Source organism: Ochotona princeps, chromosome 8, assembly GCF_030435755.1.
Source record: "Ochotona princeps isolate mOchPri1 chromosome 8, mOchPri1.hap1, whole genome shotgun sequence".
Lineage (NCBI taxonomy): Eukaryota > Metazoa > Chordata > Mammalia > Lagomorpha > Ochotonidae > Ochotona > Ochotona princeps.
Window position 1 is genome coordinate 47,497,455 of NC_080839.1, and position 72,089 is coordinate 47,569,543.

Sequence of the window (72,089 nt, forward strand, 5' to 3'; positions counted from 1 at the left end):
TAAGTTGGCAAACTAGATGAATAGTGTAATTCTCTCCTAAGAGATACTGAATCCCAAGCAGAACCTCCTGCTATGGCCATTGTGCCCTCTGCTTTAAGCTGTGACTCTTGGGTACCCCAGTGTAGGCCCGGTCCCTGAAAGGGTATTTGCTGAATCTGCATATTCAATTCAACTTCCCAGGCCTGAGTAGTCACCCTAACACACCCATGGCTTTGTCAGCCTGCCTCCAGCTCACAGCTTACCACGGCCTTGCACACAGACCCCAGCTCAAACATTGTCTGAGCATCCCCTTTAAGAAGCCACGGCTCTGGGCCAGTGTCATGTCACAGCAGGTTCAGTTGCCACCTGTGATACCAATTCCCTGCTAGTACACTGGGGAAAGCAAGTGCTTGGGCCCTTACACCTGTGTGTGAGACCCAGGAGAAGTTCCTGGCTCCTTCGGCTTAGCCCAGCTCTGGCTATCGCGGCCATCTGTGGAGTGAACTAGAGGATGGAAGATCTGTCTCTGTGGAACTCTTTCAAATAAATGATAATTTAAAAAATCCAAAACAGGAAAGAAAAAAAAGCCATGTTTCGCTATCATTTGTTATAAAATCATGAATCTGGTCTCATATCTAGGCAGTTTTTACGTACACACACAATTGTCCTTTTCGGCAACTTTCTCACTCCTAAGTTGGAGCTTTGTGTGCATTTGTGTTTAATTCCATACAAGTAAAACCATATGTGCTGAGATATGAGACAATGCCCTTTGTTAACCTGGTTAGAGGAGGGCTACCCCCCTCTCTTAGGAAGAGTCAGACACTCAACAGGCTCTTTGCCTGTACCAAAAGGCGACTTTGACCATTTATTATAGAGGTAAGAATTTTAAGATGAGCTTCAATAAAGCTTATCAAATTATAGTGGACTTCCAGGGAGCCAAGGAATCTCTTCAAGGAAAGAAATGGCAACTAGATCAAAGAGTGAAACAGGCCTGACAAAAGTCAGAACAACGGAACAGTGCAACAGCCTAGTGGCTAAATCCTCACCTTGTATCTGCTGGAATCCCATATGGGTACCAGCTTGTATCCTGGCTGCTCCACTTCCCTCCCTGCTTGTGGCCTAGGAAAGCAGTAGAGGATGGTCCAAAGCCTTGGGATCCTACACTTACGTGGGAGACCCGGAGGAAGCTCCTGGCTTAGGATCAACCCAGCTCTGGCGACTGTGGCCACTGGGGAGTGACTCAGTGGACAAAGGATCCTTCTATGTCTCCTTCTCTCTGTATATCTGCCTTTCCAATAAAATAAATCTTAAAAAAAGTCAAACAACAAGTTCATAAATTTTGTATTTTATGAAAGGAAGCTTAGCATTTGAATGTCAGGGATTAAAAAAAAAAACCTTTATTTTATGGAATAAGGCTTTTAAGACGAAGACCACAGATATGTTCTTGAGAATTATTATTTGGGTTCAACTTTTGTTTAGGACATGGAAATTTAGCTATGACTCTTCATCACTTACTTGAACCAAAAGAAGAGAACATTTAAGGTGACTGCATTACTAAGACGACTATAGAGCAGGGCTCCACCTGAAGCACAGAATATACAATTTAAAGGTCCAACAATACTCCAGCGGGATCCTCAGAATCAGGACTCTAAATGATTTTAAATTGGATGACAAATGATCTAAAATAACATTAACTCCATAAATGTATATATGTGTGATTATCGGTATAAATGTATATGTGTGTGTGTATATACACACACACACACACACACACACAAAGATGGAGAGGTAGAAAAAGTGCACGCATGTGAAGGGAACGAATGAGTGGATGAATGAATGTTAACCAATCTTTCCTTGGGTTAGTTACCCCACTACAAAGATACGTCCCAATCTCCCAAGAATTCCTGGTTTATATAAAAATGCATATAGAAAAGACTACTTAAACACAAAATTCGTCACAACAGATTCAGAAAAAGACACAGTGAATATAGATTTGTATGTAGTTTCATGCTGGTGATTTTTCTTTTTTAAAATGTAAGCCACCTACATTTTACGAAAAAATTTAAACCAGAAGTTGCATATTAATATTGTACACAAACTGAAACATAAGTGACTTTTAGCACAGTGTACACATGCTTACATAAACTCGTATAGTTACACATTTAAAACAATTTCCATGTGAAAAATGAAAGTTCTGAAATACAGAAAAGCATTAATATTTTCTATAAAACTAGTTAGAACATCAATTTGCTACAAGCATATAAAACATCAAGTGCGTTCCTGGAGTTTCAAGTGACCTCTTTTAAACATGATCTTGCTTGCATATATAGTTCTCCAATAATCAACACAGACTTGTTTTCCCCCAAGAGGTTTATTTTCCAGATATATTATAAGCTCAAGAAAACAGACCCAACAATAATGCAATATAACTATGTCATAACAACTTAATTGCACATAATGCTTTAAAGTAGGTTTGGATGAAGTTCTCAACCACTTTGGTATGTGTCCATTCAGGGACTTCTACTAGAAACACAGAAATTCTAAGTCCCCCAATCGCCATTTTGTTAAAATGGACAAGTCTTTGGTTAAACTATAACTTGGGCATTAATTCTCAATTAAAATGGTCCCCAAACCACCAATAATTGGTGATATGTCTTTAGCTCATGAGACTTGGTTCAATCTTTCTGATGCAGTGGGGTGCCGTATGTCATTGATATTTCCAGCTTTTCATTAGCTGCAGAGAAATCAGCAGGTTTTATTATTTCTGTGTTTTCAATTATAACCTCAACTGTACAGTATTTGCAGCAACTCTAGATACTATTCCACATTATATATGATTATGACTAGAAAGCCGAAGAGCACTGAATTTAAGCTCGGCTTGTTCTGGTAAGCCAATATAGACTGCACAGTAACTCTGCATTAACCAGAGTAGGTTGCCAGGTAATGCTTATTAAAAAAAAAATAACCCAAACCATTCCACGTACAAGGGAAACTACTGTAAATGTATAAAACAGCAGATTTACAAGGAGAACACCAAACATACTTTATTAGCACAAGAAAGCAGCCAGAACAAGGCACGGCAAGCAGAAACATACATTAGCAGTTAAAAGGCTAGTGTTGCGTACAGACACAGCACTGTATACATAAGAAGGAGCCGGGGATGTGACACCTTTCTGCAGCGGCTGGTAGGGGACCCAGGGAGCACTCAAGGGGTACAGAGCACACCAACAAAAAGACACAAAAATGGATTTGGCTACTTCAGTGCAAAATCTCTAGGACAGAACTGGTTACGCAGTTCAATACTAAGAAGCAATCACTAGAACTTTGTATTACTTCCAAAAGGAGCTCACTCAAGCTGTATTACCTACTATTCTAAGTGATGAAAAGGTGCTAAGTAAAGTTATTTACACATACAATGGTTGTACAGTACCTTTTATATCTGCAGTTTAGGTTTTAGATTTTCCATTGAGGATTAACTGCACTGAAATCCTATGAATTATACTTCAGCAATTCAGCTATGAGAGTTTACAACAGAGAGGTAAATACTGCCATCCAAATTATTAATTACTGTGTCACCATAATAATACATCGGCGACCGTGTAGTTACTATTATCTGACTTGTTTGGGCAATTTCTACTCTCATTTTCCTCGTGGTTCATGAACTTATCATGAGCATGGCAGAAGATCCAACTTCTTAAGGGAACAAACCTTAAGAAAGATCGCATGCAGCACTGCACTGCAGCAGCTATCCTGAGTGCTTGTGGTTAAGTGAAAGCACTCATTCAAAAGCTTATACCCAGGGCCTTGAATAACATCCTACCATTGACTCTCTAAGTCTGGAACTGTAAGAAGAATAGCTATTTAGAAAACCTGGTTTACTTAGCAGTACCTTTTGCAGAAGATAAAAGTACGCTGACTATAAACTACTTCAATACCTAAGAGAACTGCACTATGCCCTTACGGCCAGAAAATTGCATTTTTTTTTTCTAAAAGGAAGGCAGTTTTTTTTTTCTTTAAATTCTGTTGGACTTTCAAAGCTTGACTTACAGTAACTACAAACATCACTACTTTTGGAAGGTTATAGAAAAACTCTTAGAAAAAATATTTTAAACATTAGTCACACTGTTGAAATGCTCATCCATTATTAATAATTTGTTCTTCAGTAAGAAATAGAATTCTTCATAGCAAATGCCCCAGAGTTGCTTCCCTCAGTTACCATGGCCATTAAAAACCCAAACTTGGCTAAATCGGCAAAATGGGCTGCAATCTTACCCAGCACTTGAGTTCTAGCCTGCAGCTTCAATAGGCCCCACACTGCTCTGAGTAACAGCATGCCGCATCTGAGAGAAACCAACGCTGTCTTTACACGCTTTGTGGGATAAACCTGGCACCAACCCTGTGCTTGCTACAGCTGGACTGCCTGGTGCCCGCAAAAGTAGACCTAGCTAATGCCCTTGGGGAACAGGAGGGTTTACTTGGCCTTGACTGGCTCTCGCTCTAACCAGCGGACCCTAACTTTCTGTTTATAATGATACTCTTTTAAAAAATCCTGCAACACCGATGGCAAAGGGAGCCCGTCAATCCCATCATACGTGGTGCACCTGCAGATCACTGCCCGGCAGATATACTGCAGGCTGAAGGGGAAAGTCCTGTTCAGCGAGATCGTCAGCAACGGCTCAAAAAACATGCACGAGCTGGGGTCTTTATAATGTTCTAAAAGTCCTGTTACAGTGGAGGAGTGAAACACACATGGGTCGTGGGCATCGAAACTGAAGTTGTGGTTCCACTGCTCGATACGGGCATGCAGGGATCGATTGTAGCGGCGGAAGCTCACGGAGAAGAGGTAGTCCTCCTGCGCAGAGTCCCTGAGCAAGAACGTGCCCTCCGGCTTCCCTTCCAGAAGGGCTTCGGCTTCGTAGCGGTCCATCACTCCCCAGTAGCAGGGATTGCCAGTAATTTGCAGCAGGTCCGGCACTAGGCAGTGTATGTAATCGATCTGGGTGTGGACTTTCCACGCCCCCTGCCTGCTCACGTGCATGTGGCTGTCTCCGGACACCTGACGCTGCTTCTGCCGCCGTGACTGCAAACATAAGGTGGTGGTGTCCTCTTCCAAATCACAGGTGGCCTGCGGAACTGCAGAGCCATCCCCGCTCATCTCAGTCATCCCAGGAGCTAACTTTGGTCCCAGTTTATACAGCGGATTCACCTGTGCAGTAGCCTCAAATGTGTGGATCTGTGCGTTGGGAGGGGGGTCCACCCCTTCTTCAATGCTGAGCCGCCGTCTCTCTCGCAGCCGGTCTTCCTCATCTTCTGTAGAAACTAGTGACGGATCAAAGGTATCAAAGAAGGTGGAGTGTGGGCTCACGGGAGCCGTATGCTGTTTGATCAGATGCCACTTTTGAGCTAGGTCGGAGCCGGCAGGGAAAGGGCATTTCTCTAGCATTAGTTCAGAGAGATGGATCTTCCTTTTGTTGGAAAACAGGGGCTTGGCCTGCTTGCTGTAGGTTCGCACCGGAAAGCACAAGCCCACGGTGTCCTGCAGCCGCTGCCGCAGTGAGCGGCTCCCCACGGCTCGGCTGGAAACGCTGTCCAGGTCGTGCGCCGAGCTGGCCCCACAGCGCCGCTCTCTCCTCGGCAGTCCGCCCCGGGCTCGCCCGAATTTCTTGTCGTTATCCAGCGAGCTCTGGGTCTTGGTAGAACAGGAATGTTTCTTCTTCCCACCCCACGGAGCGTGCCGAGAGTAAGAATCTCTCCGTGCAAGCCTGGTCCCGGGCGGCCCGCCCGCCTCGTTCTCCTTCTCGATGCTGATTTCAACGATTTGCGGGATTTCTGCAGCACAGTTCTGGCTTCTCCTGGCAGAGCTCTTTGCAGGGCTTAACCCCAGTTGTAAGGCAACATTTTCTCTTAAGGGACTGCTTTGTTGCTGGGGAGCTGGGTCCCCCCCACTCAGGCTTTTTTCTTTGACAGACAGACATCGGTTGGAGTTCATGTCCACGCTCTCACCACGGCTTCCTCCCTCATGACCGAAGAGATTCTGACACCGGTATTTGAAGTTATTCCACATTTTCCCCACTTTATCCATGGATTAAGAGACCTAAAGACAAAACAGGAACAAGGCATTGATCAGTGTGTGAGGCAGTGCCCTCTCCGAGCCGGCTTCTCACCAGGCCCCTTTCCAGAGAGGAGCTGGGACTCCAGGCCATGGGGGCTGTGTCCTCACACCCTGTGTTCCCCAAATTCAAGTGAAAGGAAAGAAAACCTCCCACCGGCCATGTTTGTTTAGCCGTGGCAGCAACCTGATTTCATTCTCAGAGGAGGTCTGTATCTCTTACTGAGTAAATGCAACACTGCTTTGAGTATGACACAAAGGGAAAATACGTTAGGCCTCAGGTGTTGTGGAAGCAGACCTGTGTTCAACTGTCACAAGTGACAGTCAGCCACTTTTGTGTAACACATTGAAATCTGCTCAACAATGATCTTCTCAAATATCCCCCATCAACCCCTTTACTGATATTCATTAGCTTACAGAGTAATCACCTGTTTTCCCATCACATTTTATCCATAACTGGAAGAAAGTCTGAATAGGAAGAAAACAGGAGGAAAGAGAATGCCTCATATTTAGGTCTAAAAGAAATGATATCTTTCTCAAACCTGAAAGAGTTGGAAAGTAACAGAGTAGACAGAAGGCTATATTACTGTATTAGCAAAATGAAAACAAAAATGCAATTTGCACTTGACATCTTTATTGCTTTCAATAAAAATCTAAAGCATTTCACAATGAATTCTTGTAAGACTACAATTTCAACAGGTGCACAATGTCATTTCAGCAATATGAACACCAACACTGGAAGAAATGGAAAAGCTAAAGTAGAATTTACTAGTCTTGCCACATCACGATTGTGGAGAAAGGTCTCTTTATTTTGTGTTTTAATAAATGTGGTATTTTCCACTTTTTTCACAATTTTTTTATACTTAATATCTCATCGTGCACTATTGTTTACACTATAGCACCAGTAGTACTGGAAAACTATGAGTATTTTTCTTATACTGGTGAGAGTCATTAGAACTGTCTCTTCACAATTTTGAATAATTCCCTTTGTCAAATACTTGTATTTCTCTAACAAGCTGACAAGGCTTAAGAGAACTACATAGAATAAAACATGAGCAAGAAACTGAACTCTTAATTTAAGAGTAACTGATAATAAGATATCTTAAATTCAAATGGTATCAATCTCCGAAAAGGCTTGTTTTACAAGAGGAATGAGGTAGAGTATTCTTGATAAGAGTTTCATGAGACCCAGCAGTTCCTATCTGACAGATTTTTATGAGAAGAGATAGCAGTTGGCATGTAGACTTTATGTGCCTAACAGAATGCTTCTTCTTTTTTTATTTTTAAATTTTTATTGGAAAGTCAGATACGCAGAGAAGATGATCTTCTGTCCATTGATTCACTCCCCAAGCAGCCACAATGGCTAGAGCTGAGCCAATCTGAAGCCAGGTGCCAGAAGCCTCCTTCTGGTCTCCCATGTGGCTGCAGGGTCCCAAGGCTTTGGGCCATCCTCCACTGCTTTCCTAGGCCACAAGCAGGGAGCTTGGTGGGAAGCATGGTCACCAGCATACAAAGCAGCACCCATATGGGATCCTGCTGCATGCAAGGTGAGGACTTTAGCCACTAGGCTATCACGCCAGGCCCAGATTGCTTCTTACTAAAGAAAAGATCCAGCTGGCAGTAGGGAATAGTGTGCCAGATCCCATGTTGGAGTGCCAGTTTGGTGAGTGCTGATCCAGCTCCCTGCTAATGTCCTCAGGAAAGTACCTGATTACAGCCCTGCTGCTCACATGGGAGAGCCGGATGGGAATCCCGGATCCTGGCTTCAGCCTAGTTCAGGAGCCAGGGCTTGGACAGTTCTCATTACACATATTCTAATTCCTGCTACATTCTTGGTGACCCCATGATTTCTGTAAATGTGCTTTTTCTTCACTCTCCTGGTTTCTTCTCATTTCTCTAAAGTTGCTTTTCATTTTTACCAATTCCAGGAATTTAATTAAGAAAAAAAAAGTACTGCCTGCCACATCCTTCCTATGTTCAATTCCCACCCCTAGATAATCAAGGGAATTACAGCTGCTTTTGCTGATACTGCCTTCTCCACGTCTATTTCTATTTGTTCTTCAGCTTTAGACTATACTGAGTTCACACTAAGTGTGATTTTATGGTTTTAACTTTTTCTTTTTTTTTTTCAAATTTGTCATAGGTTTATTTGTTAACATGTTTTTTTTACATTTTATTATTATTTCTATCATTTTATGATACAGCTCCATATTTTAACTTATTCTTAAACCATAGCATCAGCATACATTTCCCCTTATTCCTCCTTGTTCCTGCTAACACTCACTTTGTGGCCAAAGTATTATTGTTCATTTTGACCAAATGTATATTGTACAGTTAAGCCATCTTTTTCCCGTTCTGGTATGACTGTTTTTCCTAGAGTGCCTGTCCTTCTTCTGTTTGCTTGGTATCCTCTGCATCTGTTGCATTCTTTCTCAGATTCTTCAACAGAACTGTAAAACAACTCTTTGAAAGGTCAGACTGCTTACATGCTGTTACTCCCTGACCCCTTCATCATCAGTCTAGCAGCTCCCTCTTTGCCCATGCATGGGGATGTTCTTCATCCTCAGAATTCTGGACTGTACTGTCTCTAACTTCATTACAGCGACTGACAAGACAGCTGTAACACTGCATCCTGTTTCCTGGTTGCATCTGCTTTGCTTCCTGAGACTGTGTAGCTGTTGCTTCTCGGCAGTGTGGGTGCCACTTTCCTGGACTGGCTCCTGTGTGTCCCCTCCTTCCCTGGACTGGGTCCTTTATTAGCCCTCCTTCCCTAGACTGGCTCCTGTATGAACCCTCCTTCCCTGGGCTGGGTCCTGTGTGTCCCCTCCTTCCCTGGACTGGGTCCTGTGTGTCCCCTCCTTCCCTGGACTGGGTCCTTTGTTAGCCCTCCTTCCCTGGACTGGGTCCTGTGTGTTCCCTCCTTCCCTGGGCTGGCTCCTGTGTGTCCCCTCCTTCTCTGGACGGGTTCCTGTCAGTGCTCTCCCCACAGCCCTCCCTCCTCTGTGAAAGTCCTTTCCATCATGGAGGCTCATGTTTTGATAATCTGCTGTTTTCTGTTTTGCATATTTTGTCTTTTCTACTTTTAGTAGATGCCTATATCTTCACTTTCCAATACTTTCGGAATTTGGGTTGTACAATATGGGTGTGGTTTCTTCAAGACAGGTAACATTATCTACGATGAGTGGTTACGTTCTTAAAGAAAAGGCCTTAACTTTTTAATCAAAAGACTGAAAAATGGTCATAGTCACAGTCTCTAAAGCAGAGTAGTAAGATACATACCTCTTTTTATGATTCTTTACTAGACTTTATAAACAACTTGCCTTGACTACATCAAGTAAGAGAAGACCTTCCTCAGCAATCATTTAATTGTAATATTTTAAATATATGTATTTCTAAATATTAATTTATTTTACTTGAAAATCAGCATTACAAAGAGAGGGAGAGACAGAGAGTTTCCATCTGCTGGTTCACTCCCCAAATTGTCACAACGGTCAGAGCTGAGCTGATCAGAAGCTGGGAGCCAGGAACAACTTCTGTGTCTTTCATGTGGGTACAGGGTCCCACAGATTTAGATCATTCTTCTCTCTGCTTTTCCAGGCCATTAGTAGGGAACTAGATCAGAAGTGGAGCAGCAGGGACTAGAGTCAGCACCCAAATGGAACGCCAGCACCGCACACAGTTGGAGAACTAGCATGCTACACCACTGTGTTGGCATCTATATTTTTAATTTTTAAAAATTTCATTTATATATTTTTAAGTTTTAACTGATGTGAACTATTTGTAAACATTTGTGCAGTGCTAGGTGGTGACATTTGATAAGTGTATGCCATGTATGATATTTGGATTAGAATAAGTGTCATAAATAATAATTTTTCATTTTGAAACCTTTTATGTAAGAGTTAAGATAACTTTGGTTCCCTTCATCTTTCTGTTTAGTGCTTGGTTATTAATTCCCATTGCAGTCAAAAGGATAAGAGGACAAGAAAGAAAGCTGACACTGCAATGACGACTACCCAGGTCCGAGTTAAGGAAGAGCTGGGTCATGGCAGTGAGAGCTGACTGAGGCACGTTTCTGACAGGGATGCTATTTCAGAGAAGAAAGACAAGAGAGAGAACAGTTTAGCAAGTGTGGGCTCAAGAGTTAATGAATCCAATTTTTAAAATGATGTAGCTGTGCCTGTTTTGGAGCCATGGATGTGGATACTCACTAGTCCACTGGTGTATGTTCAGAGATGGAAGGAAGGATATTAAGCCGCAGCTCCTGGCATCAACACACACGAGTCTCCAGAACACAACACAGACAGGAATGATAACAGATGGGTACAGCCATTACCTTCCAAGGAAGCAAACCCCTAAATGCGGTGTTTAGGACACCTACCTACAAACACATGGCAAGGGGAAGCAAGCAGAGGCAATAGGTGCCTGTAGATGGGGTGAGCAAACAGGAAAGGTGCTTAGCTTCTAAAACACTGGAATTTTGTTTCTTAAGTCTGGGTTATGGCACATGGGTTTTGTTGATGAATTATCTTTAGACTCCACTTAGAATATTATACCATCTTCCCTGTACATAATAAAATGTACAATAACACTTAAAAAAACTAAACAGATCACATTCTGATCACAACGGGAACTAACAACCAAGTACTACATTTAAAAAACTAAGGAAAACAAGAGCCTCTTAACTCTTAAATGAGAAATTCAATGAGGAATTCAAATAGAAAATTACAGTCTACTCAAAAGTCAGGAAATAAAAATATTTGGAGTCTATTTTTTTTGTTAATTCAGTGAAACTTCTCAAAATGCCTCCATTCTTCAAGCTGACAATTATTCTACATTAAAGGATTACTCTAAAGATAGCAGCATTCCCCAGCTGTAGGCATCTGCCTAGGTTGCCCTGCACCTGGGAGAAAAGCAGCCAGTAGCTGGCAGGCATTCTGGCCATGGTTAATACCAAATTTGTGCTTACTATACCAGTATGCCAACATTGTTGCTTAAAAAAAAAATTGGTAAGTGGGAAAGGTAGAATATGTTACTCCAGCTCCCAGGTGGGGGAGAGAGTTTCATACTGGTTGGGAAAGGGGGCCTAGGAACAGACCAGAGTGGGAGTGGTTGAAGGCATGTTTGACAAGGGAGGAATGACTTGTGGGGTTTTCATGACCCAGACCACTGCACTCTCAGGTAGGCATCGGGGCTGAGATGGAGTAGTTTAGAGGAGAGAAAATGGAGGGCACGCCTGAGTCAGGTGAAGGCACCTGCCCACATTGGAGACCTGGGCTGGGCTAAACAGTACTGCCTGCCACAAGCTGCCCACTGGCACATGCAAAAGATGGGGCTCGTTGGCCTGGTGTGGGTTCGATAGCCTAGTGACTAAATCCCCACCTTGCATGCACTGGGATCCCATGTGGGTGCCAGTTCGTGTCCTGGCTGCTCTACTTCCCTTCCAGCTCCCTGCTTGTGGCCTGGGAAAGCAGTAAAGGATAGCCCAAGGCTTTGTGGTACTCTGCACCTGCATGGGAGACCTGGGAGAAGCTCCTGGTTCCTTGGCTCAGATTGGCTCAGCTCTGGCTGTTGTGGCCACCTAGGGAGTAAACCAGCAGATGGAAGATCTTCCTCTGTATCTCCTTCTCTCTGTATACCTGCCTTTCCAATAAAATAGATAAATAAAATAAATCATTTTTAAAAGCTGGGCTGGGGGTGGAGGGACATGCTTGGCTGGGCTAGGCCACAGTACCTGTCTGTGTAGTGTTGGAACAGAGGGTGGGCCACATTAGGCTGCGCTACAGTACCCATCAGCATGCAAAAGAACTGAATCTGGGGGCAGATTCTGTAGGGGACTTGCCTCTGTTGGACTGCAGCGAGTACCCACTGGTTTATGCAGAGTACTGGGGGTGATGGCAGGTGAGCCAGGCTGAACCACAGAATTCACTCAACAGGAAACCACAAGACATGGGAGCTGGGGCTGGGAGGAGGCCATATAGGACCAGGTTGCAGCATCCACCAGTACGTGCAAAGGCTGGGACTGAGGGCAGATCATGCCAAACACGGCTGCAGCACCCACAGGTATGTGTGAGATTTGGGGCTGGGAGCAGGCCTGGTAGGGTAACTTGGAGAACTCCCCTAGTAGGCCACACCTCCCACTAGGGAACACAATAGTTGGGACTGGGTGCTGGCCAGATCAGGAAAGGCTGCAGTACTCAGTGTTTGTGTGGGTCAGGCTTTGGTGTGGGTCAGGCTGTAACACCTGCCAGTGAGAAATGAGACTGTGGACAGGACATGGCAGACTGGTTTGAAGCACCCATCACCATGTGCAAGACCTGGGGATGCACTCTGAGGATTCACCTGCTGGGCTGCAGCTCCCACTGGTGAGTACAAGAGCTGGGGCTGTGGGCAGATCAGGTTGGGCTAAACTGTAGCACCCATCGATAAGAGCTGGAATGGGTGCAGGGCAGTCAGGTTAGGCTGCAGTTCCTGTCAGTGAGTGCCAGGACTTGGAGCTGCCATGTCAGTCTGAGCAGCAGCACCCACAGGAACACAACAGACCCATTGCTGGGAGTAGGCCTGGTAGGGGAATTTGGGGAATTCCCCTACTAGGCCACAGCTCCCACTGGTGAGCATGAGAGCCATATTTGGGAGCAGGATAGGACAGGCTGGGCTGCAGCAACCACGTGAACTGGGTCTGGGCGTGGGCTGGGCAGGATCAGTTCCCAGCACACACTGGCATGAGTGAGAACCACAATGGGATGCAGACCAGGCTGGCTGGATCACAAAACCTGCCAGTTCACATGAGGGCTACAGGTAGGCCAGGCTGGAGCTAGGTTGCTGCACTCACTGGTGAGAGCTGCAACTAAAGACAGGTCATCTCAGACTGGCCACAGCACCTGTTGGCACACACAGGATCCAGTGCTGGGAGTGGGTCTGGTTTGGGAACTTTAGGGACTCCCTTGCTGGGCTGCTGCTTCCAAGGGTGAGTCTGAGAGCTGGGACTCAGGGAAGGCCAGTCAGGCTAGGCTGCAGCACCAGCTGGCAAGTGCCAGGACTGGGTAAGAGTCATATCATGCTGGACCGTAATACCCCTGGCATGTGCAAAATCCAGGGCTGGGAGCATGCCCAGCAGGGGAACTGTTGCCACTCCCCTGCTAGGCTATACCTACTGCTGGTGCAAATGAGAACCAGGGCTAGGGCAAGCCAGGTTGGATAAAGTGACAGCATCTATTTGCTGGCATATGTGAGGGCTGGTTGGGCTGAGCTAAGCTGTGGCATTCATGGATGTGCATGAGAGCAGGATGGAATATAGGTTGGGCTGTAGTAGACCATAGCAGAGACTGACATGCACAAAATATGTGGTTGGGGGTGGACCTGGTCAGGGTTATTGAGATCATCCTAACTAGGTCACCGCACCTGCTGATGTGCACACCAGGTCTGTGGCAGGCTGGATGGATCAGGCCATAGCACCTGTTGGTTTGTGGGAGATATGAGGCTGGGGCAGAAATGACAGGTAGCTGCATGGTATGTTCATTGGTGGGTGCAGGTGACAGGCAACCTGACCCTGCACTGGCTGGCGCACACAAGAGGAAGTCTGAGATCTCTCCAGGCAAGGTTTCTTTGGGGGCTCCCCAACTAGACCACTGGACTTAGACCCCTGCCACAGGGAAAAATTACAGGATGTTTGACCTGACCTTGGCGTGCATGTATCTGGACTGGGCCTCCTCAGCTGCTGATGTCTGTGCAGTGGACAGCATGCTCAAGTACACACGGTGTACATGATGGCTAGCTCATCTATGCCAGCAAGGTACATCGACGGTCTTATCAGAGGACAGAAAGCAGAACAGATTGGACCACTCACTCTCCTAGCTAAGCTTTGCAGCATGTTCCTGGGTTTGTGGATGCACTAAGGTGGACTCTGTTAACCAACAGACCTTGGGAAATTTTCTCAATCCTGAAGCAATGGGACCAGCAACTTCTCAGAAGTATTAAAACCACTCAAGTAACACCCTCAGAATACTTTTTCCCCATATCCGAGTCTCTAAGGCATCATCAAATGGCAGGCCCTGTCACTCAGGTGCTGATGTAGTTTGACAGTAAGGAGTGGCCCCTTCCTTTCCTCTCCTGAGGACACAGGAGAAAACAAAACAAAACTGAAGCATGTGTCCCAACACCTTCGTCTATACCTGACCCTTTCCACCCTAATCAGAGGCTCACATGGCTGTGCATCCCTCTCGACTATGTAAATATTAAAAAGGAAAAAAAAAGATAGCAGCATAACAAGAAAAAGAATGGCAGAGCATTGAACTACATAGGCTTGCTTCTCAGCAAACCTATATAAAAACACTCAGCAAGCATTTTTAGAAATGGCCAAATTGTAAGTAAGTCATTTTAGATTCTGTGGGCCATAGGTCTCTGCGGCAGTTACCACTGTCAATACAACCTGAAATGTGGGCACAGACAATCTGTAACAAGTATGCTGTTAGAAAATATTATTCTGATTTTTAAAAAAAAAAAATTTTTTTTTAAATGAACTATATAAAAACAAGTTGTAGGCCACCTAGAATTTGTCCAAGAGCCAAAAAGGCTCGCTAACCCTTAGCTGTAATGAATCAGTCCTCTCATCAAAGAGTTCTCAGGAAGAGGTGTACTCACAGGTCCCTGGGAGTGCTGCTCCACACAGGCGGCTGACAAGCCTGGAACTCGTGCAGCCACATGGCTGGTTTTTGAGAGACTACTACTTTTTAACCAAATAATAGTTAAGAATGAGTGCAAAGACACATGCCTAACTTCTAGGCATGAAATTTAGGAAGTTCTATATTTATCTCTGTACACAGTGGTCCACCCAAAGAAGAGAAGGGGACATAATGAAAAATGAAGCGCTTACAATATTTTACAGACTGCAGTGACATACACCTGCCAGTTAGTTGACAATTTTGCATTTCCATCTCTACCCACACAATGCTAATTTCTAGTAGCTGGGAGGACACTCCAGGCCAAGCAGCAAGGCCATTCTCAGGCCTAAACGCCACGTAGATACACTGCCCATACGGAATGGCCATTTAATCAAAAGCCAGGGGCAAGAGAGTCAAACCCATGAGGGCTTGGATGAGGGGGAGAGGGAGATTCCAGCTTTCCCACTAAGAATATTATGAACTTGAATGTATTTATGAACCTAAACTTGCCTCGTGGTACAATAAAGATATTATCTTGTGTGTTGGATGTGAGGATTAAAAACAATAGAAAGCCTCTGGTTCACAGGAGACACTCAAAACACAGAGGTCTTACAAATGTCATCAGCGGTATCCAGCACCTTTGGCTTTCCCTTCTTTCTGGAAATTAGTCTTCCATTCAGCCCTTCCTGTGTACAGGATCTGCCAGGCTGTATGTGCTATCCATCACTGGAACTCAGAAACGCTATGGGGATTTCCACAGTCCGTCGCAGCTGGAGCCACAGCTCACCCACACCATCAACCAAGGAGAACCGATCTGGATAGAACTGGGCAAGGCCCAGGAGCACAGGCCTCCTCCTTTTTTCTTGGTGGCCGCAGCGGGTAGGGGTGAGAGGGACTTCAAACTCCTTTAAAGAAAAAAATTTTTTTTTTAACATTGCCACAATTTAGATTTTACTCTACAGATATTGTATACTAGAGAAGTATAAAATCTTAAAAAGTTCTGCTTCATCTTTTTTGTGGAGAAAACATCTTAGGTAAGAAAGATACTAACAGATCCCTCACTGAAATGTTTCTTATCTGACGCATTACTGGCAGGTTGTAGTATAACACGAATAGCACACGCTTCAGAGGCAGGGCACCTACATCCCGCCCCACTGCTCACTAGCTCTGTGTGATCTATGTCTCAGCAACAGCCATCCTTGTCTCACAAGGTTAACAGGGCAGGAGCTAAGCTGGCTGAATACAGAATAGTGGCTTCTTGAGAGATGACAGTCCACACCAGAGAAAGGCACATTATTAGTGAGAATCTGCTGCTGTATGTGTAGCAGGTCGGTATCACTGTGTTAGTCTTGCCTTTGTTTCTCTCTCTCAGGAAGGCTAGGCCTTCTACCTGTCTGGCCAACACTGCCCTCACTGCCTCCACAGTTAGGCAGGGATGGGAGCCCGGCACCCAGCCCCCTTCAGACCCAGGCACAGGCAGAAACAAACAAAAACCCAACAAAGCAAACGACTCCAGCTGAGAGCGGAAATCCAGAAGAATCTCTGCCTGGAGAATGGTGTCCTGTGTGCTCACTGTCATCTTGCTAACAATTTATGAAGAATATTCAATTACCCATGGCAGGTGAGCAAATATAATCTGGATCATTTCCTTCCCTAGGAAGGATGGCCACTTTATAATTCCAGTAGTTTAAACAAGAAATTCAAGGCCTCCAAAGATGAAAATGGACAACACTTCCCTTCTACTTTTTATCTACAACTGCTTGGACTACATGGAACATCGATTTATAAACTTAAGGGTGTTACTCTCTCCTATGTTCAGCTCAGATCTGAGGAAAACTAAAAGGCTTCAAGTAACTTGAAAACTTGTAAAAAAATTCAAGAAAGATAGAACATCGGGACAGCTTCCCTTTTTTGATCTAGCTTCTTTATTACCTAGGGACAGAAAATTGCAACATCTCCAAGTTAGACTATTCTTTAGGAAGACATCTGAGAATAGTACTAAAAGAAGTAAAGGCAAGTAGCTACACCTTTTAACCATTTAGGAAAATAAATGTAAAGAGAAACACAGTTATAGACCAGAAATCACATACACAGATTTTTAAAAACGATTGTCACAAAAGCAGTTTTTAAAATTACAATAAAAACCTTTAATTTGTTAAAGAGAACAGAAATAAAATCTCACCTATCAAACTTGAGAAACAAAACAGCTAAAAAGATGTTTCAGAAAATGCTCATTTTAACTTTTTTAAAAGTACCGCATGTGGAAGACATTACGATAAAATTCAGGCTCTCACACAAGAATTCCTTAAGCCCCTGCCTCATGCATATTTACTCTAAATTGACCTACAATTTAAACAAAGTTTATTTTCTGGACACCAAGCACGTAGCAGCTGAGAAGCTGGAAATCACAGGGCATGGGGAGTGGTTAGAGAAGTGCGATGTCCAAGCAACAACGACAAGACCAAAGCAGCTCAAGAGCAAGCATGACCTTCTCTGGGCCACACAGAGAAGGATCGCGCTGAGACATACAATAAAGGTTTAGAAGCCTAAAGACCATCATCAGAAACACAAGCCAAAGGATTTTAAAACCTGCAAGAGATGGCTAACTTTTAAAAAGCCAGATTAACAAGATTCAAAAAGAAATAAACAGAAACTCAACAGTCAGTAACTTTGAATGACTCTGAATCAGTCATTAAAAACCCAGCATCGACAGCCTGGCTTTTCTACCTAGAGCACACTCACTGATTTCAAACCATTCATGGCCAGAGCAAAACGAACGCAAGACCTCAAACTGTCTGCTTTCCAATATAAATGCCCGCTTTCCACATTTAGCAAATTCTAAGGAATCTCAATAAAAGCACAAATCAGAAAACTCCGAATTAAGTAAGCAGGGTAACAAGACACAAGATCAACGCACAAAAGCAACAACCCAACCACATACTAAAAAGCATGTAGAGACTGAAACCCAAAGAATCTAGCGACTTACTGACAGGATATTTCATTAAAATGAACTCTCTGGTAAGACTTCCTGCTTGCACAGGCCCCCAGCACTACAATGGCAAGGTGAGAAGCATGCTGGCTGTCCTAGAGCTCACCCTGCACAGTGGGGAGCCCTGTGAACTGGCCTACAGCGCCCCCTCCCAGCCTGGCTCAGCCCTCACCCTGCCTGGCATGACCCATGCCAAGTATCACCTAAATAGCCCAGCTCCCTTGAATCTGACTCGGCAACACCCCCATAGCATCCATCACGGAATTTCAAACTTATCAGAGAAAAAGATCAAAGGATACTCTCTCTTCAGCTGCTTCCTCCAGTTTATGAACTGGATGCAGAAGGAGCAGCCAAACAACAGCGATCAGGATTACCATATAGGAACATAGAGACAACACAGCTGACTGAGAATGGAGGCGAAAACGGCTGTTTTTTGCACAGAAAGTTTTTCTCTAAGAAGGAGAAATAGGATTGGTTTCTTGGTTTAAGCCTGTTTAAGACTGAAAACAAGCACACTCTCAAAAACATTTTAAAATGATTAAAAGCTACAGGCAACCAGAGATCAGTCTACCTCCGCCTGAGGCAGCCGGGAAGTCCTTCCTCCACCAGCAGCTGACTCCTCCACCTTCAGGAGTGCTGAGCGCTTTCCTAACAGAATTTTCAAAATAAGCATCGCATTCCATAAATAGACTCGAGTTATTTAAGGCCTACATTAGCACAGCAGTTACAACTCTTGAGTCCAGTTATGTCACTCTCTAATTATCCAAACAGCCTCGTATTCTATAGCTGGTTATGTTTTGATCAGGTGTAAATTAATGTTCAATTTAAGCCTTGTGTAAGTTTAGTGCCAGTTGCAACAAATGCCTAATAGCAGCATAACATATTGAGTTTTTCTGTCCGCCCCTAAAAACAAAACTTCCTACACAATTTAAAGTATACCTTTCTCCATAAACGCAGGTTTAAAATGAGTTTTTAGTACATAAAAAAACAAGCTGCTTAAGTAGTTTCAAAGATGAATAAAGTAGATTTAAAGTGGAGTTAATTCTCAGTGTTCTCTGACAATGGAGTTTTGGATTTCATGAAGATTCAAATTCATTCTGTCAAATCTGAAACGAGGAGAATGTCCTATTTACTTCAAGAGCCATGTCAAAGTTGTGAGGTGGGAAAGGCAAGAACCAACAGCTACTGCTTGCCGGCGATTCCAGGGCCCACACTCCAGATTCTGCACCTAGTTAAACAACAATACTGGGGCCCAGTGCAACAGCCTAATGGCTAAATTGCCGCCTTGGACCTCCGGGATCCCATATGGGCACTGGTTCATGTCCCAGCTGCTCCACTTCCCATGGCCTGGGAAAACAGTAGACGATGGCCCAAAGCATTGGGATCTTGCCCCAGGTGTTGGAGAGCAGGAAGAAGCTCCTGGCTTTGGATCACTGTGGATCGAGCGGAAGGAAGAACCGTCTCTCCTTCTCTTTGTATATTTGCTTTTCCAATTAAAAAAATTAAATAACAACACTGATTTTCACGATAAAATGCCAAACTTTCCAGTTCAACACCTGGATCTAATATGGTTAAGCCACACCACAGCTGATACGTTCCCACATACTGACTAGAAACCATAAATATATACAAGTCAAAATCAGGCAAAAGTATCGGAAATAGTTCCTTTGATTAATATCCAACCATTCGTAGGTGCCCTGTACCTTATCAAATTACTTCTCTGGATGGACACACATGCGCTTTGTATTATTTTTGGCTTCCTACACAAATTCTTTACTATAATTACAACTTCATATTATGCCAAAATAATAATACCAAGAGTTCATAAAGTAAATGGTTTTACATTATTTGCCATTTCACAAGAATGATATCAAAGACACCATCTCACGTATATGTTCCATACGGGTCCACAAAACTTCCTCTTTGCCTTTACCGTGAAGGCTACTCTCTGAAAGACAAAAAACAGCTGATACGTAGCCTGGAAGCAGAAAATGAAAGCACATCACCTGCTCTCCTGCTTTTCTTCGGCTATTACTAACAGGAAATCTAGACGGGATGTCTTAGTTTAAGCTTCTGATACACTTGGAGACTCCTTTCAAGTTACTTACATAAGTCCTAACCAATAATCATTATGTCTGCTAATCAGCTTTTTTTCTTTTGTATGTAGATGGAAATAACACAGTCTAAAGTGTTCTGACAGGAAAAAAAACCAAAAAACTCCATACTTCTATATCTAAAACTGAGTTAGTTCAAATGTTCCCAGAAAAGGAATTGGTGGGAAATGTCAATTGACTATAAAAGTAGAGAAACTCACCATTAAAAAATAAAGTAGCAAATATAAGCAACCACATGTTATCTCTGAAGAGATGATAAGGCCTATTTCAGCAAAATGCTGAAGACAGAAACCAAAAGGAGACAGTTTAAACATTTGATGTAACATTTAAAACTTCTGTATATTGAAAAAAGTGCCATAAACAAAAATGAAAGGTAATGTACAAGCTGGATAAAACATTTTCAGCATGACAAAGTGTTAAATAATGAATTTATATATAAAAAATGAAATACGTAATTCAACAGAAAATGGCAAAGGACAACAGCAATATCTAGATCAATTAGAAATCACAGCTTGATCAATAAATCTAAAGGGTCTATGGAATAAATCTAAAGTCTATGGAAAATGTGTAATGAAAAACAATGTGTAGATTTCAAATCTATTTTTCACTGAAATAAATGAATCTTTTAATTATATCCATGAATTTTTTCTGAAGCCCTCTTATATATGAAAAAAAAATCATTCTTGAACTCTATTAATAACATTCAAATTAAAATGCTAGGACTTTTAATGTCAAATTATTTTCTTTCACATTTTAAAAAGATTTATTCATTTATTTTAAAGGCAGAGTTAGAGAGAGACAAGAGATTTTACTGCCCAAAGGGTTGCTTACAGCCAGGGCTGGGCTGGGCCTAAGCCAGAATACAGGAGCTCCTTCTAGGTTTTCTATATGGGTGGAGTGGCCCAAGCACGTGGGTCATCCCCTTCTGCTTTCCCAGGTCCAGGCAGGGAGCTGGGATCCAAAGTGTAGCAGTCAGGACAGGAACTGGCACCCACCCATACAGTATGCTGGTGTCAAGATGGCAGCTTCTCTCTCCACAACACAACACCAATCCCTGCTTACTTCACATTTTAATGATACTATCTAGTACATGATATTGGAAAAAGCAGCATTGTGGCCAGTTGCAGACTGAACCAGCAGATGGGAGATTTCTCTTTTTTTCTCTTTATCCCTGTGTATGTGTATCTGTCTCTATTTAAATCTGCCTTTCAAATAAAAATAAATAAATCCTTAAAAATACTGTGTTTCTAGAGCACTCACTAGTCTGGAAACTTTCGTAAAATTAAATGAAAGTGGCTATAAAAATAGCATGTTTAAGTTGACCTCAACATACATATACCTGTTTATATACAAACACATATTTTTAAAAAAGATTATGGGTAGGAAATACCTCTGTGGTTATCCATGAATATTGTGTGGTTACTGCAATTCTACTGATTTTTCAAAACATTAAATTCAACACTGACCTTGGGGAAAATGCTATTTAAAAAGCAAGTAGATCTTGAAAAATGAGTTGAATTTCATGTTATAAACCCAAAGTTACAAATAAAATGTAGAAGAACTGCATAATGAAGTATTCATTAGAAACAAACAAACAAACAAACAAACAAACAAAAAACCTTTCCAAGGCCAGTGCAATGGCTCAACTGGCTAATCCTTTGCTTGCGAGTGCCAGCATCCATATGGGTGCCAGCTTATGTACCAGCTGCTCCATTTTCAACCAGCTCCCTGCTTATGGCATGGGAAAGCAGTGAAAATGACTCAAAGCTTTGGGATTCTGCATGTGCATGGGAGACCTGGAAGATGCTCCTGGCTCCCAGCTTCCAATTTGCTCAGCTTCAGTCATTGCAGCCATTTCAGGAATGACCCAGCAAATGGAAGATCTTTCTCTCTTCATAACTCAGCCTTTCCAATAAAAATTAATTAAAAAAGAAACTTTTAAAGGAGAACATATGGTAACAGTGAAGAAGGAAAGAGGTACACAAAAAAACAGGAGGCAAAGGGGCAAAAGAACACAAGCAGTGGAGAAATGACTGATAAATATAGAGGTCTCCACTAGAGCCAAGGCTGACTCTCAAATGGTACTGGGGATTAGAGGTGATTATGACTAGGTAGAGAAACAGAAAATGCCCTTTCCAAAAGAGGGCCAATAGTAAGTAATGTGCTTTTTTTTTGTATATGGAGATACTATTTATAGGCTAAGCAACAGAAATAGGTTATGAGATGCCATTTAATAACTAGTACAGCTCAACTCAGAAGATGAGTTTCCAAAATGTAATAACAAGGAGAAGAGGAAAAGCAGTGACAGCAAAGGGGGCAACCCACTATTTGGAGCCATGGAGTGGGAGAGACATAGATGGAGAGGGAGCGAGTGAGCTTCTATCCGTTATCTACTCCCCCAAATGATTGCAATGGCCAGGACTGGGCCAATCTTAAGCTAGGAGAAAGAAGCTTCATCTGGAAGTTAGCAGACTAGAACTGGCACCCATATGGGATGCTGGTGTCTCAAGCAGGAAGCTCACCACATGCCAGGCCCTTATCAGTCACGAATGTAACTGTCACCTTATTTTAAAATTTTAATTGGAAAGGCAGATTTATAGAGAGGAGAGACAAGAGAGAAAGATCTTCCATCCACTATATCATTCCCCCAAATGCCACAACAGCCAGAGTAGAGCTGATCTGAAGCCAGGAGCCAGGAGTTTCTTCCGGGTCTCTCACACAGGAGCAGAACTAGGACCACCCACCACTGCTTTGCCAGGTAAAGAGCAGGGAGCTGGATTAGTAGTTGAGCAGTTAGGACACTAAATGGCGCCCATCAGGGATGCTGGCGCTTAGAGGTAGAGGATTAACCAGTTGAGCCATTGTGCCAGTTCCTGTAACTGTCAATTTTACCCATTTACCAGTCAATTCTGGCTTCAAGGTTCTGATATTCAAATGTAGAGGGTGTGTGTGTCTGTCTGTCTGTCTAGGGAAGATCCTGATTTTCAAGCATGGATTTTACAAGGCAAAGAATTCTCACAGAAATCCAAGACCAAAAAGAGCAACAGAAGTGGGCTGGGCAGCTGGTGTTTTGGCACAGCTAGTTAATCTGCCATCTGTGATGCCAGCATTCCATATGGGTGCTGGTTTTGAGTCTTGGATACTCTCCTTCCTATCCAGCTCCCTGCTACTGTGCCTTTCTCTCTACAAAATCTACCTTTCAAATAAACACATCTTCAATATATATTGTATATAGATATAATTTATATATGTGTATATATAATAAAAATATTTTTAAAAAGAAGCCATGTAGGATCCTGGCACTAAGGGCCCTGCCTGGTTCTGGCGCTGCCCTAGGGACCAACAGCAGGGGTGGTACAAATTCTCAGCCTTTCTTCTTCTCTTGCCTTTTCAAATTCAATGCTTAATGGCTAACCTCTGGTTCTTTGTGTGTGTGTGTGTGTGTGTGTGTGTGTGTGTGTGTGTGTGTGAATTTTATGATCCACAACAACATTTGTATCCTTACAGGAACCACCACTTTACCTTGTGTGGGGAGCAAGTCCAGTCGCAAACTTAAAAGGAGAGCTATATTTAAAAATCTGTTTCCCTAATTAGTCAAGGATAAGCCTGTGGAACCTGATAGGTTAAGCTCATTCCCATTTGGACACAGCTTTCTGTGCTTGTCTATTTGGTTGGCCAGTGGCTGACCTCTGACTGTTGTCTTTCATTTGGGTATTCATGCCAGTTCCACCACCTATGGCCAAGCAAGGTAGCATCTTTCTGAATGTGAGAGTGCAGTTGCCTTGGTCTACTCCCTCAGCAAATATTCTGCTCAGACATGACAGTGGGAAAGGCTAGGAACTTGAATTCTGCAGTGACAACAGTAACACATTAAGAGATGTTTGGGCTCCTGGTAAAGCATTTCACTCATCACACTCCCTGGAATTCTAGCATACCACAAGATGCAGAAGGGTCTTCCACAAACAAAGATTTCCGCTTAGCTCCCTGAAAAAAAGACAGTCTCCTGGACGTACTTACTAGCTACTCAGCTCGCAAGGGATACCAGGACTCTGAGTACTGGTTTTGCAGAACACTGAGCTGTGATGTTACAACTTCTCCCACAATCCAAAATCACCAACATCTGAGTTCTGAGGAAGCAGGGATTTTTTTCATGCTATGCTTGGTACACACCAGATGCTCATCCTATGAATGCTTGTGAAACTAAGTCCTAAATAGGAGGTTAAAAGGAAAATGGGAAAAAGAAGACTAAATGTGAAAAGTAAAACCAAAAGGACTACTATTTCCAGGGATGACAGATTGGACTTTCAGAGCAATCTTCCTGCTGAAAACCAAAAAAAAATTCCACACACAAAAACTAAACAAAAAGTCAAAATACCTTAAAATAAAAGTCTGACAAGATGGTGGGAAACTGCCAGACCAACTCTCAACAGCAAGTGAGAATGCAGAGATGTAATGGGATACTATGCCTCTAAGACACACTGACCCCAAGGGTACCTGCAGATAGATCTCAGCCAACCAGATCTCTGACTGGCCTCCAAAGATGACAAGGGCAAGTGCTAGGGCACAGAATCATCAAAAGGTGGACAGTCCAAGGAGCTCCTGCTCCACATCCAGCTGAAATTCCGAAGAGCTGAAATACAACTAAACTTAATCCTCATGCCACCCCTAGGAGACTGAGGATGGGCTATTTAAGCCCCAAGCGAAGCAAGACGAAAAAGGAAAGGTGAAGTCTAAGCAGCTGGAGTAAGGACTGCAGTCTGGGTTTGCATGGAGTTGATAAGTCAGAGAATTCAAAGCCATGAAATGTTTTTTAAAGCTTTATTTATTTTTATTACAAAGTCAGATATACAGAGAGGAGAGACAGAGAGGAAGATCTTCCGTCCGATGATTCACTCCCCAAGTGACCACAACGGCCAGAGCTGAGCCGATCCGCAGCCAGGAGCCCAGAGCCTCTTCCAGGTCTCCCACACGAGTGCAGGGTCCCAAGGCTTTGGGCTCTTCTTGACTGCTTTCCCAGGCCACAAGCAGGGAGCTGGATGGGAAGTGGAGCTGCCGGGATTAGAACTGGTGCCCATATGGGATCCTGGCGCGTTCAAGACGAGGACTTTAGCCGCTAGGCCACGCCACCGGGCCCTATCATGAAATTCTTTAAAAATATTTTTTACAAGTGACACTGTCGTACATTTAGCATAAGGAAACAAACTTGCTCTGAAGGAAGACACCTTCATTCCAGGTCTCAAAGAATACCCACAAGGAAATGCTCACAAGAGTAAAGGCTGGGCTGGGTTAGTGTGAGGAGCTGGGAGAGCAATCCAGGTCTCCCACATGACTGGCAGGGACCCAATCACTTGAGTCATCAACTGCTGCTTTCTAGTCTGTACTGGTGGGAAGTTGGAATCGAGAGCTGGAGCTCAGACCCAGGAACTACACTGTAGGATATGGATTTCTTAGCTGGTGTCATAATGACCAAGCCAAATGCTTATTCTACATACATTTTTTTTTTTTGCAGTGTGGGGGGAACAGTCCACATTTCTTCATGATACAAGAATGCTAACTGATATGCTGAAATTAAGAACTTATTATGGCCAGCACAGCAATTTAAGCCACTGACTGTGAGCACTCATTCCAATCTTGACTGCCTCTAACCCAGCTCTCTCATGTGCCTGGGAAAGCAGTGCAAGATGGTCCAGGGACCTGAGCTGCTAATACCAGTGTGGGAATTTCAAGCTTCTGGCCACTATAGCCATTTAGGGAGTAATCAACAGATGGGAGACTTTTCTCTTTGTCCCACCACTCCCTGTTATTGCTCTGTCTTGCAAATATTTTAAAAGAACAATATAAATTGATATAATTACTTTGGAAAATTGACAATGTCCTGTGAATTTGAAGATATGAATTTCTTATGATCCAGTAATTCCATTCCTATGTTTAAACTCTTGAGATACTGGTGTATACGTGCGTGAGCGTACACACACACACACACACACACACACTCTTACAAAAACAGTCATAGTTGAAATAGAGCAGAACACAAGGCTACTTCAGAGTTCATGGAAAATGGAATGACATTACAACTTTATTCTGGTGCAAGAACTCTTGAATTCCAGGCATAGTATTTCCATCACCTATTTTACACGAACCTTTTGAAGACTCCATGATATAGCAGAATAATGTATGTACAACACATCCGAAAAATGAAAACCTATGCATATATTTACATGTGTGTATAGGAAAGAGGTAAAACTAATCCGTATCATTTAATGGAGCATACATAAACAGTCTTACAGAAGAAACGAAAAAGTGACTTTCACCAGAGTAAAAACAATTACACTGGGGGTCATGGGGGTACACAGATGGAGTCTGACTAGGAAGGGCACAGAGCAGGTTTCTGGTATACTGGCAATGTTCTATTTCTTAATCTGGATGAAAAACAATTTATTAAGCTGCATTTTTACATTTTATTCATTGTTCAATCAATGCTATATTTTAGAGCAAAAAGAAAGGGCACTTAAAAGCTAAAAAGAAAACATACATGAGAGAGAGTGTGCTTATTTATAGGTACTACTAACACCACCACTTCAAGGTATCCTTCAGAGAAACCCAAATAGTAGTCCCTCCCACCGAACAGACGCAAGTATACCCCCTCTCTCACTACTGTAAGCCTGTATACCTTCAGATGATGTTTGACCCAATAAAAATAGGAAAAAGTTCATTGCTGAGTTTTTTTCTACTTGACTCCATGGATTCTACTGTCTACATAGAGTCCTTCTGATTGAGAAATGCTACAAGCATTTAGCAGGACCAAACACCCCAAGGAAAGCATGAAACATCACTACATACTCCATGCACTTGTAAAATTAAATAAATGATGTGAAACAGTGGATTCAGTAATGTAACTTTCAATATTCAGGGATAACTTTTTTTTTAAAAAAGTATTATTTTTGATAGGAAAAGAAGGTTTACAGAGAGGAGAGAAAAAAATCATTTTCCAAGTGGCTACAATAGCTAGAGCTGAGCCAATCCAAAGCCAGGAGCTTCTTCTGGCCTAGTCCAGCCCTGGCTGCTGCAGGCCTGTCTATATCTCTTGTGTTTTTTCTTTTTTTTAATTGAGAAGGCAGATTTTACAGAAAGAAGGAGAGAAAGAGAAAGATCTTCCATTTGGTAGTTTACTCCCCAATGGCTGTAATGGGCCAGAGCTGAACCAAAGCCAGGAGCCTGGAGCTTCTTTTGGGTCTCCCATACAAGCTCAGGGTCCCAAGGCTTTGGTCTATCCTCCATTGCCTTCCCAGGCCACGAGGGAGCTGGATGGGACGTGGAACAGACGGGACAAAAACTGGCACGCATATGGGATCTTGGAGCAGCAAGGTGAGCATTTAGCCCCTGGGTCACCGTGCTGGGTCCTAACTCTTCTTGATATGACATTATCCTGATACAATTCCTGTTTACTTAAAGATGATCTTTATTGAAGACTGCCTTCTTAATAGAAAAGAATCCAAATTCTATTTTCCAACTTGACCGAATAGGAGAAGAAGTTTCCTTGATATAACTTGGAAATTTCTTCTGTTTAACCTAATTCCTTCAGTTGAAATGAAGTAAGAGGCTTTTTTAAAAAAAAATTTTGGTTTTATGAGTTTGTATTATATTTACATTGCTGTGAACATGTACAGGGTCTTCAAAAACTTCATGGAAATCTCAGTTGGTTTTAAATTGTCTGTTTCACAAACTTTTGAAGTGCCCTTGTCATGCTCTTGCCTTTACAGTCATGAACAAGTGTTTTCTAGGTCCAGTTCCTTTTTCTTCCAATGCTACGGGATGTGTAAGGGAAGTTCGCACACTCAGATACTCTTCAGTTTCTAGCAGCCAAGAGTCCTAATTTGGCCATTCTTCAAGGCACTTCAAATTAATTGCATATAAGATTCAAAATCACAATATCTAAAATTTCTCCCCAAACTGGGATGTCAGTATTATGTTTCTACTCAATGTCTTGGAAAAATAGTGCTTACTCTTCCTCCACTTAGCACCAACATATTTAATGTTACTTACTTAAACAGTCTCTTTTATTCTGAATGGTCCTCAAACACAACTTGTTTCCCCACTTTTACTGCCAGTAGCTGTGTCCAGATTTCTTTTTTAACATTTTCAGATTTCTGCAACACTATATTCTCTCTTGTCCTGTCTGATTCATGTCCTTTCAGGAACAGTCAACAGTTACAACATGTGTACCTGACACTCACTCACAGCCATCCCTAATTAGCCCCTGCTTCACCCAAACATCCTTCTTCTTCCTCTGAAACACACCTAGCACTTGGCTCCTTACGGTACAAATCCTAGTTTTAACATCCCCATCAAGTTCTAATGTCTCCTTGCTGATTACTTCAGACATGTCAATTTTTCCCCACATCTGTACTGTAACATTCAAAAGAAAAAGTGTCTTATATTGATTCTCATACCCAAAGTACCTAACAGAGGGAAAGAAGTTTATACCCGTATTTCTTAGAAAGACACAATAATGTCTCCAGTCTAAATTGCTCTGGCTCTATGGCCTTGGCTCCATCTATGTGCTGGCTCAGAAAGCCTGACTTGCCATTTTATCAAACGGAATAATCGGTATCAACGGGAAAGCTTCCAGGAGATTCTGTTTGGAGAACCAGATATATATTTTATTTAAAGAGATGATTATTTAAAAACCTGACCACAGAATCTTGGTAAAAGAATTGACTGTTAATTTTGTCTATGAATTTTCTGGGACAGAGGCCCCAAACCAGAATTTTCTAGGAACTTGGCAAATTATTAGCAAATCATATTATAATAACTATCATCACTAAATTAATTTCCATGTAGAGCCTGCTTGGTCACAAGGGTTAAGATGGTTCCTCGGAATGCCAGCATCTCAGATGGCAGTGCCTGATTCAAGTCTCGGCTCCTCAGCTTGCAATCCAGCGCACAAAGCCAGGTAAAGCCTCTTACAAAAAATGACCTTGAGCTTGTTTTTTTTTTGTAAGATTCATTTATATTTGACAGTGACATTTACAGAGAGGAGAGACAGAAAGATCTTCTATCTGCTGGTTCACTCCCGAAGTGACCACAAGTGCTAGAGCTGAGCTGACCCGAAGCCAGGAGGTGGGAGCTTCCTCCGGGTCTCCCACGTAGGTACAGGGTCCCAAGGCTTTGGGCCATCCTTGACTGATTTCCCAGGCCTGGAGCAGTTGGGACACAAACTGATGCTCATATGGGATCCTTGACACCTGCAAAGTGAGCACTTTCGGCACTAGGCTTCCTTGCCATGCTCTTGAGCTTGGCTTTCTTTTTTTCTTTTTTTCCTTTTTTTGTTTTAGCTTGGTTTTCAAGCTAAGTGGAAGAAAGCACATCAAACAGACATGGTGCCAAGGTTCAGATCCAGGAAAGAGCCTGGCCTTCTAAAAGCTAAGGCGTGTTTAGCTGTCTGGAAGACAGCACCAATGAAATAAAGCCAGAGAAAAAGGGACTTGAAAAGCTAGGAGAGACCTGGAAGGGCACTCTTAGCCTTGGATTTGGTCTCATGAAATGCCTATGGCTCCACAGATGACTGCACATTCCCTACTAGGACCAGACAGCTCAGTGAGGAAACAAAGCAGATAGATTAAGGTATAGTGAGCAGAGGTTGTGAAAAAGAAAAAGAATTCTACATCCATGAGACAGGCACACTATTATTTTAGTAAATGCTGAGGATCAGAAAATATAGTATTAGACATGGGGGCATGATGGCTCAACTGGTTAATCCTCACCCAACATTCCATAGGGACAGTGGCTCATGTCCCAGCTGCTTTACCTCCTGTCCAGCTCCCTGCTTGTGGGCTGGGAAAGCAGGAGAACATGCCCAAGGGCCTTGAGACCCTGCACGTATTTGGAGATCCAGAAGAGGCTCCTCAGCATCAGCTGATGATTGGTGAGTGAGCCAGCAGATGGAAGATCTTTCTTTCTGTCTCTCCTTCTCTTTGTGAATCTGCTTTTCCAATAAATACAATAAAAAAGGTAATATTAGCACAAAGGAAAGCTGACAATTCATGAGAGAAAGCAAGGGAAAGAAATATGGATGATAGGTATAATTTGGCAATGTCCAGATTAAGTAAAGGCAGGTATCTCCATCTCCTGAGGGCAATAACTACCACTAAGAGACTGTTACTTCAGGTCTGCACTCTGCATCATCCAAATGTCAGAGACAAAGTACTGAGCAGCACACGATCGATCTCTGTGGATCTGCAACCCAGGAACTGTACCCTGCAGCTGCCAAGATCAAACTTCTAAAATAAAACCTTTGTATTGTTTTCATTATTTTTATCTCTAACCCTCCCTCGATTTAGGTGTATTACATTTTAGTCTTTTAGCAAATACTACAGGCTGATTATACCCCAAATACACTGAAGTTTCCTGACAAACTGGAGGACGTGGTTTTCTCCAATAATCTTGTTTCCGTTTTTAGCATATCTTTGGCATTTTCAGCTAGACTATGCTAGATCATTACTCTGTAACAGATATCAAAACATTAAGGAACAATGTGAGAAAATATTAATTTTTTAAGACAGCAGGATAAATGGCTTTTAAAATTTAGACTTGTTGTTATAATCAGTTGTATCCAAATATAACCTTTTGCTTCAAAGAATATAGTCACAAATTTTCTTAACCCTTGAATTTCACCTGGTACTTACTTAACTCTAACAATAGTTACTTATTTTAAAATAACCTGGGAAAAAATGGGGATCCAATGGGCCAAGAGGCCTTTGATTCATGTAATTATTTCCCAATGAGTGCACATAAAGATGTTCAACTTCTCCACTGCTGATTCACTACACTATTTTTTAAACAGTGCAAGAATAAATAACAGTAAGATTAGCTATTGTGAATGCTGGCTGTAAGCTTACCAGACTCATCAGCATATGGAAGAGTAACTGACGGATCTGATGCTTATGGTTCTTAAAGTCAAGAAGTAGAATTACAGTAACAATGATTTCTTCAGCTTCTCACAGATACCACAGGTAGAAGGCGAACTTTTATCTCTTTAGCCCCGTATAACAGCACTACACCATGACTAAAGATTCTACCTCTGTTTTAATTGCCTTAAAAAGTCCTGCTAATGTAATCCCACCAGGGATTATTATCACTGAGGGAATTTTGGGGGGATATAATAAGTCTATAACAACTCTTTTTCTTTGATACTGATACCACAATGTGCTGGTTTTAAAACCTAATAACAATTAGTAAAAACTAGAAAATCAGTTCCTACAATGGAGAATTAGTAATATCTGTCCCGGGCCAAAAAATGCCAATCATTTTAACAAAAGGAGAGCTGGGATCTGAACGCCAGTGTTCCCACTTGAGTTTACTACATGAAAATCAATGTTCCAAACCAACTAAAGTATCTACATATATGTACACATTTCTCCTAGAAACCTCCACATATCTCCAGGTAAATGTGAACTATATAACAATTGAAAAATCAGAGAGATTCTGGAGATGTGACTGGCATTTTATTTTCTGACTGATTATCTTATAAAACATGTATCGTAGGAATATACAAGTTAAATTTAGTAATAACTACATATATGTAGTCCCTGTGGAAAAAAATTTAAACAAAATAGGATCCATCCTCCAAATAAGGCCCACTTTAATTAAATAGAGTCTTAATTCAAGTCAATTTAAAAATTATCCTGAGGGCTTGGCACAGCAGTCTAGTGGCTAAAGTTGTCGCCTTGCATGCGCCATGGTCCCATATGGGCACCAGGGGCCCCATGTGGGCGCTGGTTCATATCCCAGTTTCTTGACCTCCTTCCCAGCTCCTTGTTTGAGGCCTGGGAAAATAGTCAAGAATGGCCCAAAGCCTTGGGATCCTGTGCCTGAGTGGGTGACCCAGAAGAAGCTCCCAGCTCCTGGCTTCAGGTCGGTTCAGCTACAGCAGTTGTGGCCCCTTGAGGAATGAACCAGTAGATGGAAGATCTTTCTCTCTGTCTCTCCTTCACTCTGTTTATCTGACTTCCCAATAAAAATAAATCTTTAAGAAATGTAAAAAAACTATTCTGAAATCTATGCTAAATAATATTAATATCTGGAAATTTAAAATAAAGGTAACATAGAAATTGCCAGAGGCACCAAACCATACCTAAATTTGATTTTCTTATATACATACATATATTCATACATATACACATATGTACTTGCCTATATGAAAAATTTTTAAGTCACCACCTACATTTTAACTACTGTTGAATTGGGTAATAGGATAGGTGTGAATTTTCACCTATATATTTGTGACTTAAGCAAAAAATTAGACCTAAATATATCAGCATGTGTTTCAAACAATGGTAAAAAGTTTTTTTAGCTTCTTATATTAATCTGCTAAGAAACTAAACCATAACTGGTGCTTGTGAAGACACAGAGCATACAGAGGTTAACAAGCATCAGGATAACAGAAGCCCTGTCAAAACAAATCACTGGCCCTCATTCCCAGCCTCTTCGGTTGAGTAGATCTGAGATAGGGCCAGAGATGTAGCATTTCAAACACGGAACCAGGAAAGTCTAGTAATGTTAGCTCTTGGATCTCACATTGAGAACCACTGGCATTAAAAAAAAAAAAAAGGCTAAAGTTTTGGTTTAGGGATATTGTGTTCAAATCCCTACTTGTCATTTAGTATCTATATACTCTGGACATAGTTGAACAGTTTTACCCTCAATCTTCCCATGACTAAGAAGAGGAAGGTTGTTGGAGAATGGAAATGACACATGTAAAGTCTCCAGCGCATGGTGAATAACAGGCACGTAGGTTGGTGGAATAAGTGAATTCTATACTTAGCACACACCATGTCAGTGCCAGCCAAAATGGAATAGAACACTCCATCCTTTCTTACTGAGTACAGCCACAAAATGTACACTGTACTTCCAGTACACACTGTTTCAGCGGTGGATAAACGGAGTAAAAACTGCTTATCCTCTCTTTTCTACTGACTCAAGCTATAAAATCTGAAGTCATGCAGCAGCTTTTCAAAGACTGAAAAGTAAGTGGTAGCAGGTAGAATGGAGATCAGAATTCAAAGTGTCATGAAAACAATGGCCTCTGGTCCCCTCCTGTATGCCACCACATGGAGATGGAGGAAATCTGGAAGAAGCCATCAAAGCAGGGCTCCAGGAATGGCCCTCCAGCCAGGCTGAAGAAACAGACAAAAAAGTCTCCTGGCAAGTAAGGATTGGGGCCCACTAGCACCCAAAATACTAACAAAGGGAAGTGTTCCTCTTCTGTAGTCCCAGCAAGTGAAGTTTCAAGAGTATGGGTGCCAACACAGAAAGTGAGAGGCTTCCTCACAAGACTGAGCAGGGGGTTCCCAGCAGGCTTCAACCATAGGGGAAACGGCGGAGAGAGAGAAGCTCAGAAAAGCCATTCATAAAGCTGATTATGAACCTCAGAGCAAACATGGCATGAAATTCAACACAACAGCACATGAAAATCCTTGACACTTGAAACAAGAGAAAGTGAGTTCTGTAACTCCCACTGGCCACCCAGCAGTGCACATGCAGACCAAAATAGCACAGCACTGCAGGTTTTGAAACCCACAGACACTGCAATTACAGCAAGCTGGTTGTGACTTGAAAGCTGAACCCAACAGACTTGAATGACTGTTGAAATACAAGTATCATCATCTTTCGCAGTATACAAGCAAGACCCAGTCCCATTATATTCAAAATACCCAGAACGTAATTCAAAATTAGTTGGCATGTGGTGAGACAGGAAATCTAACTTGCATGGAACAATTAACAGATACCAACAATGAGATGATACCATGCTGAATTATGTGACATGGACATTAAAGTAGCTATTATAAAAACGCTCCAAGAAAAGACAGAACTCTTGAAACAGAGGGTCTCACTAAAGACAAAGAGGCCACAAAACAGCAGTAATGCCTCTTATCCCTAGGGGATGTGCAGACCCCCAGTGGGTATCTGACATCACCAACAGTACCAATCACAGAACTGTGATACTGAACCAGTTGATCTGAAACGTGAGAAAGTTACTCCACCGAGTACTGTATAACAGCTGGATATGCTTGGACAGACGATTTATGTTCTGAGTGGAACAGAGGGAAGGCAGGGATTTCCCTGGAATGGTACACAATCTAAAACTTATAAAAGTGTTTAACTCTGAAGCTTTCCATTTAGTATTTTCAGAATATACTTAACTGAAATAACAGAAAGTAAAACCACATGTAAGAGTGGTCTACTGTAGAATCAAATGGAACTGACAGACACAATATCTGGAATGGATCACTGGATTAGCTTAATAAGCAAAATGAAGATGGACAGTCAATGAACGGAAACATGAAAGGAAATGATCTAGTATGAACAATAAAGTGAAATAACGTCAGAAAAGAGCCTCACAGGCTTATGGGATATACCAAGAGGTCTGCCAGCATGGCCGTCTGGTCCAGCAGTACCTCGTAAGAGGCCTACATCCCATTTCAGTTTCACTCCCAGCTCTGGCTCCCGATTCCAGCTTTCTGCCATTGCAGCCGAGGAGGCAGCAGGTGATGCCCCAAGTAGTGGGGTCCCTATCGCCTGCATGGCAGACCTGGGCTGAGCTCCCAGCTAGGCTCCAGCACATGCAAATCAAACACAAGTCTCAATTTCTACTGGATATTCACTGGCCTTGCTTTTTTTCTCACAGCAGCCACAGACACACTCATCTTTCCAAGTGTTTCTTTCCTGATCCCCTTTGACACCCGAAACAAGCACTTTGAAGAATGCTATCTGGGATCAAATACTGACTGCTGTAACTGCAGTTACTCTAAGAAAGCAGGAAATACTTCTTTTCTCAACAACAAAGAAAGCCCACAGCAAATCAGTATACTAAAAGTTAGTAGTTGTTTCTAGATAGTGATTAAGAAACAGCAACACAACCAGATGACTACAAGGCTATGTGATCTATTTCACTAAGTATAAATCTAATGTGGGAACACTAAGCCCCTTTGAAATCACTTACTGTGCTTGGATCATTCCATAATTGTAATTTAAGTCTTCTGAGGATATGAGGTTTAAGCAGCAAATCTTTTTCCATTCATGCCTTTCTATTGTGTTAGATTATAAAATTGGACATAGTTTAAAAAAATAACAAATGCTTACCTAATAATCAATAATATTATTGGATGCTTAAAATATTCCCAGTTAACGGTTATACAAAAGAGACAGGCAAGTGACACAGGTCCTCAGGGACATGGCCAAGAGGCAACACAGACCTGTACATAAAGCAGAACTATGTGGTACCATTAGGGCATTAACACTTACACAGCAGTCAAAGCCTTCTCAAGCAAGTCTGCCCCAGCAGTCCCTTCCTGCCACGGAAAGTAAACCCGTTGGAAGAAGGGGGGTACTGTGTGCTGCTGTGGCCTGGAGACCAGCTGGGGGGGAGTCCCAACCACTCTACTGCACTTGGTGTTGACAGGACACCTGACACAAAAAGGTCGTTTGTTCATTCGCCTCTGATTTGGATTTGGCAGAGCAAAAAAGGAGGAGCAGGCAGGGGCTCCTTCTAGAAGGGACTCACTCAGAACGTCTGCATCATGGGACAGCAAGTTCGCTGTTTAAAGTGAATACCACCCTCTCACAGTCTTGAGAAAGAAAGGAAGCTGACACCCAAAAGGAAGAGCTGGCTGCTCTCCTTGCCTCCTCTAGAGTACAAACACTCAGATCAAGGGCTTCGCTGTACTAGCCCCAGCTGCACTTGGCACCTCGTGGTCCCAGAGAACCCTCTACCAGGCATCAGTGGCACTTTGGTTCTCAGAGTCTCATAAACCCATCTAAAACAGAGGGAATTGGGGCAGATCCAGTACATCAGTTTGCAAATATGACAATTAAGAAATATCAACCATAGAACACAGATCTTTACAGTGCTTATTAAATACATTATCTGGACTTCTTTGTTTCATGTGAAACATCAAGTTGTTTTAGAAACATTAAACTGGAAAACCAAGCACTACTGAATTCCTAAAGGACACTCTTATCTTAGTTTCAAAAAACCCAAATGGCTGTTTCTTTTTTTTTTTAAGATATATTTATTTTTATTACAAAGTCAGATATACAGAGGAGCAGAGACAGAGAGGAAGATCTTCTGTCCACTGATTTACTCCCCAAGTGACCACAACAGCCGGTACTGTGCCGATCCGAAGCCAGGAGCCAGGAGCCTCTTCCGGGTCTCCCACGCGGGTGCAGGATCCCAAAGCTTTGGGCCGTCCTCGACTGCTTTCCCAGGCCACAAGCAGGGAGCTGGATGGGAAGTGGGAACGCTGGAATTAGAACTGGCAACCATATGGGATCCCAGGCGCGTTCAAGGTGAGGACTTTTGTTGCTAGGCCATGGCACTGGGCCCAAATGGCTGTTTCTTACCATAAAATATAATCCAGGCAGAAATTCCTCATAGTCCTTTAGCAGATTTACTAGAGATCTGTGTTGTGATCTGTGCAGTTCCCACCTGCAACACCGGTATCCCATACAAATGCTGGTTCTAGGCCGGGCTTTTCCACTTCGGATTTATCTTCCTGATAACATACCTGGGAAAGCAGTGGAAGATGGTCCAAGTGTTTGGGTCCTTGCCTCCCATGTGGGAGACTCAGATGGAGTTCCTGGCTCCCGCTTCTGCCTGGCTCCACCCTGGTCATGGTGGCCACTTGGGAGATGAACTGGCAGATGGACAATCTCTCTCTGACTCTTTCAAACAAACAAACCTTAAGCATTTTACCAATCAGAACAATAACCTCATTCTTATAAATATTTATTTATTTATTTATCAGAAAGGCAGGGTGACAGAGAAACATCATCCATCTGCTGACTCACTCCCCAAATGCCTGCAACAGCCTGAGCTACACCAGATCTAAGTCAGGAGCCAGAACTCCGTCCAGGTCTCCCAAGCGGCTGACAGGAACCCAAGTACTCGCATCATCATCCACCACTTCCCAGGCACGTCAGCATGAAGTTACACTGGAAATGTAGAGTACCTAGGACTTGAACCAGGCACTCCAATATGGGATATGGATATTACAGTGACAGCCCAATCTGTGGCACCAATGACGGCTGCCCCACAATGGTACCAACCAAGCAACATCAGTAATTCTGCAACACCAAGAGCAGCAGAGTTCTCAGTGACGTCTCCAGGCAGCATGAAAAGATCAGTAACACCTTCTTAAGTTTCAGACTGCAATTTCAGATGTGGAAGAAAACAGACAGTCTGAACAATCACTGAACCAAATCGGTGAGCTAGACATTGTACCAGTTTACCTGGATCACCTCAATTTGTGCTCACAACAATCCTATGAGGTCGCTACATGTTGTCACTATTTTAACAATGAAACAAAACAAAACCGGGGCCAGCACAATGGCTCAACCAGCTAATCTTCCTTCTGTATAAGCGCTAGCATCCAATAATCCAAATTGGGTGTTGGTTTGTGTTCCTACTGCTCCTCATCTGATCCAACTCCCTGTTCGTGGCCTGGTGGAGGATGGCCCAGGCCCTTGGAACCCTGCACCCATGTGGGAGACCTGGTAGAAGCTCCCGGCTCCTGACTTCCAATTGGCTCAGCTTCAGCAATTACAGTCACTTGGGGAGTAATCCAGCAGGTGAAAGATCTTTGTCTCTCCTTCATTCCATAAATGTGCCTTTCCAATAAAAATAAATAAATCTTTTTTTTGAACAATGAAGCAAAGTGGAGGCACAGGTGGTTAATTAACTTGCCCAGAACTACAGAACTCTTTTTCAAGCCTAGAAATAAGGTGGAAAAGAAGAATCATTTCTGATTCAAGACTTGAGGACAGCAATGCTGGGATGAGCAGACGCAATAATCACTCACATCCTTTCCACAGGCACAGCCCTGGAAGAAAGACTTTGATTATCCACTACCATGGCTAGATACTGTTGGAAAGGTAGAGCCGACAGAGAGTGTTTTCACCTGCTGGTTCCTGATAGTTGAATCTGGTCAGGTTACAACCAGCAGAAGGAACTCCATTTGGATCTCCCAAATGGGAGAGGCTCAAGCACCTGGAACATCTGCCACCTGGGCCCTCTATCACTTTTCCAGGCACATTAGCAGGAAGGTGGGGGCGGAAGCAGGGCAGGTGGGACTCAAATGGCATTCCGATACGGGATACAGGAGTAAAAAGCAGGGGTTAAACTGCACCTCCATTTCTTAATATAAACTTAAAAATTGGGTCTATTTTTTTCTGTTAAGTTTTTTTTTTAAATAAATTTGCTAACAATGAAATCAGTTGGCCCTACCACCATGAGTTTTTGGATCTACAAATGCTGAGAATCAGACTGGACTATTTAACTCGAAGTTGTTCACTGACGTTGGCTGTGAATGGTGCCTCTCTGAAGGACATGTCTAGTTCTTTGCCCATTAAGTGTAACACTCCTTTGCTCTTGAATATGAACTTGCTGCTCTGGATTTCTAACATCTTCTATATATAGCAAAATATGTGATGCTGAGTCACCACAATGAGTTCCTAAAGAGCACACAGTCCATATGCTTCAGATGCCAGGGATGGAGACAGCAAAGAGGATTTTATCAAGAAAACAAAGATGTTTTACTCTCATTTTTTTTTAACACAAGGACAACAACACCTGCAAGAAATAACTGCAAGGTAGTAACAGTGGTAGAGACACTACAACAAAAACTTTGAAAATCAGCTCTGCGTGAAAAAATGGAAAGAAAGAATGCAATATTAAATTGTTTTAAGTACATAAAGAAGTCCTTGGTGGGAAACACAATTCCAACTAAAACATGGGAAACTGCCTTAGTTCAAGAAAAACTAAGGGTGTATATATTACAGGGACAAATTTCTTTAAATTTATAAGATGATGCTCAGTAAAGCTCAATCTAAAGTAATCACAAAAAAGAAAAAAAAAAGACACGATCAAGGTAAGATAAACTGGAGCTGACGCTGTGACATATCAGATCAAGTCACTGCCTGCACAGCTGGCATCCTTTATAGCGACCAGTTTGAGTTCCCATTGCTTCACTTTTTTTTTTAAAGATTTATTTTATTCTTATTGGAAAGTCAGATATACAGAGAGGAGGAGAGACAGAGAGGAAGATCTTCCATCCATTGATTCATTCCCCAAGCAGTCGCAATGGCCAGAGCTGCATTGATCCGAAGCCAGGAGTCAGGAGCCTTTTCTAGGTCTCCCAGGCAGGTACAGAGTCCCAAGGCTTTGGGCCATCCTTGACTGCTTTCCAAGGCTACAAGCAAGGAGCTGATTAGGAAGCAGGGCTGCCGGATTAGAACGGGCGCCCATATGAGATCCCGAGTGTGCAAGGTTAGGACTTTTGTTGCTAGGCTATTGCGCCAGGCCACTCATTGCTTCACTTCTGATCAGTTCCTTGCTGATATACCTGGAAAAGTAGTAGAGGATGGTCCAAATGCTTGGACCCCTGTACCCATGTGGGGGGACACAGATGGAGGTCTTAGCTGCTGGCTTCAACTTGGCCCAGGCTGGCCCACTGTAGCCACTTGGGGAGTAAAACTCAAGTATGCTGTTCTTTGGATGGTATGCAACAGAGTACATTCTTACTGGAGATAAGTATTAAAAAGGATGAGATGGTTAAAAAAAAAAATCCTTCCGAAGGAAGCAACACTGTGTCTGCAATCGCTCTGGGATTTTCCTGACGCTTCAGACTGTATCTAGTGTAGTTCTTTCCGTACAGAGAATGTGTTACTGCAGTTTTGAGTGCACATGTGTGTGGGTGCTGATGATTTTGTATTTTTGTTGGGAGGTGAAAAAGATCCACTCAAGCCAAGAAAATCATTCTCAAAGATGTATTTTATAAATTTTATTAAAGAATTTTGAAAAATTTTAAAAATTACATAATTTGGGCCTGGCATGATAACCTAGTGACTAAAGTCCTCGCTCGGTATCCCATATGAGCGCTGGTTCTAATCTAGCAGCCCTGCTTCCCATCCAGTGCCCTGCTTGTGCCCTGGGATGTCGAGGATGGCCCAAAGCCTTGGAACCCTGCACCTGCCTGGGAGACCTGGAAGAGGCTCCAGGCTTCTAGCTTTAGATCAACTCAGCTCTGGTCGTTGTTGCCACTTGGGGAGTGAATCAATGGACGGAAGATCTTCCTCTCTGTCTCTCCTCCTCTCTGTATATCTGACTTTCCAATAAAAATAAATAAATTTTTTTAAAAAAACAAACATACTTTACTCAAAATCAGTGTACACCATTTTATACCGTATTTCTAAATTGATTTTTCTTAAGAAATTTAAGGTATGGGTGATAGGGGTACTGGTTAAGCTGTCACTTGAATGTCTACACCCAATGTCAGAATTCTGGGCCTCCAGTAAGTATCTGCTTTCCATCCAGCTTTCTGCTGATGAGGCGACAAATGATAGTACAAACATGTGAGTCCCTACCATCCACATGGAGACCTGGATCGAGCTCTGAGCTCCCAGCTTCAGCCTGCCCCAAGCCAAGCTGTTGCAGAAACTTGAGGAGTCAATCAGAGGATGGAAGGTCTCTCTTTCCCTCTCTTTTCCTTTTAAATAATAATTTTAAAAAGAAAGAAACTCAAAAGTATCATCATACTATTTTCATTTAAAATATTATGAGCACTGTTTCACAATTCTTAACATCCTAAAACAGGATTTTTAAATATGACATTTAAAAAATTATAAACAGTATACTAAGCAAAAATGATAAAGAACACAATTTGTAATAGTTTTATGGTACATGATTACACAGCTTCAACAAAATTTAATGATTTTAAGACATTTCTAGTTTTTAACATTATAAATGCCACTGTAATAAGTAAATACCAGACAACATGTGTATGCATCTCTTATCCCTTCTTTTTTTTTTAAGATTTATTTACTTTTATTGCAAAATCAGATATACAGAGAGGAAGAGAGACAGAGAGGAAGATCTTCGGTCAGTTCATTCACTCGCCAAGTAGCCACAAAAGCCAGTGCTGCGCTGATCCGAAGCCAGGAGCCAGACACCTCCTCCGGGTCTCCCTCATGGGTGCAGGGTCCCAAGGCTTTGGGCCGTCCTCAACTGCTTTCCCAGGCCACAGGTAGGGAGCTGGATAGGAAGCGGGGTTTCTGGAATTAGAACCAGTGCCCATATGGGATCCTGGCGCATTCAAGGCAAGAACTTTAACTGCTAGGCTACCGTGCTGGGCCCTCTTCCTTCTAATAAAATCCTGAAAACGCAATTTGGGGGCAAAAGATATGAGCATTTTAAGGATTCTGGATATTGTCAAATATCTTTTAGAAAGAAATGTAGGTTCTCACCATCAGTAGGTATTTCCTAATTTTTGATTCTTTTAAAGAGATCAATCTGTGGATGTAGTTAATATCATTTATATATATATATATTTTTTTAAGATTTATTTGTTTTCTTAGAAAAGCAGCTTTACAGAGAGGAGATACAGAAAGACCTTCCATCTGCTGCCTCACTCCCCAAGTAGCTGCAAATGCTGGAGCAGAGCTGACCTGAAGCCAGGAGTCTCTTCTGGACCTCCCATGAGGGTGCAGGGTCCCAAAGCTTTGGGCCATCTGCTGCTGTCTTCCCAGGTCACAAACAGGAAGCTGGATGGGAAGTGCAGGATCTGGGACACAAGCTGGTGCTCATATGAGATGCTAACATATGCAAGACAAGGATTTATCCACTGGCCATCACACTGGGACCTTTATCATCTTGTTTCCTAAGCTTGGTGGGAAATCTCATAAGAAGTAACAGTCACTGTACTGAGGAAACACCCGCAGCTGAACAACTTACATTGCTGTGGAATGAACATATCTCTGAAAATTAAAAAAAAAAAATCTTAAAAAGCCTGAATCATATAAAGCCATTTGTAAGATTAAGCTACACTTCTATAAGTATATGTGCAATAATTATGTCTGAAATGATGTTGAGATAACTATGATAAGCTCTGGGTTTTGAGATTATGAATTACTTTTCCTTCATTAAAAATAATTTCCTTCTGTTATCTCTAGAAACCACCTGAAAATTGAAGTATGAATGGCATTATTTTTTGAAAATAACTTATAGCACCTGCTGGCTTGGATGTAGGGAGAAAGGTACACTCCTTCACTGTTAAACAGGGAGGTGTGTAGGCTAGTACAATTCTATGAAAGCCAGTATGGAAAGTGCTAAGAACTGAAAATTGATCTGCCTATGACCCAGCTGTCCTATGTCTGGGAATACAGCCAAAGGAAATGAAATCTGCATATGAGAAAGTGCCCTGTAACCCTATATTTAAGGCAGTACATTCTATAATAGCAAAGACATGGAAACAACCCAGGTGCCCACTGAAAGAGAACTGGATAAAGCAACTATGGTATACCTGTTCTATTGAATTGTCTAGGGCAATTCCCAAGTAGCTTTTAGTGGAGGGCAATTTGGAGCCCACAGTAGAGGTATGCCTCTGCTGTATTCATCAATAGAAGCCATGAGCCAGGAGCTTCCTGCACTTGGTCACAGGGTCCCAAGCCTTTTTGCCATCCTCTTTGTGGGCCTGCTTTCCCAGGCCACAATCACAGAGCTCGATGGGAAGTGGAATAGCCAGGACATGAACTCGCGCCCATTCGGGATGTCAGCACTGCAGGCAGAGGTTTAGCCTACTATGCCACAGTGCCAGCCCTGAAAACAGCACATTTTAATACAACTACATCAATAATTACATTCAATGTAACCAGTCTAAAATCACTGCTTGGCATGAGCATGGCTGTATTCTAGCAAAACTTACACAAATAGATGGTAGTCCTGATTGGACTTTCGGTCATGGTTTACCAACCCCTGGTCAAACATACCAATTAACAGAGATTCCCAAACAAAGCAGAACCCAAGCTACATGTTTGTTATAGTTTGAACAAACTCATGGCGACATTTAATTCCTGAAGTCTTAAGCAAAGGATCCGTGGACATTGGCAACGTGATCCAATACAGTTCAGGAGCTGGTGCTTCAGTTATTGTGGGTACACTCTTGGAAAGCAGTTCTCATGAGAAAGTTGGGCCCAGCTCTTCTCTCCCTCTGCATCCTGGCTTAGCATGTGATTACTCCTCCATGAGCACTCCATCACTGTCATCACCTGGCCTCTCCAGATGGCAGAACCAATGGGACCTGCCTAATCTTTGAATGTGCACCTCCAAACTAAGCTGAAATCATCTCTTTCCTTTACAAACAGCTTTTCCTAGGCATTTCATTGTGTTGGCAAAGAGCTGACTAAAACAAGAAACTCACTTTACATTTAGTGATGTAAATAGACTGCAAGGCAGGGCCACACAGAGAGGGAGAGACAGAGACAAGGAAAGACAATCTTCCATTTCTGGGCTCACTTCCCAGGTGGCCCTAAAGGCCAGGGCTGGGCCATGTGGAAGCCAGGAGCCTGGAACTCCCATGTGGGTGGCAGAGGCCCAGGTGCTTGGGATATCTTCATCTGCTTCCCCAGGCACATCAGCAAGGAGCTAGATTGGAAACTGAGCAGCTGGGACTTGAACCAGTACCTATATGGGATGCTGGTGTGGCATGGGGCAGTTTAACCTGTTATGTCTTCTGCCTGCAAGAGAAATCTTTGCATCAGATACACATGCCCGAGAACAGGGAAACTGCAACAGAGACATTTTGTGAAGACAGAGGGGCCAATTTATCAAGGTTTAATAATACTATTTGCACATATACCTAACAGCACTGTTAGCCAAGCCTGAAACAGGACACAAAATCTGATGGAAACATGTCATTAATCACTTTACAAAGTTAGTATGACTCTGATAACGAGATCGTCTCTTGCCTCAATCCTAACCAAAATAAAGTCAAGCAGTTAAGAAGAAAGATTCTTAATTTATCTGGAAGGCAGAGTGATAGAGGAAGAGTCAAAGATAGAGGGGGAGAGTCCATAGGACAGGATGACCAAGAGAGTGGCAGAGTCGGAGGAGCAGGGGAGAGAAAGATCTTTCATTCCATGGTTCACTCCCCAAATGGCCTTAACACCTGTGCCCGAGGCAGGCTGAAGCCAGAGGCAGGAATTCCACCTGGGTCTCTCACATGAGTGGAAAGAGCCATTTGCTGATGCCTTCCCAGATAAATTAGCAGGAAGTTAGAAGGGAAATGGACCACTCAGGACTATAATTTGGTGCATATATGGAATCCAGCATCGTAAGCAGGGACTTAACTAACCTACCACACCACAGCACGACTCTAAGGAACATTCCTACATTTAGTTGCCTGCTAGTAATTATCACAATACTGCCAGAACTACATTACATGGAGGCTACCACAACCTTATGCAAAAAAAGCATGCCTCACAGGCATCTGCCCAGCAACTGTCTGTTAACTGAACATTAACACCACCCTCCACCCTTATTGTTAATCACTGTGACAAAAGATTACTGTTTCAACATATCTGATGTAATCTGCCTTATGTTCCTTAAAAAAAGATTTAAAAGAAAGAAAGAAACACCACTACAGGGGCTAGGCAGGCTAGTCCTCCAGCTGTGGCACTTAGATCCCATATGCGGACCAGTTCATGTCGTGGCTGATCCACTTCCACTCCAGCTTCCTGCTTATGATCTGGGAAAGCAATGGAGGATGGCTCAAATCCTTGGGCACTTGCACCCACATGGTAGATCCAGAGGGGGCTACTGGCTCCTGGCTTTGGACTGACTCAGCTCTAGCCACTGCAGCTGTCGGGGAGTGAACCATCAAATGGAAAAACCTCTATATAAAATCTGCCTTTAAAATAAATTTTAAAAAATCTTAAAAGACAAAACAAGCTTCCTTCACACTCAACCTCTTACAACAGGTTCATAATGTAATGTGTATTCCCAAGACAATGCTCTGCTAGTCCCAAAGAAGTAACAATATTTTTCCTACTTGCCTCCTTATTTTTTGTTATTTAGCAAGACACATAGTAAGTTAATGCATCAGAAAAAAGCTATAAACCAATATCCCTTACTGAATCCATAGATGAGCAACACACCACTACTGAAAAATTAAATACCATGTATATCACCATAAAAATACTTAGGCATAAAATTTAGAAAATTGTTATAAAACCAAAAAGTATAAAATATGACAAAAAGTTAACGAACTAAGTAGGGATATATCATGTTCATAGAAAGATCCTGTTATTAAGGAAGTCAATTTTCTCTAAATTCATAGATTCATGTAACTCCAATAAAAATTTCAGCAGGCTTTTTAAAGATGTTTATAAAGTACTACTAAAACTTATATAGAATTACGCAATACTCTAGGTGTTTTTGGAAAAGCCGAAACAATTTTGAAAAAGAAGTACCACACAAGAGTACTTACCCATCACCTTATTTTGAGACTTAATGAAACCATGTTAATTAAGACAGTATAATGTTGGTATAAAGACATAGAGATCATTGAAGAGAATAGAATTAGAAACAAACCTACATGGATTTACATGATCGTTGATGAAGACACCAACACTCACTGGGAAAGGAAAGTCTTCTTATTGCATTATACTGGAACAGCTGGCTATCTGTAACCTCAACCATTACGTCACTCCAACACACATAACTTAAACTGAGATAATGCATAAACCTAAAAATAAAAGCTACTTCTATCAAGCACCCGGAAGGGAACAGGAGTATCTTCACAACTGTGAACAGTAAGAGTCTTAGACAGGATCCAGAAAACACTAATGCTAAAGACAGCAGTAACAAAACACTTTATCAAGTTACACAGTGGGAGAAAAATCTGACACACATACATGAAAAAGAACTCATACTCAATATATACAAGTATATAAATCCCAAAACATAGCAGTAACATGAAAAAAATACCCTTTAAAACTGGCAACTAAACAGACATTTCACAAAGGAAGAAAGATTCACAGATGGCATCTGAGCTCGACAGTTACCACCAAAAAATGCAAATTTCAAACCACAATGCAATGCCCTCAAAGGAGCAAACTGATACGCAGTAACCAGAACTGTCATAACATCAGTAGTGGAACTTATAAGGCAAAATCATCTCGGAAATTGTCCTGGAAGTTCCTTACGCAAAACACACATACACCTTACGATCCAGCAATCACACTTGGAGATACTCAAGACAAAAGGAAACCTGTGTCACAAAAAGACTGGTGCAAGAAAGTTCTTAGCCGCTTTATCCATAACAGTTGCAAACTGCAAACAGACTCTTGAAATACTAGTCTGTAACAAAAAGGAGCAAAGCACTATCACATACAACATGGGCAAACCTCAAAAATATCAAACTAATCAAAAGGAACCAGACACAAAAGAGAACACACTGCACGATCCCATTTGTACGGAATCCTAGACAGGCGGTTAATCTTATGGTGAAAGAAACAACAATGGCCTTGGCTGAGAGAAGAGACAGCAAAGACAGAGTGGGAAGGGGTACAAAGGGTCTTTTGGGATGATGGAAACTGTGAATTACAAGGATATACAAGTATGGAACTGTATCTTATCAGCTGCGTATTTTTCTATATGTGAATTATACACATACTTTATATATATTTTATATTACATATTATAATATATATATATAAAAGGAAACAACATCTAAAAATTAGAATTATACTTCCTTGCTCTCTGCCCACCTCCTAGAAGAAAGTTTAGCCTGTGGGCTATATTTATCAGAATCACTTAGGCCCCACTGCTAACTCACTGAACCAGAATTCAGGAATGGGTAAAGGCATGTGGGCCTGGAAATCTGTATTTTAAACAAGAGTCCCATACAATTCTCAGGCCCAGAAAAGCTTAAGGATCACTGTTAGAGAGTATTCAGATTCATAATGAATTCAGTAGTCAGTGCTATATACATTACAAAACAATAAGAGCTGTCATTTAAGTGCTGAATAGCTATTTAGATTGTTACTGTAGTCCTCTGTTCACAACTTTCTACCTAGAATCTTCAAGGAATTCCAATTCTAAACTTTAGTCTTCAACCTACCCTAATTACTCATTTATGCTAACTCAAACTGTACATTTTAGGGATCAGCATTGTGGCATAGTAGGTTAAGCTTCTGCCTGTGATGCTGGCCAGTCCCTGCTAAAGGCCTGGGAAAGCAGTTGTAGGTGGCTCAACTCTTTGGGCCCCTACACCCATGTGGGAACCCAAGAATAAGCTTCTGGCTCTTGGCTCTGGCCCAATCTGGCCCCAGTCACTGAGGTTCTTTGGGAAGTGAACCAGGGGAGACGGGAAATCCATCTCACCCCTCCCTCCTTCTCCCTCTCCTCTCTCTCTGTAGCTGTCTTTCAAATAAATTAAAAAAAAAATTTTTTTAACTGTATACTTTAGATAAGGAAATCTGCTCACATCTTCTGCTTTTTCTTCATACTGTTTTGCTTAAATGGTCCTATTTTCCCTATCTCTTTTTTTTAAATGATTTATTTATTATTATTGGAAAGCCTGATATACAGAGAGGAGGAAAGACAGAGAAGATCTTCTGTCCGATGATTCACTCCCCAAGTGAGCTGCAACGGGCCGGTGCGCGCCGATCCAATGCAGGGAACCAGGAATCTCTTCCGGGTCTCCCACGCGGGTGCAGGGTCCCAAAGCTTTGGGCCGTCCTCGACTGCTTTCCCAGGCCACAAGCAGGGAGCTGGATGGGAAGTGGAGCTGCCGGGACCCTATCTCTTAATGGTGTGATTTCTACTTTTTAAGGCACTACCTTTTCTTTCTACACAACCGTTTCATTTTACCTTCTTTAAAATTGAACCAAAACTCATCTTTTCCACCTAATACTAAACCACCTAAGTCAGATTCTGTCTGGATTCCCTCAGCATTTGAAGAATCCGTTCCTAATGGATGTATTTATTTTGCTGAGACTGGACATCTCACCTTAATGACTCACTAACTCCCTTCCCTCCTTTAGAGAGTAGAACCTCTGGGGAAGAAGCATAAAGTTACAGCCCTCTTGTTTTTTTTCCTTTCTCTTTTGAGTTGCCAGGGCCTTAAGCTGGAACAGATTGAAGGAGAGAGGTAAAGAGCTGGTTCCTCAGGGATCTAGGTTTTAAACCGGGTAAAAAAAAGTCCTCAGAAGTCAATATTTGTTCAGGCTAGCTTATCAGCCCAAGCAAGCAAATAAGGATTCCAAAAGCAATGCTCAGGGAAGAACAGGACAACTGTCTAAGAATTTCCTATGTTGTTCGGGAGGGCTAGACAGAGTGCCCAAGGCAGGAAGCAACATCTCAGCTGGCACACTGTTTCAAGGGCAACAAAATTTTTCTGAATTTCTAACAGTGAATATTCTTATATATTCTTCATGAAGCTAGGTGTGGAGTTTTGGGTGGTAGTGGACAATAAGGAAGTAGTTTAAAAGGTCTATGCTCTTGAGCCAAATGTATTAATGGCCATTGGATTTGTTGTGAATGCACTAACATTTAGAAATGATTATGATTCGTCTAGTTCCATGATTTTGAACTATAACTACATGCCTTCCAAGCCTCATAAACTAAACTTGACAAGATCCCTCTTTCCAACTGTTATCTTGTTCATGTCGTTTACTTATTTAAAGCATCGTTACTCAACTAAATCCAACTCCGCGCTCTCGGTCTCCCAAATCTGCTTCTGTCACCTTCAGACTCACCTTCAATTTCTACCACCCCAAATGCTAATCATGTCTGCAGCACTTAAAATTCCAAACTCTCTGAAATCAGTGATTTCCATCCCCATTACAAATTCCTCATATATCAACTCACACCAAAAGTCACAAGCCAGAGAGAACTGCCTCATTTATTCACCTTGTCTCTGTAGTATTTGCTCAATAATTATTTGATGAATATATGTCCAATTTATTCTCCTGTGGATTATTATTACTGCTGTAAACAATTCTAAAACACAGAGCTGTCTGCATCGCTTCCCCAACTCCAAAAACAAAATGAACATCCAAACTTGTAGGATGTCTGGCATTTTGTCCCCATTCAAACCTTCTTCTGCCTGATTTCCTAATTTTCTTTTACATCCACTTGAAGATTAAATCCCTCCCTTCTCCTCAGACACAATGCCCTTTCATTTGCAATAATCTAGAATAAATAGAAACTCTGTCCAGCTTATTTCACTATTATGAGCCCTCGTACACCATTTCAAGGCATCAGCTAAAGCTGTGCAGAGGTAATGAGTGAAGAAACAATCAGACAATACGGCCCACTCTAGGCCAGCTTATTTGTACAGCCTTATTAACAGGGTCAGGGCAGACCAAGGCGAAGCGTGAATAAAATGTATCCGCTGCCTGCTGAATTTCCTCCTCACAGCAATTAAGGCACAAACTCTTCCACAACTTCTTCCCTATCTTTTGGAATAATTCCATCTTCCTCTTTCACACATCTTCCCTCACTTTTGCTGTTCCTTTCTCTTCCACCACCTCCGTGTTTACTGAACTCTCTGTGTCACTACTCATCAGAACGTCCATGTGCCTCCATCACTCTCACTTGTACAGCATTTAACATCTACAAGTCACTGTCACATATACCTACTTGGTCTTTACAAGCTCATTCTTGGGATTCCAAAAAACAGTCAATACAATTATGTGTGTATGTGCATCCATAGAATACACAGCATTAATTAGCAGTATGTATACATAAAATTTATATATAGGAATGGTGCCCTTGCTGCTTTGTTTTATATATCTCAGTTATGAAACTGCAGTTCTAAAAAGTGCAGTGACTCATGTAGTATGTTTCTGGCCCCTTTGCCTCGGCCTCCAAAACCCCTCTTCAGCTCTTCAAGACACAGTTGAAGCCTCCTGCACTCCCACAGCAAGAATATTCTGCTTGTTCTAATACTACTGCAATGTTTTTCACATTACCACTTCATATACCAAGAAGCATTCAGATCTCCAAACTCCTACTCTGGTGAGTTTTCCACTCAACCATCTTCCCCTATTCATTGTTACCTTTTATTAGTGACTATTAATGAATCAGCATTTTTATAAATTCAAGGTGGAAAAATGTTTCATGAGTAGCCAGAACTGATTTACCAATCTTAATGGGCAAAAACAGTATACCAATACCTCTCTAGCCGGCCTTTAAAAATCAAGAATTTAAGGAATGTCTCTAAATCCATTCAAAGTATTAGAGACCATCCTTGTGGGTAATGACATTCCAGTCTGACCACAGCAACTCTGAGTGGTACTTTATAAACCCTAAATTAAACCATTACAAGTTTTAAGAGATACTTCCTAACATTGTGGGAAATGCTCAGGATTAATAATCAGAAGATGAAAGTCTTAGTTCCAACTCCAATACAGACTGGCTCGCGGGGGAACACCCATTCAACTTTGTGTCAAACTTCCTCTGCTGTAAAAGTGGATAAGGCCACAGATCTTTCAGAATCAGTGCATTCAATTAAAAGGGCTGTAAATCACTTAGCCTGAACGTAACAGTCAACAAATGGTAACCTCTTCCATGACGACTTTTTATACTTAATATCATTTTTGGTTTTAGAGCCAGACTCAACAACATTCAACATATTCTTGGACTTGCTGGCCCAGCAACTACTACAATGAATGCCTTCAAGGAAGTCATCTATATAACTTCTGGATTTCCTTCCTGGGTCACAACCCAGGTCCTAAAAATATAATTTGGAAAATCTTCTCCTAAATGCATTCTCTTTTTCTATGTCACATGACAACGCATCAAAGGATGCTGCTGCAGCTCTCCTTATTTGCTTCGCTTTTAACTACCTGGAACAGCGCAGAGTCAGCTGCAAATCTGGCAACTTTCACTGCCAGTCTATCTTTTTAAGTCATTTATAAAAATAAATAAGACTTGTCCCAGCACTGATCACCTGAAGGGTAGTGGTCTACTGTCTCACACAGTAGCCAAACCCAAAGGGCAAATAATGAAGAAAACCAGCTCCCTTTTGTCTGCATGCATAAATTAACCCTTAAAAAATGTGTGGACACTTCTAAGATTGCGTTTCTGATTGGTGAATTCAACTTTTAATGTTAAGAGTACCCAGGCGTCCTTCAGTTTTGTGCGACATGCTTCAGGACCTCTGTGGACATCAAACCTGCAGATGCACAAATCCCCGACATAAAATGGCCCAGTGCTAGCACACAATTCCCACACTGATCATCTCCAGTTGCCCATACTCCCCTAACGCAACGTGAATGCCTTGTGACTAGTTGCTATGCTGTATTGTTTGGAGTATGAGAAGAAAACAAAACTCTACATGAGCTAAGGGCAGGCACATTTTTCCCCCAAATGTTTTAGATCCATGGATGCTTGAATCCTCAGAAACACCAGGCCAACTGCCTGTGTACATACATGAGACAAAATACAAGGGCCAGGACTACAGCACAGCATGCCAAGTGCTGCTTGGGACATCCCACGGCAGAATGCCCACGCGAGTTTCAAATGCTTTGTGCCTCTGGTCCAGGCAGTGAGTGACAACCCAAGTGTCTGGGTCCCTGCCATCCACATGGAGACCCAGATGGAGTTCCTGGCTCCTGGTTTTTGCTTCGCCTTACCTGGGCTTTCACAGGCATTTCAGAAGTCAGCAAGTGGATGGAAGATCTTTCTCCATCTCCCCATCTGTTACTCTGCCCTTTCAACAATCAACAAATCTTAAACGAAAAAACAATTCAGTCTAACTACCCTTTCAAGATCACCACTGCTGTCACCTAATTCAAAAACTCTATTCTTCCCTAAGCAGGATAGCTGGCAAAGGCAGATGAAGAATATTATTATTAAGTTGGATTGGGCAACAATTCATATTTTCTTCCTTCATGCTTTAACAGCCACCTAGAAGTTAAAGAAGCAGTCTGCCGGACCCGGCGCTATAGCACAGTGGTTAACGTCTTCATCTTGCAAGCCCCAGGATCCCATATTGTCACCGATTCTAATCCCGGTGGCTCAACTTCCCATCCAGCTCCCTGCTTGTGGACTGGGAAAGCAGTCAAGGACAGCCTAAAGCCTTGGGATCCTGTATCCACATGGGAGACCAGGAAGAGATTCCTGGCTCCTGGCTTCAGATTGGCTCAGCTCCAGCTATTGCGGCCACTTGGGGAGTGAACCATCGGAAGGAAGATCTTCCTCTCTGTCTCTCCTCCTCTCTGTATATCTGACTTTCCAATAAAAAAAAAAAAGCAATCTGCATGGACTTTTCTATCTACTGAGACCACAGACCCTAAATGGCAACTTACAACTGTCATTACTATTTTAAATAAAGAAAGAAAACTCCAATCTAATTTAAAAATGAGTAATAGATGATTATATTTACATAATACTGTATCCCCAATGTTCCCGAAAACCATAACTAAATTACTTATTAACATAATTATAACAGATCTTATAAAATGACTTACGTGTCTGCACTGTACAAAATTCAGAAGTGTCCAACAAAGTATAACAATTATATAATCCTTTTAACAGTTCATCAAAAGAACTGATCACTTTTTAGTCAAAATCAATTTTTTGGTGAAAAAAATCAACTACACAAACTTCTGATGGTTCCATGTCACTCTTAGTTCTACTAGTATCTCTTTGTTAGTGCCACGTATTTGACATCTGAAGTTCCACCAGAAACATACCTGTCTGAAATGTAAAACAGCAAAACTCTTACTGCCATAATAAAAATACTTTTGAGCTAAAACTAGTTTCTAATTTTAATCCCTCAGCTACAAAACACATTTAACTTGAACAAAACTCTAAAAATAAGGGCAATTAAAAGAAACTATGTGAGACACATTTAAAAATGAAGTTAATGGTAAGTCCTGGGGAAGTTCTGTGGTACAGTGGGTTAAACCACTGTTTGTAACACCAGCACACTATTTCATAACACCAATTTGAGCCCCATTTACTCCTATGTCTAACCTAGCTCGCTATCAATGTGCCAAGAGAAGACAGTTGAAGACGATCCAAGTACCTAGGCCCCTGACATCCATGTGGGAGACCGAGATGGAGTTCCTGGCTTTGTCCTGTCCAGACCTGGCTGTTGCAGCCATTTGGGGATTGAACCAGCAGATGGAAGATCTTTCTTTTTCTCTCTCTCTTCAAATAAACAAAATAACTGTTAAAGCTCCTGAGTGACAGGTAAGCCATGCGTGATGACACAAGGCCAAGACATTGCAAAAGACCACAAAGAGATATGAGACTCAAACATTGATGCCTACACATGGAAGGAGAGCTACTATAGCAGTCACACACACACAAAAAGCTACTATACAAGCTGAGAATACAAAAGCAAATACCTCCCCCAAATCCACCATTGTCTAAGTATTACACAACTGACCAAGACTCTGAGATCATTAACCTCAAATTGCCTCCACCAAAAGCACTGTTAGGAATAGGTTTTGGCCCAGTGGTAAAAGATGCCTGTGTACCACGATGGAGTGCCTGGGTCCAACTCCCAGCTTCAGTTTCTGACTCTAGAAACACAGACCCTGGGAGACAGCAATAATGGCTCCAAGTACTTGGGTTCCTACCACCCAATGGGAGCCCTGGACTGAATTCTCACGTACTAGCCATAGCTCAGCCCCAGTGATTATGGGGATCTGAGAAGTGAGTCAATAGATGGAAGCTGTGTCTGCTGTGAATGAAAAAAAGAGAAGAAAATGAAACGGTGGGGGGGAGGCTTGGCAACTTTGACACTGTAAGTCGCCACTTAAAACAGCGGCACCCCAAAGCAGAGTGCCAGTCCTGGATGCTCCGTTTTTAATTCAGCTCCCTGTTAATACATCTGGGAGAGGGAAAGATGGCTCAAGTACTTGCGTCCTGCCACCCTTGTGAAATCAGGAAGGAGTTCCTGGTTCCTAGCTTCAGCCTGCCCCAGACCTGGCTCTTGTGGCCATTTGGGGAATAAACTGGTGACGAAGATCTCTGTCTCCTTTTTTCTGTTGTCCTGCCTTTGAAATAAATCAGTAAATTAAAAACCGATCTTATATATTACATGGTCATCACTAGCAGGACCGGAGTTATCAAATAACTGTATGGGAGCTGGAGTGGTGGCATAGTAAGCTGATCCTCTACCCACAGTGCTGGTGTCCCATATGGGCATTGGTTCAAGTCCCAGGTGCTCCACTTCTGATCTAGCTCCTGGCTGGAGGCCTGAAAAGGATGGCCTAAAGCCATAGGCCCCTGAGACCATAGGCCCCTGTGGCCCTGTGGGAGATCTGGAGGGGGCTTCCGGCTTTGGCTCAGCTCTGGTCATTGTGGCCATTCGGGGAGTGAACCAGCAGAGGGAGGATCTCTCTCTTCCTATCTCCCTCTCTTTCTGTAACTCTAATGTTCAAGAAAAAATAGATGGGTCTTTTAAAAAATAAACAATTGAATGTTAGAAAATTTGAATTATATGAATTTTATCACTAAAACTTAACAGTTTAATGACGTTATCAAAATATAGATGTAGGGCCTGGTGCAATGTCCTACTGGCTGAGTCCTCTCTTTGCACGCCCAGAATCCCATGTGGGCACCAGTCTGTGTCCCAGTTGTTCCACTTCTTATCCAGCTCCCTGCATACAGTCCAGGAAAGCAGTAGAGGGTGGCCCAAAGCTTGAGACCCTGCACCCGCATAGGAGACCAAGAAGCTTACTGACTCCTGGCTTCAGAATGGTTCAGCTCCGGGGCTGTGGCCACTTGGAGAGTCAACTAGTGGATGGAATATCTTTCTCTGTCTCCTTTTCTCTGTGTGTCTGACTTTCCAATGAAAATGAATGGATCTTGAAAACAAATACATATGGATATAATAAAAAAATAAAAGTTCAATGATTTTTCTCTTAGTTCTATTAGTGGAAGAGCTGCAACCAAAACAGACCTTCTAAATTGCGGACTTCCTCGTTTAAGATTATCTTGCCCTATTGTAAGACTGGAGGGGAGAACAATGGGGAGGGGAGGAAACTTGGGGAGGGGAAAGGAGATCCAATGCCTATTAAATGTGGCATAAAACAAACAAAAAAATTTTTTTAATTAGAAACTTAAAAAAAAGATTACCTTGTAGATCTCTAGAACTTACTGTATTTTTCACTAGAATATCTGCATATAACTAGCCTTTTTTCCCCATGTATAACTTATTCAAATCAATTATTCACTTGGCTCTAGAATAATGAAACTGCAACAAGGGTCTCCCAGTGACACTGCAGAAGGGAAAGGTTCCCTCCTTGAGTTCAATTCAATATCCAAGTCTATAAAATAAACTGAAAACAGATTAGCAAGAGAAAAGACATATACACTTCTTATGTGCAAGTACATGGGCGCTATACAAAATATGGAACTCTAAAAACAGTCATGTGGTTAAAGCTTAAATTGCATTATAAGCTACAGAAAGGAACAGGAGCTTGGGGTGCTGAGTAAGGGAAGGCAAGTTTTGCCTCACTATACAGTCTCTCAGGTAATAGCCCTCAGAAGACATGTGAGACCCCACTGCACTCTGAGTAGGGATGTCCACATGGTCACTCTCAGGTGAAGATGAGGCAGATAAGGGAGCTCAAACAAAGCCTGTGTACATCTGCTGTTTACTTCACAAACACAGATTTCCTCTAGAGAGGAAAATTTTCCCTGGACAAGGATGGCTTTTCAGAGCTATTCCTATGTCTGAAGCCCCTCTGAATAGCCATCGCAAAATACCCCAAAGAAGCACACTTTGATATAGATATCTGAAATTGTCACAGCGTTCAGAAAAGCAGACCCGGTCTGCTAACATGATGTGCAGCTCCATGATGGTCCAGTGCAAGCAAAACGCCAACGAAGCCCAAGAGCGCATTTGTAGTGACTGTCCCCATAGGCAGACTGCTGCAAGACGAATGCATTCAGCAAGGAAGCCCACAGGGATACCTGCTCACACCAACACAGAGAATAATGTGCAATGTCCACCATGCCCCTACCGGTGCTGGGTAGCTGGTCTTCACCACCATGGTAATAAGTCTCCTCATTTTTCAGATGAGGAAACTCAAGAGACTTGGGGGCTAAAGCCCTTGGCTGGGTCCATATTGACTGAGATAAAAACATTGTCTTTCTTTGCTATAACTTAACAGAAATTATTTTCACCATTATCATGTAATTCTATTACTGCCTAAGCATACTAAAACTCAATTTAACAAAACCCTCATACTTAACTGGAAATAATTCTTTATAATTCAGTTGGAAAATAAGGGCCTTTTGAATTCTGAAGATCCTTAAAACAATTAATTTTAATATAAAAGTTACAGACTACAGACCAACCCTAAGATGTTTGTCCAACATTTTAGCTGTCTGTCTTATTCCAATGTGAGGGAATTAGCACTCCCAAGAATATGGCAGCACATCCTTTTGAACTTTTAAATCCACCCAGTTTTACATCATTTTATGCCTAAAAATGGTTAACTCGAAGCTCTTCATCCTCAGAAGGGACCGGTATCACAAATGATCTGAAAATCATGTACAGTTTGGCAGAAATAACCAATGTGAACATCACAGAGCAGAAAACAATTTGGACTTGAGTCCAGAGACCTGCCTGTCAATGCTGGCTCCCCCTGTAACCAGCCATTCAGTTCCTTCAGTTGGCGTTGACCCTGGGCTCCCCTAGGAGGTACTCTTCCAGCTCTGAAGGAAAGGTGACTCCCACACATCACCCGCTGCTGCTTGGTTATCACCACTACTTCGCAGCCAGCAAGCTCTATTTTCTCTCACTTCTACAAGAGAAAACAGCCCTCTCTCAACAGGGGAGAGGAAAGCATTCCTGGCCACTGGTTTGTTGGAATGATTATCAAGGTGATTTATGTAGAAGCCATTATAATGTTAAAAGGTGTTAGGTTTCAATATTTTAGGCGGCTGTTTTGTATGCCAGTACATTCTCCCTTAAGGACAAATAGTAAAATTCAAGGACAGTAGGCAGAAATGGAAGAAAAAAAACAAAAAACAAACAAACAAAAAAACCCCACCAACTCACAATTAGTTAGCTGTTCAAGAACTGAGAAGGCGCCAACTGAAAACATTAACAACCTTCTGAAATAATGTTTTCTCTGATTAATGCACTGAAGGGCAGGATATGATCCACACATTCTTCTAAAATATCTTCAAGTACTCTCCAATCAAACAGGCTTTTTGTTTTGTAAATTACTCAACAAATTTGAGAGATTAGTACCATACATGACCAAGAAAATGTTAACAAGATAAAAGATCTAGCTGTGTAATCCTTAGCTTATGTTTCAGAGTGCAATGAGATCAAGACCCCCACCCACAGCCACAAAGGCAGACCCCGGGGTCCTCGTAAGACCAGACCACTGGCAAACTGGTGGTTTTCTAGGTACCTGATCCATCCTCTAGAGTGTTATGTAAATACATGACTGCACCCAACGTCCAGATCCCAAACTATCAGAAAACTAAACCTGATTTCAGTGTGGCTTCCTAGAGCTCAGCTTACCAACATCTCCTTCCCCATTCAGTGCCCTAAAGTTAAAAGATTTGAAAGCTTCTATAGTATTACAGTTCAATCTTGCATGACCTTGTAAAGAGGCAAAAGGAAGAGAAAGCATGTGAATTACTTCTTCATCTTCTAGAACAAATCAGTAATAAATTACAATCGCCCGGTCCAGTCTAAACGTTCAACGGGAAGAAGTTGGGACATCACTATAGATGAAGAGGTTGCTACAAGAATCTCAGTATGTACTCACGAGGGTTCCCAGCATAATCGATAACCGATTAAAAGAAAAAAAACACCATCGAACATATATATGCATGTTGAAGAGAAGGACCACTGACAGAGTCCAGTAGCAAGCTACTTTTTTTGGCTTAAATGCCAAAGACAAACGTTAAAACCTCCTCCTCCCGACGCCCAACCATCTCCAAGCTAAAGTTCAGAACCAAAGGAGGACTTAGACTACCTCGGAGCATCCCTCTTTACCTGCAACTGCCTCCCCTCTCCAGCCACTGGGACAGCGGAAACCCCGGGGCCAAATAATCTTAGGAGTCCCAGGAGTTGCAGCGGGCTCCTCTCAGCGGCCGCCCCCACAACCCTAACTAGCTCCGGCTAAGCCCCCCACCCCCCAAGGTGAACAAGTCGCTTCCCCATCCATGCTTTCCGGTTCCCTTCCTTATTTCCCCTTCCCCCCAATAATTTTTCACGGCGACCTTGACCCCCCTCCCCCATTGGGGACTTACAACCCCAAGTGATTTGGCCGGTCCGTCACCCCTTTATTGCTGTTGCTTGTGCCCAGTCGCCTCCCCGCGACCAGGATCTCGAACGCCCTCCGCATAGCCTGAGACGACCCCCCTTTCCCTCAGGTGCCCTAGGTTTCGTCAACCAGACAAGCAGTTCCACGGAAATGCACTGAGAGTCGGCTGAACGCAAGCTCTCACTGCGCGCGGCGTGGGCTGCACGGGCGCACGGCCCGGGCTCGCCGTCCTCTCCCCGGTCAGCTCATCCCGGCCCGAGGGCTGGTGCTGCCGCCTGCCCGGACTGCCGAGGCAGCGCTGACCGAAGGCGGACTGTGCCGAAGGGGGACGGAGAGGCGCTGACCGAAGGGGGACTGAAAGGCGCCGCTACGGGCGGCCAGCCGGACGCGACTGCGGGGATACTCACCGGTCGCGGCGCGCGGGGCGGCCTCATCCAGGGCACCTGCGGCCAGGCAGGACGGGCCCGGACGGCGCAGTCACCACCGACAGGGCGAGTCCGCCCGCCAGCGCGTCCCGTCCCCTCTGGCGGCCCAGCTTCGCTTCCTCCGGACGAAGCCCGGGGACCCCAGCTTCGCCGGATGCCCCCGCCAGGCCCCCACCCCCTTCCCCGGCCGCCTCCCCCTTCTTCACCCTCTTCCCCTCCCCCCTCCCCCCAACCCCCACCGGAATGGAAAATACCTCCCGGGGCGGGGGGCGGGCGGGGGCACGCCTCTCTGAAGGGCAGCCTACCGTGACCAATAGCAGGCGGGGCCTTGGAGGGGCGGGATTTCCAGCGGCCAATCCGGAGGCGGGTAGGTGAAGGCCGAAGGAGGGAGGCAGGGAGCGAGATTGGGGCGGCCCGGGAGTCAGGCAGGTCCAGCCGCTCGGGTGCTCGCGGTGCGCAGCTGCCATTTTGGAGTCGGGCAGCTGCGACGGCGACAGAGTCCGGCCCGGTGAAAGGGAGGAGCCAGTCAGGTGGGAGAGATGCGGTCACGTGGCCCAGGGGCGGGGCAAAGCGGGCTGCAGCCTGAGGAGGGGGTCGGTGGCAGCGAATCACGGGGTTGAGGAGGGTCACGTGGTAGGAGAAGGGCCAGCGGTGGAAGGTTAGTGTGAGGTGGGTTAAAGAAATTTTCGTCCCTGGTTTCCACAGCATTAAGGAAAAGGAGAGCAAAACGCTGAATGGAATGCGTGAGTGTCGGGTAGGAAAATGTGAATGAGTCTTCCTAGCTCCTGCTAGCATGGAGCCATCCAGTCACTTCATTCCAAGATCCACGGGAATCCAGGCACCTCATCTAATTCAAGTCCCTTCTAACTTCCATCCGCTTCAGACATGACTCAGAAATCAGTGGGAAGGATATTCTATCTCCCTCTTTTTGGCTGTACTCTGTATGGAAGGGCCCTGGCCCGAGAAATGGCATAGGGAAGCTTAGTGGAGGATACCTTTAGAACTGTTGCCATTTCTGTCGCCCCACCGTCAGAGCTGAACCTACCCATGATGGTGTGCCAACACGTGCAACCTTAAGGAGGTAACCCCAGAAGCACCTCTGAGACCCTCATCCTGTATTTACAGTAGAGGTTACTTTATTCTCGCTAAATCACTGTACCACAGGACCCAGTGAGAGGGCCAATTTTATCAGCCTCCTTGAAGACTTCTCCCCTTAGCACACCGCTCTCCCTGCTTTCCCTGGCCACCCTGTGCCCTTAGGTGGTTTTGTCCTCCAGTTCTCCATCCGATCTGTAAGACAATTACAGTATCTGACCTCTCCCCAGAAGGTACATAGTCCTGCGCAAGCAGGACATTCTAACAGCTGAGCAGGCAGGCAGTGAGGTCCAGCTCTGCAGACTGGTGCTTTTGGACATCCACTCTTTGCAGTCCAATATGACATGTGCAAGTTGGAAGCCCATCAAACCTACTGGAGAAGCAGTGTGCTTGGTCTTCTGTGACAATACCCCATCCATGCACTCAATTACCTAACCTGAGGACCTGGGAGTAGTCTCCAGTGCCACTCCAGTGCTCTTGTATCTACCCTTCTACCTGGGCTGTATTGATGATACTTGTATTTGCTGAATGCTCATGCTTCTCCTTGTCTACCGCCACTGCCTCACTTGCATCATTTATTCTTTAGGCTGGTTACTTGCCGAATGTGTCAGGCATTGTTTTGAGGTGCTCGCGATCTCAGGGTGAACAAAACCGCCAAGGATCCTGAAAGGGTGAGGCAGATGGTGAGTAGATTAGTAATAGAATTGAGGGTTGGTGGGGCCCAGCATGGTAATCGTCTTCATTCATCTGCGAGGACTTTCCTAGATCTTTCTTTTCTTGTATTATACAACTGCCTGAATACAGATCCTGCAGCTGGATGATAAGCTCTTTAAGATCAGGTGTCGTCTGTTATACAACACAGTGCCCCTCCAGGGTGATGAGTCAGAATAGGTGTTTGCAGAATGAGTGTTGAGGGAATTGGTGGGTGCCCTGATGCCTGAAACATGCTGTCCCCCAAGATCCTCCTGCCCAAACAGAGCCAGAAGGTCTGAGTATAAAGCCAGTCTGAGTGTAAAGATGCCTTGGTACCTCGAGGCAGGGGACAGGGTCAGGAATGAGATTACCTGGTTCAGTCCCTTGCAGGCCTTGGGGGCTCCCTGATGCTCTGCGCCACTTGCAGCAGTCGTTGCTTCATAAAAGGATCAAAAATGTGTGGGCCATTTAAAATTCCTCTTTACTTCTGGTGATGAGCTTCACCTCCAGGGGATGCTGAGTGAGTTGCCAGGATAAGGCCTTGCAGCAGGTTATACTTGCCATGTCACTTTGAATTTCCAGGCCCTTGGGTATTGCACCCCAGTGGGGAGTTGGATGTTGCCAGTCCCGTCATCGTCATTGTAATTAAATCCAAGTTCTGGCAAAGGGCAGTATGTATTATGAAGTATTATTATGGTTTTTTAAAATCATTATTAGGCACCCAGCTGCCCAGCCCAGGAAACCACAGTAGTAAAACACTGAGAAGCCAAGCTCCTCTCCCAGCTGGCATGAATCAATACCAGGTGTATTGGCACATAGTCTTGCAGCTCCACATTCATCAGGATGAGACTTTCTGTTCCCTCTGTTCAGAAAGATAAAATTTTAAATTTATGGAAAGAGGAAATAAGGAAAAGACCTTTGCCACCACCTCTGAATTGGATTTCTTTTTTTCCCTCTCCCCGGAATGACCTCTTCATTTACATATTTGTCCCATAAATTTTGTCCAGCTTTATCCTTGACCTGCTTCTTAAGCATCATTCCACAGTGTCTCCAGAGGATATATGACATTGTATTAGGATGTGAATACAAAGCATAAGAAAGAACCCTTTTGCTTTCAAGAAATTTATAGGCTAAATAATTCAAAAGGCGCTGTCATGGTTGACAGGAAGTCTGCCATTTATTAGCGGCTGCTCGGTACTATACTTGGCATGTTCACCTGTGCTTTCTGACTTAATCTGCACCCCCCTGAAAAGTAGATTTCATTATCCCTCTTTTCCTCAAGGTCACAAAGAGTGAATTACAGAAACTGAGCTTCCCTCACAAATATAGAAGTTGGTAATTGTATCCTTAGAGTGGATTATAGGTATCAGATTTCAGCTCTTCTATCAAATTAAAATGGCTACTTGTACAAAGTAGATTTTCAGCTGAGCACTGAAAGGATAATTCAGAAGTGATGCTGAAGGAGTGGTGCCAAATGAGGAGGCCAAACTGGCCAGGAGCCTAAAATCAATCAATAAGGAAAGACTTCTTGTCCGGCAATGAGTCATAGTATATTCTTCAGGTATCTGAGCTACTCCAAATGAGGAAGTCATCCCACGTGGTACAGGGTTGGGAGGCGTGGGCTGAGGAAGGATACAAGGAGGGTGGAGGTGGTTTTGGGAAGGAGCAAGTCTCCTTGAATAGAGAACTCCCAAAATAGCCAGGAAAAGGGTGCATCCAGCATTGGCTTCTGAATCAGCTGAAATCATGGTGGCCTCCATATTGCCAGCCACTGCTTTCTAACTGATAGGGGACGAACAATTTCTCACTCTTTCTTTTCTGAAATAATTGATCATCTGTAAGCAGTTTATTTAGTATTTAGGATGTTTTACAAGGCAGTTCACTAAAGTTTTACTACCAGTTTGATATGTTTTGAGACATAGGAGGTTACTTTGTAAAGTTCCTAGAAATGCATGTTACGTCAAAACTATACATGGATTTCAAAATGTTTTCACACCAAAATTAACTTACCTTTGTATTCCATTTACCGTGAACTTGTTGAAGTAACGTCATATATACCTTTGTGTATCACTATCAGGGCCAGCGCTATGACATAGCAAGCTATCTGCTGCCTGTGATGCCAGCATCCCATATGGGTGCCTGTTCAAGTCCTGCCTGTTTCTTCTACTTCCTATCCAGCTCCCTGCCAATAGAGAAAGTAGAAGAATATGGTTTAAGTGCTTGGTTTCCTGAATTCCCTAGTGCCTAAACAAATTTTAATATAATGTGTAGTTGGGTGATTCCAAAATTTAAGTCTCTAGCTTCAATCTTGTTTTCAAATGCTATACCTATACTTACAGTTACTTGCTAAACATATCTACCTGGATGCTACAAATAGGCACCTCAAGCCAAACATGACTGGACAAATGCTCTATATTAAGTACCAGAAAAGTCTTACCTCATACCTGCCACTTACTTCTCAAACCACATTTTCAACACTACCCAATTTAGCTAAGGAAGACTCATACACCAGAAGCTTATAAAATTTTTTTCTATTCTCTCCCTTCCCTTTACTTCCCCAAGTCAATAAATGATTCTAACTCACACAAACATCCTTCCATTTCTCATTGCTGCCATCCTTACTCACACACTTATCTCACCTTCATGATGGCCTCCTCCAAAACAAAAGCAAAAATAAAAAAATCTCTTACCCTCTTCTTCATGTTCCAGTTCATCCACCAACCTGCCACTCTCCTGCTTTCTTGGACTGCTCATCTGCAGACAGAATGGCACTGGAAATCTTTTACTGTGTTGTCCCACTCTTGCCTTCTGGCCTCCTTTGCCCCTCCTCAATGTAGTACCTGATTCATTTTCATCTTTTTGTGCTTTTCATCAACTTTTTGCTTGAAATGGGCCTTCTGTACCACCTGGAAACTTTGCCTTATCTTTCACAGTCCTGTTCAAGTGATCCTTCCTTTAAAACAGTCCTCTGTGTCACCCAAGCCTTTCATAACATGTTGCATATACGTTCATCCCATTGAGTAGACATGGTGATGAAATTAAACAGGAGAGCCCCATCAGAAAATCTAGATTTAAATGACTGTCATTCTCTTTCACTGTGCCATCCAAAGCAATGCACATCACCCTTCTGAGTTTCAGTTATATCACTTATAAAATTGTCATAAAACAATCATAATAATGCTCTACCTCATGGGACTCTCATGGTGATTGGATGAGGTGATTGTGAATGTGGATGTGATTTGCACTGTGTAGATATCAGATATAATTTCAAGCTATAACTCCTGATAAACTTCAGGTGTCTTAAGTGCAAAGCCAACATCTGTCATCTTTATATCCCTTCTTCATCTGGGCCTAACACCTGGGCCTGCCTGGCCCCTAGATTGGCTTGTGACATTGGTGACCATTTTTTTATAGAATCGTATTTTCCCAATTATGCATTCAATTAACTCTCTTAGCCTACTTCCTACAATGTTTCTTAAAAATCCATCTTGCCATTCTCATTTCTTCTTTTTTTTTTTAGTTTTAAAGTAAGATTTATTAGAAAAGCTAAGAAAGGAGATGACGGGAGGGGGTTCTGAGATAAAAAAGACCCTTACCCCTGCCATAGTGGCAGGAGGAAAAGCTAAAAGACCCTAGTCCCCTGCCATAGTGGCAGGAGGAAAAGCTCATTTCTTTTTATACATGTTTGTTGCCTTTATAACTAGTCACTTTTTTTTTGAATTTTTATTATTATTGGAAAGCGGGATATACAGAGAGCAGGAGAGACAGAGAGGAAGATCCTCCGTCCGATGTTTCACTCCCCAAGTGAGCCACAATGGGCCGGTACGTGCCGATCCGATGCCGGGACCAGGAACCTCTTCCGGGTCCCCCACGCGGGTGCAGGGTCCCAAAGCTTTGGGCCGTCCTCTCCTACTTTCCCAGGCCACAAGCAGGGAGCTGGATGGGAAGTGGAGCTGCCGGGATTAGAACCGGCGCCCATATGGGATCCTGGGGCTTTCAAGGTGAGGACTTTAGCCGCTAGGCCACGCCGCCGGGTCCAATAACTAGTCACTTTTTAAAAATCTCTGAAGAAATGAATTACTCATGATTAATTTTAAATGCTATTTAAAAATTTCTCAACAAAGAATGTTTTAGACTCTTTTGTTCCAACCTTATTCTAGGTACTAGACATATGGACAAGAGCAGAGATTTCATGAATCTTAAATTGTAGCAGGGAGTTTGGGGAGGGACAACAAACACAAGTCATCCAATAAGCATTTAAAGTGTGTGTCTAAAGGTGCTACAACAGCGTGGAATGGGAACAGTGCTCTAGCCAGAGTGGGCAGGGCCAGCCTCCCTAGGAAGCAACGTTGGAGTGTTGTTAGTCCAAAGGAGACAAACATACCAAAATCCAGGAAGATCATTCCGGACAAAGGGATGAGCACACACAGAGGCCCTGGGACCAAGGCAGGCAAAGCAGATGTGAGAAGATGAGGGAGTCACAGGTGGTAGGTGCAGATGTAGACTGGGGCTGAATCACATGAGGCTTTGAGGGTCCAGAAAGAGAGTTTCCACTTGATTCTGAGTGGGTTAGGAAGCCTTTGAAGGGTTTCAGCAGGGATGGTCTGATTTGTTTTTAAATGTACCTGGAGGATGTCTTCTGGAGGCAGTGGGAGGGAAGAACAGAAGCAGACCACTTATCGTGGTCCAGACTACAGATGGGAGTGATCTGGATTAGGGCGATGTGGCTGGATTAGGGTGAAGGTAGGGAAGAAGAATATGTTACATTGATGGATTTAGTGGGGGTACATGACAAAAAGGCACTAAATAAAGATGCCCTTCTGATTTTGGCTTACGTAATCAGCTGAATGAAAGCTTGGCTTATAGAATACCAGTTCTGTAGAAGGTTTTGTGCTCAAGTCTAGGAATATGAAGGTGAGTAAGACTTTGCCCTTGGGGAAGGCTTTGACCAGTCAAGATGCCTGTGTCCTATATTGGAGAGCCTCAGCCCACTTCCTGGTTCCACTTGGGCCCGGTGGCGTGGCCTAGCGGCTAAAGTCCTCACCTTGAAAGCCCCGGGATCCCATATGGGCACCGGTTCTAATCCCGGCAGCTCCACTTCCCATCCAGCTCCCTGCTTGTGGTCTGGGAAAGCAGTCGAGGACGGCCCAAAGCTTTGGGACCCTGCATCCGCGTGGGGGACCCGAAAGAGGTTCCTGGTTCCCGGCTTTGGATCGGCACGTACCGGCCCATTGCGGCTCACTTGGGGAGTGAAACATCGGATGGAAGATCTTCCTCTCTGTCTCTCCTCTCTGTATATCCGGCTTTCCAATAATAATAAAATCTTTTAAAAAAAAAGGCACTAAATAAAGATGCCCTTATGATTTTAGCTTACATAATCAGCTGAATGAAAGTTTGGCTTATAGAATACCAGTTCTGTAGAAGGTTTTGTGCTCAAGTCTAGGAATATGAAGGTGAGTAAGACTTTGCCCTTGGGGAAGGCTTTGACCAGTCAAGATGCCTGTGTCCTATATTGGAGAGCCTCAGCCCGCTTCCTGGTTCCACTTCTGGTTCCAGCTTTGTGCAGATGCATACGCCAGGAGACTGCAGGTCATGATTCAAGTACTTGGCTCCCTGCCACCAGTGTGGGAGGTGAAATGAACTTCCAGGCTCCAAGCTTTGGCCTGATCCAGACCTGGCTGTTGGGGGCATTTGGGAGCTTTTACTCTGACTATGCCTCTCTGCTTTTCAAGTAAGTTAATTGCTTAAAATGAGAAGGATACCTCCCTTGCTTTCCTAAAACTCACCATCTGGAAGGAAATACTACCTTATAGCCTGATCATTTCTTTTTTTTTTTAAGTATTATTCTTTAAATTTTTTAAAAGTTTTTATTTATTTATTTATTTTATTATATTGTTGACAATCTTTACATAGTTAATTACGGTAAAAAGGTTCAGGGACTATAGGGAGGTGGGTATGACTATTATGTCCATATTGTTTCCTTCTTGTATCTGAGGTAAAGGGGGAGATTGAGGGAGAAGCCCCACCCAGTTTCCCACCCACCCCAGGTTCTGGATGTGGGGCATGCTCTGAGATCCCTGCTCAAGTGGTTTTAATAGTTCATCAGTTATGAATCGCTGCCATGTTCGCCAGTAAGCCTGATCATTTCTAAGGAGTGTTTTCAGCACTGTAGCACAGCTAAGCTCATGTTGCAAAGACGGCGCCAACAATGAACCCCTAGCCCAGCCCAGCCAGATGAGCCAGGAATATCACCCTTTAGGAAAGGTAACAAGGAAGCTTCCCTGGCATTTATAGGCATATGCATTGATAAACACTTTAGGTAAGGCTTTGACCTAACTCTTTACTATAAATGAAGGATAATCGTTGTCAGCAACATCTGCCAAGATCTCTCATCTATTGATTCTTGTTAAGAGAAGAAGAAAAAATGATATGGGAAAAAAATAGTCAGAACACTAAAGATGGTGAACAGTGACAAAATACTCACCTAATGAAAATGGGAAAGCTCTGAGCTTCTGTTGCAGCTGGTCACCCCTATGGATGGTATGCTTTGATTCAACATTATTGTTTCATTAGTAACTATTTTTCTTTTAGTTGCTTTATTTAATTTCATTCTGTTTGAAAGGCAGAGAGAGAGAGAGTGAGAGAGAGAGACAGAGACAGAGACAGAGGTAGGGAGATAGACTGAGAGATCTTCCCTCCACTGGTTCAGTTCCCAAATACAAGAGCCAGAACTGGGCCAAGCTGAAACCAAGACCCTGTCACTCCATCCAGGTCTCCCACATGGAGGGCAGGGCCTTAAGTACTTCAGTCACCACCTGCTCCCTCCCAGAGTGTGTATTAGCAGGAAGCTGGATGCAAAGCAGAAGGGCCAGAGCTCAAACTGGGCCTTCCAGTATGGGTGGTGGGTATTCCAAAAGATGACGTAACTGCCACATAAGTGACTTCTGAGTAACTTCTCAAGCTTTTTTCTTTTTTTGTAGCTATTTGACCAGTTGATAAGGCTCACATGTTGTACAAATAAAACAAAATAAAAGGGTAGAGTGAAATGTCTTCCTCTGCTCCCTGCCCCTCCACCTACTACCTACCTACTCTCAGTAGGTAGAGTAACAGGGTGCTGTCATTTGGCAGTGCCTTGTGTGTGTCTTGCAAATGTTCACATATCGGCAGCTCCTTCCTCTCTGCAGCCACATTGGCAGCTGGTGTGGACCTGTAACAGGTGGGGCTGGAGGGAGGCTATTTGGTCACTGAGGTTGTTGCCTCAGAAGGCATTAGGGTAATTTTGCTAGGCACCAATGGTTGTCAGAGTGAGCCCCGTGGGAGCTCCTCCCTGCACATACACTCTTGTCATGGGTAGCTGTCATGAGGTGACACAGCTGGTGGGGGCCCTCACCGTAGTCTACGCCATGCTGTTTAGACTTTCAGCCTCCAAAACTATGAGCTAAAAGCAAAAACAAACAAAAGCTTCTTTTCCTTTTAAAATAGCCTGCCTCTTCTTTCATGAGGATAGTCCATTGTGTCCCCCAATCTGAATGTTGCTTTTTCCTCTAACACTGTGTCTTGGAGATCTTTCCTTTTGGTACTGAGGGAGCTTCCTAGTTCTTTCCAACTGCCGCAGAGCGTTACACTCTGGGGTATGCCCCAGTTTGTTTAACCATTTCCCCTACTGATGAATACTTGGGATGTTGCCAGCCTTTGTTATTTGTTATAAACATTATTATCACGAATCAACTGCACATTTGTATGCATGTATGTCCTGAGGACAAAACCCCTCAAGTCTCCCAAACTAACAAACTGTAATAAAATCTCCCAAACGAATGTTCTAAGATGATGTGATTAGGTTTCTAAATCAGAAATTCAGCCTCTCTAGGATTATTTTTTACAGTCCATTCAGAGTAGTTCCTTATTTTTTTTTGCTTATAAATTTATATCTGTATTTTTTTCAATAAAATTTTTTAAAATATACTATTTCTCCTGTAACAATGATTGACATGATGTTTTAAAAATAGAATAAAAGCTGATTTGATTGTATTACAGTTAAATTACAAGCACCAGAAATAACTGAGTTTTCCTAATTCAACTTACAGAAGCATCTCTCGTTTCCTGATCCACTTCTACTGCTACGCTAGTCCTGGGTTAGGCCGTTTTTTGTTTGTTTGTTTGTTTTGTTTTGTTTTGCTTTGGTAGCATCCCTTTTCCTTTCTATTAGTAAATCCTTATTTTCACATATTTCCTTGTGGAAAATATATTTAAGGACTTCATGAAGTGACAGGCTTTTGAAAGTGTGCTTTCTAACAGGCCATGAAGAGTTAATATTCTTTATACCGATTTCCCCGCACATACCCCAAAAGACCTTTCCTGATTCTTAGATCCAAATTATAAGACTAGGATTGAATAATTCTAGGTTACTTAATTAACCAGAGATCTTTGGGAGAATATGTTGAGATGCAGAAATATATATATATATATATATATATATATATATATATATATATATATATATATATATACATATATATATATAACTGATAAAGCAGTGAAGACTGCCTTTTTAAATTTTTTTCTTATGTATTTTAAGGGAAAATGACAGAGAGGGAGGAGAGACAGAGATCTTCCATCTGCTGGTCACTCACAAAATACCTCCAAGAGCCAGACTGAGCCAGGCAGAAGCCAGGAGCTCAGAACTCAATCCAAACCTTCCAAGTGGGTGACAGGAATCCAATTATCCCAAACTACCTCCCACGGTAAATATTAACAGGAAGCTAGAATCAAAAACAGCCAGGCCTTGAACCCAAGCAGTCTGGTATGGGATATGGGCATCCCAAACAGTGCCTAACTGCTGTACCAAGTGCCACATGCAGCTTCTTTTTGGTTCTATTCCGTGTATGTAGAAGGTTTCAGTTCTTCCTTGTTTAATTATAGCATAAGAGAAAGTATTTAAAAATAAAACATGAGGTTAGCAAGGTCCAGCAAATAACCTTTCAGAAAGCTTCTTAGCGTCAAGAATCTCTTCCTCAGGAATCACACAGTCTACACGTTGTAGAATTGCTCAAACTCTGAAGAGTATCCTTGTCCCAGCTCTGATTAAGACTATCTTCCATGTGTACATCATCTCGCCTAAACCCTCTATAAGCCCTCTTTGCCCTTCCCTGCCCAGCCCCCTGCCTTTTTGTGCTTAGCAGGTTAAGATTTAGGCCATAACGAAGATATATCCAGGTTTCTTTCTTAAGTGAAAAATAAAATTGAAGCAATTACTTGTCGTGTCTGTAGGGAGCACCAGCCAGCTGACACATTCACATTTCCTTTTGGGGACTCTGCTCTTCCCTTGCCCTCAGTCCCTTGGCTTTGAGGCAGAGGGTGGGAGGCGCAGGAAGAGGCAGTGATATCCCCATTCCTGGAAGACTTGAGACGTTTGATCTTGGTCTAACCTACCCTATTCCCTTGACCGTAGTAATCAATATTAGACCTACTAGAAAAAGTCAACTCTAGATTTGCTCTTGAGGTGCAAATAGTCCGCAGAGCAGCTTATGTTCATTCCAGGCACCTAAGGGAGAGCTTGTCTTAGATGGGAACCTGTAGAGTTAAGAAATGGAGAGAGAACAATCGGGTATGGGATCACACTGAACCTGATTCGGTCTTCACCTGAACCAGACACTTGCTCTGTAGTGCTCAGTTGCGGGAGTCCATCAGTTGACCTTTTTGATGAAGCTCCTTTGGATGGTATTTAAAATTTCTGGCAACCAGATTTTTAGTTGGTGTAACATCTTTCAGCAAAATTAGACTGAACTCATGTTGTTCCTACGTTTGACAGATGATTTCCACACCTGGTGTCCAGAGGCCTCTGTTGCTGGTAGGAAAAGTACTCCCGTTGCTGCATGCCGTGGGCTAAACAGCAAGCCAAAACTCTCCTCCTTCCCCAAGGACTCTTGCAGTTTCGTGCTTAAACTCAGCCCACTGGTGAAGTTAAGGAAGGAAGAAACAGATGGCAACCTGAAGGAATTAAACCAATTTATTTTGAGGGTCAGATCCAGGTCACTTTCACAGTGAATGAAGTTGTTTGAATCTATTTCTGGCTCAGGCAGTTCATCTGAACTGTTCTAGAATTCTTCACATGGGAAAAATATTTGGGGATTTAAAGTGTTGTTTCAGTTTGGGAGAGTTAGTAACATGAACTCAAGTTATACCTGTTGTATAAGAATTTTTGTATTAAAACAGGTAGCACATAGACAGGATAAGGTATGATTGATAATAATCTTAGTACTAAAATATGTAAGTCTAGACTGCACCCAAAATGGCTAGAGTCATAATGCCTAACCTTCGGATGTGTTTTTTGATAAAATTTAAAAATTTTTTTTTCATAAGATTTATTTGTTTGTTTGTTTGTTTGAACAGCAGAGTTACAGAGAGAAAGAGTGAGTGAGAGAGAGAGACAGAGAGATCTTCCATCCACTGTTTCAGTTCCCAAATAGCCACAACTGTCTCAGGCTGTGCCAGGTCAAAGCCGGCACTTCTACCGGGTCTCTGCATGGGTCCAGGAGCCCAAGCATTTAGAATGTCTTGCACTGCTTTCTGTGGTGTATTGGCAAGGAGCTAAATCAGAAGCAACACAACCAGGACTCAAACCAGTACTCATATAGGATGTTGGTGTCACAGATGGAGGCAGGCTTAGTATGCTGTGCCACAACACTGGCCCATTGATAAAGTTTTAAAATTTTGTTCATTTTTAATTGAAATGCAAAAAGACAGATACAGTAAAAGAGAGTACTTCCACATACTGGTTCTTTCACCAAATGTCCAGAGTGAATATGGCCTGGCTGGGCTGGGCTTGGCTGAGCCAAGGGCCAGGAATTTAATGTGTATCTCCTAAGTGGGTGGCAGGGACCCAAGTACTTGAGTCATCCTTGCTGGTTCTCATTCAGAGGAAGCTGGAATCAGAAGCGAGAGCCAAAAGTCAAACCCATACACTCTAAAATGGGACATGGGTCTCCTAAACATTGTCTCAGCTACTAAACACAGCACCTATCCCTGGATCCACTTTTAGTATTTCTAATCCACTTGAGAACACATTTTGAAATGTATTGTATCCATCAAGTTAATAAAATATGGGTTAAAATATTTTTAATATTGCTTGTTTTAGAGGAGCAAGAGTTTTATTATTATTACTATTTATTTTTATTTGAAAGGCAGATTCACAGAGAGGAGAGACAGAGGAAGATCTTCCATCTACTGGTTCACTCCCCAAAAGGCCCCAGTAGCCAGAACCAAAACCAGGAGGCTCTTCCAGGTCAAGTACCCATATGGAATGCTGGCACTTGAAGGTAGAGGATTAATCTATTGAGCCATGCTGCCAGCCTCCAGAGGGACAGTTTTCTAGTAGGTGAAATATTATAGCCTTTGTTTGAAAATGATTTCTATTAGAGTTATGTTCTCTCACTGTTTTAGTAAGACTTTAGTGAGTAGTCTTAAGACAAAATTATTATTCTCCGTAAAATGTCATTAAAAATGTAGGCTCTGAATATCAATTCTATCATTTTTAAATTGCTTCATGTCATCTAATAGATACACTGAAATAGGAAGTGTCCTTTGTCTCATTACTTCCGTATTTTTATATCGAAATCTAAGACACTTGGAAAATCCATAACTCATTGCAGGCTAGTTTTTGTGAGTAGGTGGTATGCAAACAAAAGATAGACTGACAGATGCCATCTGCATACTTTACAAAAACGCTGCTTCTGCATGTGTAAGCAGTGGATTTGACAAAATGGAGAGGTGGCTTACAGACTGCACATGTGAGCAGGACAGGTCTTCCCAAATAGATGGTGCTATAGAAGCAGCAATCGCACCTGTTCTGCAGAGATATTTATCCCTGTAAATGTTGGGCCAGACCTTCACAGTAAGAGCCCAAGGTTACCTTGTCTCGTGCAGCTTTCCATTAGT

The 72,089-nt window shown here is 42.8% G+C and overlaps 1 protein-coding gene across 3 annotated transcripts; it reads right to left on the bottom strand.

Moving 5' to 3' along the window:
* Positions 1 to 3,703: 3,703 nt before the first annotated feature.
* Positions 3,704 to 58,844, bottom strand: SOCS5 (suppressor of cytokine signaling 5). Of its 3 annotated transcripts, none has more exons than XM_058667987.1 (2): positions 58,673 to 58,844; positions 3,704 to 6,073 (listed from the first exon to the last, which is right to left on the bottom strand). In XM_058667987.1, exon 2 carries the CDS (start codon positions 6,059 to 6,061, stop codon positions 4,451 to 4,453), a length of 1,611 nt encoding a protein of 536 aa, XP_058523970.1. In that variant the 5' UTR covers positions 6,062 to 6,073; positions 58,673 to 58,844; the 3' UTR covers positions 3,704 to 4,450. The 3 variants fall into 3 exon arrangements, with proteins under 3 accessions (XP_058523970.1, XP_004582845.2, XP_058523969.1); XM_004582788.3 differs by lacking the exon at positions 58,673 to 58,844 and adding an exon at positions 58,350 to 58,528; XM_058667986.1 differs by lacking the exon at positions 58,673 to 58,844 and adding an exon at positions 57,929 to 58,257.
* Between the last annotated feature and the right edge of the window lie 13,245 nt (positions 58,845 to 72,089).

Coding starts and splice junctions, on each gene's coding strand:
- SOCS5 (XM_058667987.1), bottom strand. CDS start 6,061: ATGGATAAAGTGGGGAAAATGTGGAATAACTTCAAATACCGGTGTCAG.